This window comes from Primulina tabacum, chromosome 16, assembly GCF_025594145.1.
Source record: "Primulina tabacum isolate GXHZ01 chromosome 16, ASM2559414v2, whole genome shotgun sequence".
Lineage (NCBI taxonomy): Eukaryota > Viridiplantae > Streptophyta > Magnoliopsida > Lamiales > Gesneriaceae > Primulina > Primulina tabacum.
This window is the reverse complement of record NC_134565.1, coordinates 13,105,535-13,177,623: the sequence shown is the minus strand read 5'-3', so window position 1 is coordinate 13,177,623 and position 72,089 is coordinate 13,105,535.

The window sequence follows — 72,089 nt, the reverse complement described above, 5'->3', positions numbered from 1 at the left end:
TTCAGTTTCAGCCTCCCCGGTAGCCAGTTACCGATCAGTTCAGCTTAGTGCAGTGGCCACAGGCGTAAAACATAATCTCAACAGAAAATTTTACCAGTTATTTCAGTACAGGCTCCAAGGAGCAAACATTTTTTTTTACTGTGATTATCAGTTCAGTTATGCACGTATTATAATTGCTCAGTACAGATTATTTTCAGCATGCCTCAGGACATGATATGTTATCTCATGCATATTTTAAATTCAGATTTTTACTCGTTACCTGCGATATATGCATGCTGAGTCTTTAGGCTCACTAGACTTGATTGTTGTAGGTACTGATGAGGCCAGGGCCGAGGGCGGGGACCAGTGAGCCAGCTTGGGTCGGCAGTAGTGGCACCCGAGGACCTCAGTGCAGCAGTTGTTATGTTATTCCGCAAACAATTTTTATCAGTTGTTGGATATTTTTAAATTGTGATTTTTGGCAAATTTTATTTTCTTCCGCTGCAATATTTTGAAATATGGAACTTGATTCACCAGTGATTTTTATGAATGAGGCCATTTGACTTCTTTTAAAAAGAAAATTTTTAATTTTCCGCAAATTTTCAAGAAAGGAGTTTTAGGTCCTTCACATAAGTTTTATTACGTTTTGATATGTCTTGAAATTATGATATTGTCAGAATCGGATATGGTTCATATATGATGTTCTTGATATGTTAGACATCGTAGAATTGCAGTCAGATTAAGAAACGGATTGATTATGATTGTTATGATTTTTGAGAATATATCGATTGATATTGGACAGATTTGAATTGTTGATTGATTACCGATTATATTGGATATTGGTTATGGATTGTAATTAATATCTGTTGATATTGTATTGACAGAGATATTCAGATTGGTCCGTTATGCCATTGATTTTGAATTAAATCCAGATTGATCAGAGTTGGTATGGATTGGAGTAGTATATTGATATGGTACTATTGATATTGTCATTGCCAGAATGAGTGTTGACAGACTTTGAATTCCAGACATGAACGACATCAGAACTTCAATAAAAGAAAGGTATAAGTCAATGTGGTACCGGGAGAACGACTCCAGTAGGATATACTTGAGTTTCCCTAGATCACATACTTATTGTTATTATTTACATTGATTTGAATTGATATGCTTGTTCTATTGATTTATAGAAGCATGTACTAGACGAGTATTAGACGAGTGATCTTGTGACGTAAGTGCCGATAGTGATGGAATCGTCTCTGGCATATTGCACATTGTCACAAGATAATGAATTGGCGATAGTGCCAAAGTCTGTGACGGATAGGTCAAGACACCGGATGTTTGGTTATATCGATTGAATAGAATTGGAGTTTCTTCTATTACTGAATTCGATATAGGAATGCCAACGTCTGGAAACCGGGATCCCTAAACTAGGATTGAGTCTAGTCTGAGTCCAACAATAAGCTTGAATCAAAGAAAGGAAAGAAAGAAATGTAGGAACCCTAGTCTCCCTTGAGCTGAAATTTCGAGAAGTGAGGAGAGAATGAGAGAAAAGTGAGCCAACCCTTGTCTTATATCACTTAAATCTCGAAAACACGCTATTACTGTTCACCGACTGCGGGTGCGCTAGCTCTTGCACCGCGGGTGCGCTACATGTACTGAACCACATCCGAAAATCCGAAAGCATCGACCGCGGGTGCGCTCCTTTATGGACCGCGGGTGCGCTCTGGTCTCTGCCAAAACACCGCAGGTGCGGTGTCCTTCCTACCGCGGGTGCGGTCACCCTACTGTCCAAATACCGCGGGGGCGGTAGCTTTATCAGTGCGGGTGTACTGTCACCTGAAGCCAACAATAAACTCTATGCAACTAAAATTGAATCGCAACGTCACTTCTCATCACAATTCGGCAACACTCTCAACAAGAAAGTTGAACCTCTATGTCTTATCTAACCACTCCAATTGTCCTCATACCAATCGGCTCAACATACAAATTACCATGAATTAAACTGCAACAATGCTACGACATAACTACACATCAAGTATAACCAACAATACTATAAACCATAAATCGCAACTCTTAACATCTAAACTATACTTAAACTTAACCAAATAGGTCAATAAACATATGAAATCTTAAACTGTACCGTTCACCAAGCTTGGCTATTACACCAGTGGTGTGCGAGTTTGCTGATGTCTTCCCAGATGAGATTCCTGGATTGCCTCCGATTCGAGAGATAGACTTCAGTATTGAGTTGATGCCAGGTACAGTTCCGATTTCAAGGGCTCCGTACAGAATGGCACCGAAAGAGTTGAAAGAACAGTTGGAAGATTTACTGGCCAAGGGGTATATCAGACCGAGTGTGTCGCCTTGGGGTGCTCCAATACCTGTTTGTGAGGAAGAAAGACGGTTCGATGAGACTCTGTATCGATTACCGGCAACTGAATAAAGCAACGGTAAAGAATAAATATCCCTTGCCTCGCATTGATGATTTGTTTGATCAGTTGCAGGGTTCATCAGTATATTCCAAGATCGATCTGAGATCTGGATATCATCAGCTGAGAGTCAGGGATTCTGATATCTCGAAGACAGCATTCAGAACCAGGTATGAACATTATGATTTCATTGTCATGCCGTTTGGGTTGACGAATGCACCGGCTGTATTTATGGGGTTAATGAACCGTGTCTTTTAGAGGTATCTTAACGATTTCGTTATTATATTCATTGATGACATTTTGATATATTCGAAGAATATAATTGAGCATGCTGATCATCTGAGAACTGTGTTGAAAATTTTGAGGGCTGAGAAATTGTATGCTAAACTGTCGAAATGTGAGTTTTGGTTGAGAAAGGTTGTATTTCTGGGGCATATTATATCCGGAGACGGTATATCAGTTGATCCCAGTAAGTTTGAGGCAGTGATTTCTTGGCCGAGACCGACATCAGTGCCCGAGATTCGCAGTTTTATGGGTCTGGCAGGATATTATCGTTGATTTATTAAAGATTTTTCGAGTATTGCCAAGCATATTACTCAGTTGACACAGAAGAATGCTCCATTTGTTTGGTCTGAGGAATGTGAGACCACCTTTCTTGAATTGAAGAAAATACTGACCAGTGCACCGATATTGACTATCCCCTCAGGTACTGGTGATTTTGTGGTTTATTGTGATGCATCTCACCGAGGATTGGGTTGTGTACTAATGCAACAAGGGCATGTTATTGCTTATGCCTCGAGACAGCTGAAACCACATGAGACTCGTTACCCAATTCATGATCTTGAATTGGCGGCCATTGTCTTTGCTTTGAAGATATGGCGACATTATCTCTACGGTGAAAAGTTTGAGATCTATTCTGATCACAAGAGCCTGAAGTATCTGTTTTCACAGTCCGAATTGAATATGAGGCAACAAAGATGGCTTGATTTATTGAAAGATTTTGATTGTGAAATCAATTATTATCCTGGAAAATCCAATGCAGCAGCAGATGCACTGAGTCGAAAGGTATGTTCTTTGTCCTTATCGACGATTGGTGTTTCGAATTTGATAGAAGATTGCTGTTTGTCTGGATTAGCTTTTGAAATAGATTGTCAGCCTCTGAGATTATGTGCTATTCGAGCTGAACCAGAACTGATATTGAGAATCAAAGAGGCACAGAAAGTTTATCAGAATGTGCAGAATTCGATTGCTATGGTCAGAGCTGGACATCAATCGGAATATCAGGTTCATGATAGCGTTTTGTATGTGAATAATCGTATTGTTGTGCCAAATGTTTCAGATTTGAGACAGCGGATACTAACAGAAGCGCACAACAATCGTTTTAGCATTCATCCTGGTGGCAGAAAAATATATAATGATTTGAAGACACAGTATTGGTGGAAACAGATGGAATCTGATGTTACTGAATTTGTAGCCAAGTGTCTGAATTGCCAACAGGTGAAAGCAGAAAGAAAGAAACCAGGAGGATTGTTACAGAGTTTGTCCATTCCTGAATGGAAATGGGATCATATTTCCATGGATTTTGTGACGCAGTTACCACGTTCCTCCAGAGGTTGTGATGCGATTTGGGTTGTGATTGATCGATTGACCAAATCTGCATGCTTTATTCCATACAAGATGACATACAGACATGACCAGATGGCCGATATTTATGACAAAGAGGTGGTCTGATTGCACGGATTGCCAAAGTCTATTGTGTCAGACCGTGATCCTCGGTTTACTTCACACTTCTGGCAGATTTTGCAGCAGGCTCTATGTACGAAGTTACATCTGAGTACCGCATATCATCCACAGACTGACGGACAGTCAAAGCGGACTATCCAGACACTGGAGGATATGCTGAGAGCTGTAGTGCTTGATTTTAGCACTAATTGGCAAGACGCATTGCCTCTTTGTGAGTTTTCGTACAACAACAGCTATCAGACGAGTATTGAGATGGCTCCTTTCGAAGCGTTGTACGGAAAGAAATGTCGATCCCCTCTTTATTGGGATGATATCTCTGAAGTTCCTGAGACTGGACCTGATATGATCAGAGATATTACTGAAAAAGTGAAGCTGATACAGAAAAAAATGAAGGCAGCTCAGGATAGACAGGCCAAATATGCCAACATCAGACGACGACCGTTGGTATTTGAGGCAGGAGAGAGAGTACTTTTGAAGATTTCACCTTTCACAGGAGTTGTCAGATTTGGCAAGAGAGGGAAGTTGTCTCCACGATGTGGGGACCCGGACGCTAATTCATATCTTAATCATTATTAATGTCAAATATAACAATTAAGAAAAGTGGGATTAAAATTTTCTTTTTAAATATACATGCGGAAACGTAATAGTAATCTATCTGATATACATGTCGATATAAAAGTACAAGTCATGTACTAAATGTCTCTATCTCAACTACGTTCAACATCTATATATCAAGTGCTGAATCCTAGTCTGTTTCTGGGCCCGGATCTCCACGCTAACTATCATCTCTCATCCTCTTCCTGTTCTTGATCCTGTCCCACCTGTTGTCATGCACACATACAAACAAGACAACAGCCGGATAACTCCAGTGAGAATTACATTCTCAGTATAAATCATGTATACATGCAATCATATAACAGATATAAATGCATGAAATAGATATTCATAACATGTATCGCAATCAGAACATGAATACATATCAAACTGAAAATCATACTCTGAACATGTACCAAAATCAGGAACATGAATCGGTATCAAACATTGAATCACACTCTGTGACTCTTCGACTCAGACTCGACTCATCCTAATCTAGGGATCCCGATCTGAATAAGAACATACACCCACATACACTCCCGATCGGGGTGGTGGCACGTTCTTATTCACGGACTTTGGCTTTTTCCATATCGAACATAAGTAATAGAAGAAACTCCAATTCTATCCACTTCGATATAACCAAACGTCCGGTGTCTTGACCTATCCGTCACAGACTTTGGCACTTTCGCCAAATCATTATCCTGGGACAATGTGCAACGTGCCCGTGACGATTCCATCACTATCAGGCACTCATGTCACGAGATCAATCGTCTACGACTAGGCGTATCCGCTTATAACTCAATACATAAATCAATAAATCAAAGATATCAAATTCTTTCAACTGCAAATATCAATGCAATAAAGTAAAGTATGTGATTTTGGGAAACTCAAGTCATGTCAACTCGAGTTGTGCAATCCCGCATCAACATCAATTTATACCTTTCTCTTCTTGGTCTGACGAAGTCGAGGTCTCAAAGTCAAATCTGTCCATATCAATCTGAAATACAATATCGCATAGGCACAATATCAATATGCATTCAAAATCTGTTCTGATAAATACTCAAATCAAGATATACTCTGATCAATGTCAATGATATAACTATACAATCTCAATCAATACTGAATCTGATCGATACCAATCTACTGACGTTTCGACGGCAAAACAATATAATCTCAATACCCCGTCACTCTCAACATCACAGATATAATATCACAACTCATAATCGATATCACTACGAATCATAATCTTCAATAGTAACGGATTATAATCTCAAATCTGTACTATCTCAATCATATCAGTTCTGAAAGATCATAACAATTACATACACAGTCCGTTATTCAATCTGACTTCAATTATATACTGATCAGTATACCCAGAACACATAATATCAGTCAAACCACAATTCTCCCAATATCATAATCTCAAACGAAATCAGAATTCAATAAAACTTACGTCCTATTGTAGCCTGTGTCGATAGAAACACGGTACTGAAGTCAGATTCAAAATCTAACGGTTGGATTTGTGTAAACTCACAATAATGATCTTCGAAGGAAACCTGAACTTCCTATGGCCCATTCTCGTTTTCCTTCTCCCAGATGATGGAATAAAAGGTGATATATATACCAATGCATGATTAAGGCGAGGTGGCTTGTTCTTTGCAAAACACGTCTCGCGCTCGGGCGGACATAAAGTTCCGCCCGGGCGCGGAACTCTCGGCCCTCGCAAATTAAACAATCACGCTCGGGCGGACATAAAGTTCCGCCCGGGCGCAAAACCTTCGGCCTTCTATTTTTTAAACAGGGGCGCTCGGGCGGATAAAAACTTCCGCTCGGGCGCGCGACATTCGGCCCAATTCTTCCCTTCTTCTCTTTAATTCCTATACTTTGTCCAATCTGGTCTCGGAATGGCCCGGCTATAATACATCAGTTCATAATCAATAATCCCAGATTAACATAATCAAAATCTCGGGCCTTACATTTCTCCTCCCAAGATATGATTTCGTCCCCGAAATCACAAGCAATCAGCTCGTATATCACAGGTACTCATACCAGATACCAAATCAGATACAAGAAGGAGATATACAGAAATTAAAACGAAAACTCACCTCAATGAAACAATTCTAGAATCTTTATCTCATCTCAGATTCTATCTTCCAAATAGCTTCTTCGATATTCTAACAACTCTATTGAACTTTCAACAGCAAACTAGGCTTCATTCTGAATTATCCTTTTTCTACTGATTCTCAGAATACTGGCTATACCATATCCGTATATACCAATCAACAGCTCATAGCAAAGCAACAGCTGTTATCCAACCTGTTTAATTCTAGTTAATTCAATATTTAATCTTCTGCCTCAATTATCAACGGTCATCTTCTGACGTTGGCATATTTAATCTGTCTACTCTGAGCTGTCTTCATTTCTTTTCTGAATCAGCTTCATTTTTTTCAGTTACATCTCTAATCATATCAGGTTCAAGGTCCGGAACCTTCGAGATATCATTTCAAATCAAGAGGAGATCCATACCTCTTACCGTACAACGTCTCAAATAGTGCCATCTCAATACTCGTCTGATAGCTGTTGTTGTACGAAAACTCACGACATGTCATAAATCATGCCAACTAGTGCTAAAATCAAGCACTACAACTCTAAACATATTCTCCAAAATCCGGATAATCCACTCTGACTGTTCGTCAGTCGGTGAATGATATACATTACTCAGATATAATCTTGTACCCCACTCTTACTGTACATTCTGCCAAACGTGCAAAGTCAACCAAAATCACGGTCTGATATAATCAACTCTCGATACATTTCAATACAAATTCTGCCACAACTGGTTTCATCTGTTTCCCTAAAATCTGTCTTTTCAAATTATCATACATTTTTCTATCATCAGAATAAATGTTAAATCAAAAATTGTGCATTGCTAACAATACTGGTTGTTCCACATCCGAAAATCTGGCACAACAATTCAGTTATTCATATGCAATACAGTATCACATACCTGATATCTGATCGAAACTCTGCTCTAATCATCGAAATCAAGTTCTGAACATTCTGATCAAATTTCTGAATTGCTTTAATTCTCGGAATCAGTTCTGGTTCAACTCGCACTGTATAGAGTCTCAATAGTATACAATCTGTATCAAGTATTAATTCAGAAAAACAGAAATTTCAAATCAAATTCAAAACACCTGTCATCAATAATAGCCTATTGAATTCATAGCACTGTAAATCTTTGACACGGAGGTCGATCTCGGCCAACTGATAGCGGTATCAACTGTGCTAGAATCAATCGGTATATTATCTTCACATATCAACTACCCGGAATACAATTTGTTTCAGTCAAGATTCATAATTCAACAGTTTATGTGTACCCCTTTCCAGTTCTCAAAATATTCGATATAATACTCAGATATTCAACAAAATCAGTCATAATCTTCGAATATACCAGAATATCATAAATCAACTAATCAGAGGATCATCAAAATATTCTGAACACAGAGTTTATCAACTCACAACCATAGCTGACACATCCCTAAGGAGAGATACTCAATCAGATATAACTTTCGGCTAATAAATCTTCTACCTTATTTTTCAAATCCCTCAATTCGATCGGTATCATTCATGACGGTGTTCTAAAATAAAACAGTACCTGATATCAAGTCAAGGCTGAAATCAATCTCCCTGGCTGGAATCAAACTCGGAATCTCATCTGGGGAAAAACATCAGTAACTCTCCTATCACTGGCAAATCAGGTAATGATACGCTCCATTCCAGTAAATCAACTAAATACATGAGGAATCACCCCGTTCCTTTCGATAATCATCGAGTCATGAACATCACATATATCAAAGGTATTCTAAATCCAGAATCCTTACCGTACCATGTTCAGTCTTCGGCCATTTCAGGTCCGAATCTTACCATTTCCTGGAATTAGTCTACGATAGCTCTTTACTTGGCCAACACATCAATATCAATAATGCAGTCATACACAGACAATACAAGTACAATACAAGCTAACTCAGTCTCAGTCTCATCTCACTGTAATATACGATATTTCACAGAATTCGCTGATATCAAAGCTCTCTGCTATTACTTAAATTATAATTTACCCAAGTGTAGGTTGTCTGCAAGTAATATATTTCGTGAGTACGAGATCGATCCAAAGAGAGGTTATTTTTAGTTTAAATTTATTAATTTATAAATTACCAAATTCAAAATGAAGTTTACAAATTATAAATTTTGTCAAGGTTCAAGGATTTATTCTTGGTTTATGTAATATTGTTTAACTAAAAGTAAAACAAAGGAAACTACCACAAATAATGGTTCCAAGAAAAATTAAATAATTAAACACACATATAATATAATATAGTTCCCATTATAGAAAATACCGAATTAATGATATTTTATATATGGTACCTATGATTATATATATAACTATATAAATATATAATTGCATAAAGTAAATGTTAAATTAAATCATTATATTTCATTTAGAACAACCGGCAGAGGCACGCTATTGCCTAAATGAAATATAGGATTTAATAAGTTAGTTGCGATAAAGTAAAAATTAGTTGCGATAAAATAAAAATTAGTTGCGATAAAGTAAAAGTTAGTTGCAATAAAGTAAAAGTTAGATGCGAAAAATAAAAGTTAGTTGTGATAAAGTAAATGTTAGATTGTTAGATGTTAGTATTAAATCATAATATTGCATTTATAACAACCGGCAGAGCCACGCTATCGTCTAAATGAAATATATGATATAATTATATAAATATATATATATATATACATATATATATATATATAATATAACATTAATAATATATATATATAATATAAAATTAATAATAATTGATGAAATATTTACTGTATCAAAATTAAACAACAAATCAAGATAATCACTTCAATGGTATCAAGCATTTGATGTAAATTGATAACAACAAATAATTCATTTTTATACCTACAATAAAAAGAAGTTAGCTAAATGAAATGAAATAAAGAAAGACTATACAAAATATAAACAATCTTACTTCACCAAGAATTCATCCTCTGCACCTTGACATAATAGATTTAGCTTGCCATGAGCTTACTTTTGATCAACACTAAAATTATCACTCATAGTTAAGAAAATGAAAGAAAAATATTGGAACTTAGATCTTTGATATACACTCACACTATATTTTACAATGAGATAGAATGATTCTCAAACTAGCACAATGCCTCTATTTATAGGCCAAATGAGAGAAAGTGTCAAAAATTTTAATAATGCCATGTATTTGTAATAGTAGTTTTTGTCTCCTCCAACTTTAATCCCAAGGCCCTTCTTTCAATGCTATGTTCCATGACTTTAAGCACCGAATTTGACTTGGCTCTAAACGGCAAACATGTATGGAATTGTCTGTAGATGAATTTGGCCACTTGGTTCACCTCATTTGGTTAAATATTGAATTAGTTATGATTTTTTTACTATAAGCTGGTCATAGTAAAAGTAAATCTGTCCTCCTTTTGATATTTGCACAATTTGATAATCTTAATGAACTTTTTAGGCAATCATGTCTTCTACAAAGTTGTAGATAATTTCTCAAGGATTCCAAACATATTTGAATCACCTCCATTTGAATTTTTTAGCTTGAGTTATCATTATTTTACCAACACGTAGAAAACCTGAAAATAAAACATATTTAGTAAGACACTTAAATATAAACAAACAACACTAAAATAACATAATTTTATAATTTTAATTAAACTTAAATTTTAAAATATAGGTTTTAACAGATAATAAGTTATTAATTTTAAGTTTCATCACACCCCCACAATATCTTATTACTATTCCCCTAGTAATAAAATAAAATTTATCAGAAAATCACAACCTAGATTCTTTATTCCTTTTATATATTCAAATATACAAACATATTCATTTTAAAAACAAAATCATATACCGATTTATATATTTATTTATTTTTTTCATTTAATATTATAATATATAATTAGATGTGTTTTTATTATTATTCTTATTTCACATAATATATAAAATAACAATATATATATAATTTTTAAATTTCTAAATTTTTTTATAATAATATATTCAAAAAGATAATTCACACCACCCACCATAACATGTATAATATCAAGAATATAATTGTAAAAGCCTCAACTCCATATATTCTTTCAGTTCAAAATATTTAATGAATAGCTAGTTTTCACTCATGGAGTTGGAATGGATATTAACTCTCATTGAAAAAGGCTAAGTATTAAAGCAGACAATTAAATAAACTAATATTGAAAACAAAATAGGAAAATTTACAAATAATAAAATCCTCTTTCTTTTGTTTTTTTTTCTCTTCTTTTGTTTTTTTCTTCTTTTTTTTTTAAATAACGTGACTGCAAAATTTTACAATAACATAAATTTTTTTATCCAAACATTCTACCATAAATATCTATATCTATAAAAACATTATATAACGGATACATCCGACTACCTTTGAAACTTATCTAGCACAAACAAATCTTTTTTTTTTAAGATCATATTGATGGTTGTTTTTACAACACATTGATAGTACATCAAAAAAAAAATTAAAATGAATAAATTATTTTGCAGTCCGTTATTTATTTATTTTTTTTTTGTCTTTTTCTTTTTCCTTTTTTATTCTTTTTCTTTTTCTTTTTTTTTTAATATAAATATTTTTTTAGGGGAGTTATATTCTTGTAATTAACCATTTTTCAATAATCAATAAAAGTTTATTAATTGTTTTCTCATTTCTCACCACTTACTCACAAAAGATGTGTGAGTATATATTATACTTTTACAAAAAAAAATTCTTTCAATTATACATGTTAACAACCATACAAACCATATCTTTTAACTATATTCTCATAAAAATTTTAGAAATTATTTTATTTGAAAACGCACACAATTATATATAAATATATATAAATAAATAAACACATCTATTATACATTTTATATTAATTGATCAAAAAAATTATATATATAAATTGGTACATATGAAAAACTAATTTTTCTTGTAGTTTGTAATTTGAATATAATGAATATTAAAATCTATTGTATTGTGATTTTCCAATAATTATTAACTAATGCATCTCAGGTGCATTTTACTGATATCTTACTCGACATTGAACTAAAAATTATTAATATTATTACTATATATAAGTATATATTTTTATTTTCATATAAAAAACTAAGAGGAGAAGAAGAAGACATTATTCATACCTTAAAAAAAAACTTTAAAACATACCGTTAAATCACAAGTTTAGCATCACATGAATTTTCTTTTCTTACTCTTGGATGTTGGCCAATTATGTTGAGATAAGAATGGATCTGGTTCATGACTAAATCCTTGCAGTAAATCAATAAGTTCACCTTCACTTGTAGCTGAAACTAACTTCCTTCGTGAAGTTAATGAGAGAAATCCCTGTTCCACAACATCATCAAGAAAAGATAACAGTTTATCATAATAATTGTTAACATTTAACAAACTAATTGGCTTATTGTGGATATTTAATTGTGCCCAACAAACAGTATGAAATATTTCCTCCAAAGTACCGAAACCTCCTGGCAAAGCAATGAAAACATCTGAATGTTCAATCATTTGAGTAATTCGTTCATACATGTTGTCCACTTTCATTTCTTCTCCTATTGTTGCTCCAGTAAGATTGGCTAAAGTAATCGGAATAATGCCTAAGACTTCACTTCCACATTTATGCGCAGCTTTAGCAACTTTTCCCATGAGACCAACTTCACCACCACCATATACCAAATGAATCTTTTTTTCAGCAAGTGTTATTCCAAGCTTTTCTGCTACTTCTTCATAAATTGAATCTTTTCCTGCACTAGATCCACAAAATACACAAATATTTTTGATTTTACTTACCGTGGACATTGACATGTTTAGAAATATGTTTTATGTAATTGTTAGATCACATCATATGAATTTATAAGGGTACCATGTCAAAAGTCAATATTTGAACAGGAAATTATTATTAATAAAAGAAGATAAAAATGACATAAGATTAAAACACATATATACAGTGTAGTTGTGATTGTGATTCACATCTTCCTATGATTTTACGTTCAGTAACGGCTTCAACACCTTCTATGAGTCGAGGATATGCTTCCCATCCAATTTTCTTATAAATTGGCAAACAGGTTCTTTTAACGTCAGATTCCCAAGACGAAATTGTATATATATATATATACTTATCTAAACAGATATGCGTTACTACAGTAGGATCTTTGTAAGGCTGATTCCACCGTCCATATTGATATTCCTCCTGTTGAAATTGCCACAATAGTTTAAGAAGTTCATTTTGTACGTACCCACTAGAATGCGTATCAAGAACCTCTAGAAAATTATCCAAAGGCTCTTTACTCAGACCATTCTTAATGAATAAAATTTTATCTTCTCTATTCATTGATGTCATTCCAACATTTTTGCATTTCCCCTTACAAGTCCACCTTGCACATTTATGACATCCACCTATACGTTTAGCTCTTCGCTTTTTGGCATATGTGCTTTTACCAAATCCTGGCATATATCTTATTATTATTTCACTTGCTTCCCCAACCAATCGGACTTTTGCTTCAATTATCAAACGGATATCATTCGGTATGCCATAAGACATCATCAACCTTAGTCGCTCACATCTAGCTTTATATTTTTTTCAGCGCATTATCTGGTAAACAAGCAAAATATTTACGAAGATTCACAAAACACACATCCATATTATTATTATTATATTATATATATTTTAATTATTTTGGGAAAACTGAAGAAACCGACTTAGACAAACACGGAGTACCGTTATCCGCCACTTAACTGGGAAATGAACTAGAATCTGCAAAAACAGAATATGAAAATATCAAACAACTATTATAGATCATATAAAGGCATACACTCATCATTAAGAATTTCATTTTCTATAAAAGGCTTAAGTCTTTGCCCATTAACTTTAAACACATCATTATTTTTAGGATTTTCAATATCAACAGCACCATAAGGATAAACAAATTTAACTATAAATGGTCATGACCATCTCGATCTTAATTTTCCTGGAAATAAATGCAATCGAGAATTATGAAGTAAAACTTTTTGTCCAATTTCAAATGACTTTCTCATAATATTTTTATCATGAAAGGCTTTAGTTTTATCTTTATAAATCTTTGAATTTTCATATGCATCATTTCTTAATTCTTCAAGTTCATTTAATTGCAATTTTCTTAATTTAGATGCATCATCTAAATTAATATTAAATGCTTTAATTGCCCAATAAGCTTTATGTTCAAGTTCAACCGGTAAAGGACAATGCTTACCAAAAACTAACCTATATGGTGACATCCCTAAAGATGTTTTAAATGCAGTTCTATATGCCCATAATGCATCAGTTAATCTTAAAGACCAATCTTTTCGAGTTGGATTAACTGTTTTTTCTAAAATTTGTTTTATTTCTCTATTTGCAAGTTTAACTTGACCATTACTTTGAGGATGATATGGGGTAGATACTTTATGTGTAATGCCATATTTTCTTAACAAAGAAGAAAATGATTTGTTTATAAAATGACTTCCCCCATCACTAATTATTGCTCTAGGTATTCCAAATCGGCTAAAAATATTTACTTTTAAAAATTTTATAACAACTTTATGATCATTAGTTCTACATGCAACTGCTTCAATCCATTTTGAAACATAATCAACAGCGGCTAAAATGTAGGTAAATCCAAAAGATAATGGAAATGGACCCATAAAATATATCCCCCAACTATCAAATATTTCAATAATTATGATTGGATTTAAAGGCATCATGTTTCGTTTTGAAATTGATCCCATCTTCTGACAGTTTTCACAAGATTTGCAAAATAAATGCGTATATTTGAATTAAGACGGCCAATAAAATTCACATTGTAAGATTTTTGTAGCTGTTTTATTGGATGAAAAATGACCTCCACATGCTTCAGAATGACAAAATTTAATAACATTACTTACTTCATTGTCGGGTATGCATCGTCGAAAAATTTGGTCAGGACAATATTTAAACAAGTAAGGATCATCCCAATAAAATTTTTTAATTTCTATCAAGAATTTATTCTTATCCTGTGAATTCCAATGAGAAGGCATTTTATTTGTCACAAGAAAATTTACAATGTTAGCAAACCATGGCATAATAGTAGCATAAAACAACTGATCATCTGAAAAATTTTCATTTATTGGTAATTCATTATGAGATGATTCAGTCATTATTCTAGATAAATGATCGGCTACGACATTTTTTTTTCCTTTTTTATCTTTAATTATAATATCAAATTCTTGTAACAATAAAATCCACCGTATTAATCTTAGCTTCTAAGAATCTTGTTTATTTGATAAATATTTTAGGGCAGAATGATCAGTGTAAACAATAGTAGTAGAACCAATTAAATAAGATCGAAATTTATCTAATGCAAATTGATACCCAGGGATGAACCCATCAAGATCCGGCCCAAATTCCCGACCCATCATTAAGGCCCACAGGTGAATGGCCCATGACAAGCCCAGGTATTCTTCTATAAATACCAGGTTGGAGCGTATGATTATTGGATTCACTATATTATTTTCAGCAGCGCCCTTAGCTGCTCCCCCATATATCCTCAGTCTCTGACTTGAGCGTCGGAGGGGCTACGCCAGGATACCCTCCTGGCCCCCTCCTAACGGTCTTATTTGTGATTTCAGGCCCAGGGTAATTTTGGAGCCCGTGTCTGGATTAGTGACGCTTGCGTGGATCGGACCCTAAATTTCCCGTGAGTATCACTTGGCGCCATCTGTGGGAACTTTTGAGTTAAGACGTAGAGATGGTAGGGAGGAGAGGGAGTGGAAGAGCCACCTCAGCATCATCGCGTCCTCGGAGGGGACCCGAACCATCTCGCGCTGAGGCGGGACAGGAACAACCGCATCTTGAGACGAGACAAGAACAACCTCGTCAAGAGGCCAGAACTGAGCAGCCCATCCACGAGACGAGGGCCGAGCAAACCCGTCCCAATGAGAATGTGGGAAACTTGACCCTGGAACAGCTGGGCCAATTTATCACCCGAACAGTGGATGAGGCCATGAAGAGGAATCAAGAGTCTATGTTTGTAGAGGAACAAGCCGCCCATCAGGAGCGGGAGGAAAATGTTGAGGTCCATCATAGCAGGGTTGAAGAGACGCAACCCCTCCAGAGTGGGGAGATTAGTGAGATGGGAGAGATGTGGAAAGAGATAAGGAGGTTGAGGGAGCAGGTGGGAAGCAGGGCGCCGGTACCCAAGAGAGGAAGCCCTTTTTCACTAGCCATCTTGGAGGAAGGGCTTCCTCCGAATTTCTGACAATCAAACGTTGGAGAGTATGACGGACATACAGACCCTGAGGAACACTTGGGGAGATTTGAGAATGCGGCTCTGTTACACCAATATTCGGACGGAGTCAGGTGCAGGGTGTTTCTGGGCACGTTGGTGAGGTCAGCCCAGCAATGCTTTAATACCCTGCAGCCCAACTCCATACAATCGTTCGAGGATTTCTCTGCAGCCTTCTTGCACCGATTTTCCAGTAGCAAGAGGCATCAAAAGAACTATTTGAGTTTGTTTGTGATGAAACAGCAAGAGGCTGAAACGTTGCGGGAGTTTGTCCAGCGCTTCAACACTGCAGCACTAGAAATACCATCGGCTACCCCTGACATCATGATAAGTGCCTTTACACAAGGACTAAGGGGAGGAGAGTTTTTTAAGTCGTTGGTCAAGAAGCCTCCGTCGAGCTATGATGATTTGTTGGCTCGAGCTGAGAAATATGTCAACCTGGAGGATGCTCAACGATACAGGAGGATGGAAAACCGGCCCGGAGGAAGTAGGGTGGAGGGAGCCGAGAGAGGTGGAAAGAAGAGGGGTGCAGGGGAAAGAGATGAGGACATAACCAAAGATAGAAGACAATTCTCATCACATGTTCCTCTGAATAGGAGTCGGGATAAGGTGATGGAGGTGAGGGAGTCGGGGAAGAGGGGGGAGAAGTCGCAGAGGGTCGAGAGCAGTGCTCGACCTCCGCCACGGGGTAGACAAGAAGGGTCCTCGTCTGGGAGTGAGCTGAGATCTCGCCCGTCTTCTAGGCGGGGTCGAGGCCCTCCATGGATACAGGATACATCCGAGGATCGAAGAGCCGAGGAGAGAGGGTCGAGGTCAGGATGTCCCTCGGGAGCCCGCTGAACCGAGGAGGAGAACGAATGAGGATAATCACCCGACGAGAGGAATGATTCATATGATCTCGGGGGGTGCTACTGATGGGGATTCCGGGCGAGCGCGGAAGGCGCATGGGAGGAGGTTGGAGAATTTTGAGATATATAGTGGTGCAGACTTACCACAAGACCCCGTCATCAGCTTTGGGCCGGAAGACCTCCGAGGCGTTGTGACTCCACATAACGATGCCTTGGTGGTGACGGCCACCATTGCCAATTATGTATGATGTGGCAAGGATATTTATTGATAATGGAAGCTCCGTGAACGTCTTGTTTAAGAGCACGTTGGATCAAATGAAGATGAGAGGATTTGAGTTTGAGCCGGTATCCATCCCGCTGTATGGGTTTGCAGAACACGTCATCTTGCCTTTGGGTCAGATTGTTCTTCCCCTATCCTTGGGGACTGATCCTCGGCGGGTAACAAAGGTGATAGCCTTCACTGTAGTAGATACCCAGTCATCGTATAGTGGAATTCTAGGACGACCAGCCCTGAAGGATTTTAGAGCAGTAGCTTCCAGTTATCATCAGAAGCTTAAGTTTCCTGTGGGAAGAGGAGTTGGAGTCCTGTGCGGGGACCAAAAAGTTGCACGTCGTTGTTATGAAAGAATCGTGAAGGAAGAAGAAAAGAGAAGTCACGAGCATTCGCATGGAAGCTTGAGCTCAGTCTTGCAGTTGTAGAGTCATTCGGAGAAGATTCAAAATGGGTAACTTTGTCCTGTGGAGGTACAAGAGGAGCTGAGAGGAAAGTTGGAGAATGCGCTGGGTAAGGCTCTAAAGAGGCATGAGAACGCTTACCACCTTAGAGAACATCTTCACTTCATTTTTGATGTATTTCGTTCCTGAATTTGTCTTACGTTATCAGTTGATATTTAATAAAGCCAAGTTCTTATATTAAGTTCGTGGTTGTTCTTGTATTATGAGGATTATATGAATTTTATTTTACCTGCTTAGGCTGCGCCTAGTAGAGGAGAAGAGTTGGGGGGGAGAAAAGTTAAATTTTTCCTGCTAAGGCATCGCCTAGCAGAGGAGTAGAGGCTGGGGTGGAGAATATTTATTTTCCTGCTAAGGCATCGCCTAGCAGAGGAGCAGAGTCGGCGATGAGAGGAGCAGAGTGGAAGAGAAGAATTTTTATTTTCCTGCTAAGGTATCTCCTAGCAGAGGAGTTAGAGGGTGGGGGCGTTGAATTTTATTTTCCTGCTAAGGCCCGGCTTAGCAGAGGAGTTAAAGGGTGGAGGTGTTGATTTTATTTTCCTGCTAAGGCCCGGCTTAGCAGAGGAGTTAGGAGATGATGAGGTGAGAGTTTGATTTTTCCTACTAAGGCCCGGCTTAGCAGAGGAGTTAGGAGATGATGAGGTGAGAGTTTGATTTTTCCTACTAAGGCCCGGCTTAGCAGAGGAGTTAGGAGATGATGAGGTGAGAGTTTGATTTTTCCTACTAAGGCCCGGCTTAGCAGAGGAGTTAGATGGTGGAGATGTTGATTTTATTTTCCTGCTAAGGCATCGCCTAGCAGAGGAGTTAGAGGGTGGAGGTGTTGAATTTTATTTTCCTGCTAAGGCCCGGCTTAGCAGAGGAGTTAGGAGATGATGAGGTGAGAGTTTGATTTTTCCTGCTAAGGCCCGGCTTAGCAGAGGAGTTAGGAGATGAGGTGAGAGTTTGATTTTTCCTGCTAAGGCCCGGCTTAGCAGAGGAGTTAGATGGTGGAGATTTTGATTTTATTTTCCTGCTAAGGCATCGCCTAGCAGAGAAGTTAGAGGGTGGAGGTGTTGATTTTATTTTCCTGCTAAGGCCCGGCTTAGCAGAGGAGTTATGAGATGATGAGGTGAGAGTTTGATTTTTCCTGCTAAGGCCCGGCTTAGCAGAGGAGTTAGAGGGTGGAGGTGTTGATTTTATTTTCCTGCTAAGGTATCACCTAGCAGAGGAGTTAGATGGAGGAGTTGAATTTTATTTTCCTGCTAGGGCCCGGCCTAGCAGAGGAGTTAGAGGGTGGAGGTGTTGAATTTAAATTTTCCTGCTAAGGTATCACCTAGCAGAGGAGTTAGATGGAGGAGTTGAATTTTATTTTCCTGCTAAGACCCGGCTTAGCAGAGGAGCTAGAGGGTGGGGGTAGTGAATTTTTATTTTCCTGCTAAGGCATCACCTAGCAGAGGAGCAGAGTTTGGGAGGAGAAAAATGTTATTTTCCTGCTAAGGCATCGCCTAGCAGAGGAGAAGAGTGGATGAGGAGAATTAAATTTATTTTTCCTGCTAAGGTGTCACCTAGCAGAGGAGTTGGAGGGTGGAGATGTTGAGTTTTTATTTTCCTGCTAAGACATCGCCTAGCAGAGGAGCAAAGTTTGGGAAGAGAAAAATTTATTTGGTTAGTCGATAACAAAAGATGTTAAGGGGAGCAGAGTTTACGGGGATCGACCTGCCCGGTCAGGTCGTGGGGGTGTGGGGGCAACGCCCCCATAATTTTTTCAGAAATCACACAATCATTCGCAAGGGAATATATCAAATTTCTCAACGTATTGGACGAGGCGAAGGCGTGAAGGCGAGCCTGTGGCGCGAGGGCAAGCGAGTGGCGGGCAGGCAGGCTCTCGGCGAGCTGGCGTGGCGTGGCGGGGGCGAGCAGGCGCTCGGGCGAGCCGGAGTGGCGGGCGAGCTGCCGGGCACGGGAGAGCTGGCGTGCGGCGCTCGGGCGCGCGGCGAGCAGACGCTCGGCGGGCGAGGGCGAGAGCGGCAGGCAAGGGGCTAGGGGCGAGCTGGTGCTCGGGCGAGCTGGAGTGGCGGGCGAGCTGCCGGGCGCGGGCGAGCTTGCGTGTGGCGCTCGGGCGCGCGGCGAGCAGACGCTCGGCGGGCGAGGGCGAGAGCGGCAGGCGAGGGGCTAGGGGCGAGCTGGTGCTCGGGCGAGTTGGAGTGGCGGGTGAGCTGCGGGGTGCGGGCGAGCTGGCGTGGCGTGGCGCTGGCGAGCAGGCGCTAGGGCAAAGGCATGGCCGAGGGCTTGAGGGCGAGCCTGTGGCACGCGGGCGAGCCGGCGCCCAGGCGAGCAGGCGAGCGTGGTGCGCGAGGGGGCGAGTGCTTCGGCAGGGCGCCGGACGAGCTCGGTGAGGGCGTGGCGCGCGGGAGCTGTGCGGCCGCGCGGGGCGAGCGCGCGCAAGGGCGGACGCACGCTGTTGGGGCTAGCGTGCAGGCGGCGAGGTGATGATGAAGCGGTGCTAGGATTGATATTTGATTTGTTTCCAACTTTTTGGAGACTGACGGAGGCCTGGAAGAAAATGCACAACTCACGTGTTGTAAACCGAGAACAACGCAATCAATCGAACTTTGAACCTACGATTCAGTTCGACTCGGGAGGGGGAGACTGGTGATACCCAGGGATGAACCCATCAAGATCCGGCCCAAATTCCCGGCCCATCATTAAGGCCCACAGGTGAATGGCCCATGACAAGCCCAGGTATTCTTCTATAAATACCAGGTTGGAGCGTATGATTATTGGATTCACTATATTATTTTCAGCAGCGCCCTTAGCTGCTCCCCCATATATCCTCAGTCTCTGACTTGAGCGTCGGAGGGGCTACGCCAGGATACCCTCCTGGCCCCCTCCTAACGGTCTTATTTGTGATTTCAGGCCCAGGGTAATTTTGGAGCCCGTGTCTGGATTAGTGACGCTTGCGTAGATCGGACCCTAAATTTCCCGTGAGTATCACAAATATTACTGAAAGTAATTCTTTTTCAGTAGTTGAATAATTTATTTGAGCACTATTTAAGGTTCTATTAGCATAATAAATTGCATAAGGTTTTCCTTCTTTTCTTTGTCCTAACACAGCTCCTATTGCATAATCACTTGCATTACACATTAATTCAAATGGCAAAGATCAATCTGGAGGTTGTAAAATAGGTGATGTCATTAAAATATTAATTATTTTTTTAAAAGTATTTTCACATTTCTGAGTCCATTCAAATTGTGTATCTTTTGTTAAAAGATTTGAAATTGGTTTAAATATTGCACTGAAATTTTTTATAAATCTTCTATAAAATCCTGCATGACCCAAGAATGATCGAACTTCTTTAACCGTTTTTGGTGATGTTAAATTAGCAATAACATCAACTTTGGTTTTATCAACTTCAATTTCTTTTTCAGATATCATATGTCCTAAAACAATCTCAGATTTAACCATATAATGACATTTTTCCCAATTTAAAACAAGATTTTTTTCTTCACATCTTTTTAATACTTCTTCTAGGTTTTTAAGACAGTTTTCAAATGAGTTTCCAAAAACAGTTATATCATCCATAAAAACTTCTACAAATTCTTCAATCATATCACTGAAAATACTTAACATGCATCTTTGAAAAGTAGCCGGAGCATTACATAAACCAAATGACATTCTTTTAAATGCAAAAGTTCCAAAAGGACAAGTAAAAGTAGTTTTTTCTTGATCTTCTAATGATATAGGTATTTTATAATACCCTGAATACCCATCACGAAAACAGTAATAAGAATTTCCTGCTACTTTTTATAGAATTTGATCTAAAAATGGTAGTGGGAAATGATCTTTTCTAGTTGTATCATTTAATTTTCTATAATCAATACACATACGCCAACTAGATGGAATCCTAGCTTGTAATAACTCTCCCTTTTCATTTTTTATAACAGTGATGCCTGACTTTTTAGGTACTACTTGTGTTGGACTTACCCATTTACTATCTGAGATTGGATAAATAATTCCAGCATCTAATAATTTTAATTCTTCATTCTTAACAACTTCCTTCATATGTGGATTTAACCTTCTTTGTGGTTGTTGATATGTTTTAGCATTTTCTTCCAAGTGAATTCTATGTGTGCAAATTAAAGGATTTATACCTTTTATATCTTTCAAAGTCCATCCAATTGCATTTTTATATTTTTTAAGTAAGATAATTAAATCTTCTTCTTGATTTGGTAAAAGAGTGGAAGAAATTACAACAGGACATGTTTTATTTTTACCAAGAAATACATATTTCAATTCTAATGGCAAAACTTTTAATTCAAGTTTTGTATTATCATCATCTTTAAAATTATTTTCAGACTCAAAACTTTCAATAGAAAAAACTTCAGATTTTTTATTTTCTTCTTGTATATTTTCTTCCACAATTTTTTCTATTTCATTATCATATTCATTTTCATTTATACTTGGTTGTTTACATAAATTGAACACATTAAGTTCTAGAGTCATATTTCCAAAAGACAATTTCATTATTCCATTTCGACAATTAATTAAAGCATTTGAAGTTGCTAGAAATGGTCGTCCTAATATTACTGGAATTTCATTATGTACTTCTATTGGTTGTGTATCCAAGACAATAAAATCTACAGGATATATGAATTTATCAACTTGAACCAACACATCTTCTATAATATCTCTAGGTATTTTGATTGACCTATCCGCCAGTAAGAGAGTAACAGAAGTGGGTTTTAATTCACCTAAATTAAGTTTTTCATAAACTGAATAAGGAAGTAAATTCACACTTGCTCCCAAATCTAACAAAGCTTTTTTAATTTTATTTTCTCCAATAATACATGAAATTGTTGGACAACCAGGATCTTTATATTTTAAACTTGAATTATTTTGTAGAATAACTTACTTGTTCAGCCAAGAATTCTTTCTTCTTCACATGCAATTTTCTTTTTACAGTACATAAGTCTTTTAAAAATTTTGCATAGAAAGGTACTTGTTTAATAGCATCTAATAATTGAATATTTATCTTTACTTGTTTAAAAACTTCATAGATATCAGAATCACTTTTTTGTTTTTTTATGATTTGTTAATGCATGAGGAAATGGTGGAGGTTTATTTGACTCATTTACTATTTCAGATGATTTATCATTCACCATATTATTCTTAGAATTTAAGGTATCATCATTTTCAAAAGCATCATGATTATCATCCTTACTCTTTGATTTTAAATGATCCTTGTTTTCATTACTATATAGATCATTAACTATTTTACCACTTCTAAGGGTAATAACAGATTTTATTTGATCAATTTTTTCATTTTTTAATTCTTGATTTTGATTTTTAGGATTAGGTTGAGGTTGAGATGAAAATTTTCCTTTTTCATGAATATTAAGTGCAGATGCAAATTTTGCAAGAGTTTCTTTCAAATCACTCATAGATTGACTGTTTTGAATATTGATAGACTCTTGCTTTTGGATAAATGCATGAATTACATATTCAAAGTTTTTTCTTGGAGGTGTAACATAAGGAATATAACCTTGATGATTTTGGTTATTTTGAAATATTGTTGTGAGGGTTGTGCATTATTATCATTCCTCCAACTAAAATTAGGATGATTTTTCCATCCAAGATTATATGATTGTGAAAAAGGATCTAATATTGGTTTTTTATAATTGTTAACATAATTTGCTTGTTCATGGAGACATTCTTTAAATAAAGTTAATGTTGGACAATCTTTTGTAGAGTGATTATGTGTATCACATATATGACAAACAATTTCTCGAATACTTTTTAATTGACCACTCTTTTTCATTTCTAATGACTCGATTTTTCTTGCTAAAGATGCAAGTTTAGCTTGAATATCTATATCATCTTTAAGATTATAGATACCACCCCCATTTGTTGAATTATTGATTTTAGTTATTGGTGGTTCTATTGTGCCTATATTATCCCAATTTTGAGCATTTTCTGCTAATGAATCCAAATACTCCATAGCTTCATTTGGGTTTTTATCTACAAAAGTTCCATTACACATGTATTCTATCATTTGCCTATCTTTAGGTATAAGACCTTCATAAAAGTTAGAAACTATTCTCCATGTTTCAAAACCATGATGTGGGCATGTATTAAGTAATTCTTTATATCTATCTCAACATTGATAAAATGTTTCTCCTTGTTTTTGAGAAAAAGTTGTAATTTATCTTTTAAAAGAGTTTGTTCTATAGGAAGGGAAAAACTTTTTGAGAAATTGTTGTTGCATTTCTTCCCATGATCTTATTGAACTTGATCTTAAATTTTTTAGCCATGTTTTAGCTTTATCTTTTAAAGAAAAAGGGAAAAGCTTTAATCGAACTATATCCATGCTACAATTTTAATCATTATAAGTGTTACAAACTTCCTCAAATTCTCTTAGATGTAAATATGGATTTTCAGAATCTAAGCCGTGAAAATTTGGTAAAATTTGAATAATTTGAGGTTTAAATTTGAAATTAGATGCATGAGGAGGAAAAACTAAAAAAGATGGGACACTAGTTCTAATAGGATTCATATGGTGCCTAATGTTCTTAATTGATCATGTTCTTGATTGTTATTATTGTTATTATTATTATTATTATTATTATTATTATCTTGATTATTTGAATTATCATCCATGTTTAAATTATTTTCAGATATTCGAATAAGTCTACCACTTTTTTTACGACTCCAAATACTCATACAAGTAAAAACAACACAATACTTATAAATAAAACATAAATAACAAATATAAACTTAATTTATACCTCCCCAGCAACGGCGCCAAAAACTTGCTATTACTTAAATTATAATTCACCCAAGTGTAGGTTGTCTGCAAGTAATATATTTCGTGAGTACGAGATCGATCCACAGAGAGGTTATTTTTAGTTTAAATTTATTAATTTATAAATTACCAAATTCAAGAATGAAGTTTACAAATTATAAATTTTGTCAAGGTTCAAAGATTTATTCTTGGTTTATGTAATATTGTTTAACTAAAAGTAAAACAAAGGAAACCATCACAAATAATGTGTAGAACCCGTAAGTCAGTAGACGTATAAGCCATGCATAATTCTAGATTTTTAAATTTAATTGACTTCATTGCATAATTATTTTAAATACATTTATTTGAAGTTAATTATTCATTATTTCAGTTCAGTAGTTTGATTTTTAGCATTTCAGTTATTTCAGTGAGGCCGGACTGGAGTTGGAGTTTTGAGATAGAATTTAAGATTTGAGAAATATTTCCAGAAGTTAATTTAGCTAGCAAGTAAGTTCATTTAAGTTAAAAAGAAGTTTAAGGAATTATTTAAGTTAGTTGAGGATTTTAATTTAAATTATTGGAGGTGATTAAGAAATGAGCTCATTTAAGTTACTTAATTAAGGGGTTAGTTCACTAAATTATTTAAGGGATTAGTAAGGCTTTCAAGGATTATTAGTTGACTAGATAATCAATTTTCCCCCTACCATTTATCATGCATTTTCGGCCACACCCCTAGAAGAACAAACTAGGACTTGCCAACTCACCTTTGACCCATTCTTGGTTGATTAGCATGCTAATTCTTTTAGCTATTTTTCCACCTTAATTAATTAATACTAGACCACTATCCTAACCCTTGTTTGGCATGATAAAATCGGCCACTATAGTCTAGAATCACCCAAGAGATCATTTGATAGCAATTCAAAATTCAAAATTCAAATGCATGAAGACTTGGTCTTGATATGATCCTATTTTTGTGCACCCTTCTCCTCACCTTCATAACCATCACTCCCCCCTCCACCTCCACCGAAAATAAGACCCCTTTTCAGTAGAAAAAAACGTGAATAACAGCTAGGGAGAAAGGGAGAAAAATCGAGAGCCAAGAAAGGTAGAGAAGCAAGCCACTCCGTCTCCTCCGCGCCGTCTCGTCTCTTCTTTTCGTTTTCTTTCGAAACGAAACCAGGCATGTCTAGATTTCTTTCAAACCTCAATCAAGTCATATTATCATTTATTTTTCAGTACATGATCATGTTTTAGCAAGCAAAAACCGAGATACATGTCAAAATATTTTGGAACACACATGCAGAATTTCGGCTCTTCATGGCAAGCTTCACGATTTCTTTTGGTTTGTGAGTTTCAGGTATTGGATCGACTCTAGGCTGCCAAGGCGGCTTGTATACATGTAGTAGGATGCATTAGGACCGTGTTGGTCCATCCAAACCAGCCCTATGCTTGCTGGAAAACCGAAATGACAGCAAGTTCCCCATAGGTGCAGAAATGTGATTCGAAAATTCAGTTTGGATGTCAAGGAGGAAGGATCTGATCTTGGCTGCCCCAAGGGCCTATAGCCATGGTTGGATCACTTCCCTAGCAAGTCTAAGACGTGACTAAGTTGCCCTTTTGGTGGCTTGGTCCATGGCTCATCGGTTTTTAAATAATCAACAAGAACAGCCCCTTTCCCCATTCGGCCCTTCCATTTTTCAGCATATGGTTCGTTTCTTTTGTTGCTTGGTGTGGATCTTGGTTGGCCTATGGCCCTTAGCCATGGTTCATATCATGCCCCTAGATGTCTAGATCGTGCCATGGTCAATCAAATGGCCACTAGAACGACGCAAGACATCGATCATAGCATAAACACTACACACGCACGCATGAGGGCCCTCGGTGAGAACTTTCGGGTGGTTGCTGGAATGAGGCGAATTGTGGCTGGCCTAGGGCCCTTAGCCATGGTTCAAATCATTCCTTGGGACGTTGTGGAGAGGCTTTGGTCGGTGGTTCAAGCCCCAATGGCCAAAATTCTCGCAAACGACGCGATGCAAGCTAGGTCGCAGCTGCTGGAAATTACAGCAAGTTGCTGTGTCGTTTAGAAGGCTCGTTTGAGTTCTTGGTTGGCTTTTAGCCCATGGCCTTGGACTGGACAGTGCCTCATTGAGTTAGGAAGGTCATGTTTTCGACTGTTCGTCATTTGGATCATTTTTGAGGTCGTACGAGAATTTACGGTGCAATGTGCCAAATTGACTCTCGAAAGAGCGTTTCGTGTTTTGGCCTCCATTCCACCTAGATTTCGACCCTATCATTTTAGGAACATTATTTTATGATTTTTCAGCGTATTTTAATCATGACTATACGTCGGTTCAGTGTCGGTTCAGATTGGCTCGGAGTCATGATTAAATGCGAAGTCATTAGGCGTCATAGTCGCATCTTTTGAACGTAAATTGCATAGTTGGTCATGTTTAAGCTATTGCATATTTTTCATGGCACAGTTAGGTTGCAGCGAGCCTGGGAACGATCCAATCCAATCCAGTTGGTAAAATTACAGGAATTTTCATTACGCCAGTTAATTATTTTACGTGCATTAAACAGAAAATGATTATTTTTGAGATTTATGCGATATGGCTTGTGGTTCATTCACTATGTGGGAGTGTTATTTTATACGGTCGCCAGTGACCGATCAGTTCAGTATGGTACCACCCGGTCGCCAGTGACCGGCCAGCTCAGTTCAGTTTCAGCCTCCCCGGTAGCCAGTTACCGATCAGTTCAGCTTAGTGCAGTGGCCACAGGCGTAAAACATAATCTCAACAGAAAATTTTACCAGATATTTCAGTACAGGCTCCAAGGAGCAAATATTTTTACAGTGATTTCCAGTTCAGTTATGCACGTATTATAATTGCTCAGTACAGATTATTTTTCAGTATGCCTCAGGACAGGATATGTTAACTCATGCATATTTTAATTCAGATTTTTACTCGTTACCAGCGATATATGCATGCTGAGTCTTTAGGCTCACTAGACTTGATTGTTGTAGGTACTGATGAGGCCAGGGCCGAGGGCGGGGACCAGTGAGCCAGCTTGGGTCGGCAGTAGTGGCACCCGAGGACCTCAGAGCAGCAGTTGTTATTTTCTTCGCAAACAATTTTTATCAGTTGTTGGATATTTTTAAATCGTTGTTGTTGGCAAAACTTTGATTTTCTTCCGCTGCAATATTTTGAAATATTGAACTTGATTCACCAGTGATTTTATGAATGAGGCCATTTAAGTTATTTTAAAAAGAAAATTTTTAATTTTCCGCAAATTTTCAAGAAAGGAGTTTTAGGCACTTCGCATAATGGTTCCAAGAAAAATTAAATAATTAAACACACATATAATATAATATAGTTCCCATTATAGAAAATACCGAATTAACGATATTTTATATATGGTACCTATGATTATATATATAACTATATAAATATATAATTGCATAAAGTAAATGTTAAATTAAATCATTATATTTCATTTAGAACAACCGGCAGAGCCACGCTATTGCCTAAATGAAATATAGGATTTAATAAGTTAGTTGCGATAAAGTAAAAGTTAGTTGCGAGCGATAAAATAAAAGTTAGTTGCAATAAAGTAAAAGTTAGATGCGAAAAATAAAAGTTAGTTGCGATAAAGTAAATGTTAGATTGTTAGATGTTAGTATTAAATCATAATATTGCATTTAAAACAACTGGCAGAGCCACGCTATCGTCTAAATGAGCTTACTTTTGATCAACACTAAAATTATCACTCATAGTTAAGAAAATGAAAGAAAAATATTGGAACTTAGATCTTTGATACACACTCACACTATATTTTACAATGAGATAGAATGATTCTCAAGCTAGCACAATGCCTCTATTTATAGGCCAAATGAGAGAAAGGGTCAAAAATTTTAATAATGCCTTGTAATTGTAATAGTAGTTTTTGTCTTCTTCAACTTCAATTCCATGGCCCTTTTTTCAATGCTATGTTCCATGACTTTAAGCACTGAATTTGACTTGGCTCTAAACAGCAAACATGTAGGGAATTGTCTGTAGATGAATTTGGCCACTTGGTTCACCTCATTTGGTTAAATATTGAATTAGTTATGATTTTTTTACTATAAGTTGGTCATAGTAAAAGTAAATCTGTCCTCCTTTTGATATTTGCACAATTTGATAATCTTAATGAACTTTTTAGGCAATCATGTCTTCTGCAAAGTTGTAGATAATTTCTTAAGGATTCCAAACATATTTGAATCACCTCCATTTGAATTTTGTAGCTTGAGTTATCATTATTTTACCAACACGTAGAAAACCTGAAAATAAAACATATTTAGTAAGACACTTAAATATAAACAAACAATAATATAGGTTTTAACATATAATAAGTTATTAATTTTAAGTTTCATCACTCTCCCCAAACGGTAAAGAGATAACATACTACAGTGGATATGAACTTAACAGATAAGGTATACACCAATGCAATTCATTCAGAAATCATATACAGGATGTACTAATATTTCTCAATATATATACGCAGAATAATCATAAATGATCCATTACCTGTCACTATATCATCAATTGCATCCTGGGTCTACTCCTCGGTTACTACAACCACTCGGGTTTCCCGTTGACCCTGGTTGGGACTGGGTAGAGGGTGGTTGGAAAGAGCGAACAACAGAAGATGATCTATCGATTTGAGTCACTGATCCAGATGACTCTGCTCCCTGGAATCTGCGGGAACCCCTCTAAGGACAGACTTTACCAAAGTGACCTGGCTGTCGACAAATGTGGCAACTACCAAACACTCCTTGACATTGCTCTGTGAGATGTTTTCCTCCACAGGTTCTACAATAAACCCTGGTATAACTCGGGCTAGAACTACTGGAGCTAGATGAACCGCTCCCTAACTTCTTGAACTGCTTCTTTCGAGCTTTCAACTGTTCTTTCTTCCCAATATTGCTACTACCAGCCTCCAATTTCAAAGGGGATTGCAGGGATTGGACTGGAGATTGTTGCTGTTTCTGAGATTGGATCACGTACAGCCTTTCTTGTTGTCGAATTAAACTTGCCTCGGCTCTCTTTGCTCTATTCAAGGCGTCAGAAAAAGTATAGGGTCGCTCCACATTTACCAATGCAAGTATTCCAGGATTCAATCCATTGATAAACCGATCAGTTACAACTTCATCATTCCCAGCCACATGAGGTGCAAAACGTAGCAAAGTAGAGAATTTAGCAACATATTCTTCAATGTTTAGCTGACCCTGTTTCAAATTTTCAAACTATACCCTCTTGTCCTCTCGATACGAACCCGGGAAAAACCATTTATAAAATTCAACTTTAAAGATTTTCCACGTAATTACTGTACCAAATTACTGTACCATGTTGTTCTAGGGCTTCTTTGGTTGCGATCCACCAACTCTTTGCGACTTCCCGTAACTGGGTGCCCAATCAGTTTAACTCTCCGTTCGTCTGGGTACTCGAGTGAATCAAATAGCATCTCGATATCGTCAAGCCAACTCTCACAATCATTCGTCGTCTCAATACCCCTCAGAATCGGCGGTTGAAATGACTGAAACCTCATCAACTGTGTTTCCATCAAAGTTTCTAACACATCCATCTGATCAGTCACTCTACTTTCTCGTTCTGGAATTCTTCGAGGAGGTATATATGATAATCCCAAGAGTTAGCAATCACATGAGACAAATCCGTCTCAGTCCCTTCCTGATCAGCTTACCTCTGATCAAAATTGGTTCTGATTCATTCTCAAACAATACACATTACCAAATCAACTCAGATATTCAGGTAACATGTATCTTCAAAAACAGTAAACACGTATTGCAACATTAGTATATACAATGTAATTCAACATTATAATAAATCACATGCTAGCAATCACATGCAAGGAAAGAAAACTCATTCTACCCCATTCACTAGCTTCTATCTCAGTCTCAAGAACCTACAGTTCTAGACCTATTGCTCTGATACCACCTGCTGTGGGGACCCGGACGCTAATTCATATCTTAATCATTATTAATGTCAAATATAACAATTAGAAAAGTGGGATTAAATTTTTCTTTTTAAATATACATGCGGAAACGTAATAGTAATCTATCTGATATACATGTCGATATAAAAGTACAAGTCATGTACTACATGTCTCTATCTCAACTAGGTTCAACATCTATATATCAAGTGCTGAATCCTATTCTGCTTCTGGGCCCGGATCTCCACGCTAACTATCATCTCTCATCCTCTTCCTGTTCTTGATCATGTCCCACCTGTTGTCATGCACACAAACAAACAAGACAACAGCCAGATAACTCCGGTGAGAATTACATTCCCAGTATAAATCATGTATACATGCAATCATATAACAGATATAAAAGCATGAAATAGATATTCATAACATGTATCGCAATCAGAACATGAATACATATCAAACTGAAAATCATACTCTGAACATGTACCAAAATCAGGAACATGAATCGGTATCAAACATTGAATCACACTTTGTGACTCTTCGACTCAGACTCGACTCATCCTAATCTAGGGATCCCGATCTGAATAGGAACATACACCCACCTACACTCCCGATTGGGGTGGTGGCACGTTCTTATTCACGGAATTTGACTCTTTCCATATCGAACATCAGTAATAGAAGAAACTCCAATTTTATCCATTTCGATATAACCAAACGTTCGGTGTCTTGACCTATCCGTCACAGACTTTGGCACTTTCGCCAAATCACTATCCTGGGACAATGTGCAATGTGCCCGTGACGATTCCATCACTATCAGGCACTCCTGTCACGAGATCAATCGTCTACGACTAGGCGTATCCGCCTATAACTCAATACATAAATCAATAAATCAAAGATATCAAATTCATTCAATTGCAAATATCAATGCAATAAAGTAAAGTATGTGATTTTGGGAAACTCAAGTCATGTCAACTCGAGTTGTGAAATCCCGCATCAACATCAATTTATACCTTTCTTTTCTCTGTCTGACGAAGTCGAGGTCTCGAAGTCAAATCTGTCCATAGGCACAATATCAATAAGCAACTCAATTCAAAATCTGTTCTGATCAATACTCAAATCCAGATATACTCTGATCAATGTCAATGATATAACTATACAATCTCAATCAATACTGAATCTGATCGATACCAATCTACCGACGTTTCGACGGCATAACAATATAATCTCAATACCCCGTCACTCTCAACATCACGGATATAATATAACAACTCATAATCGATATCACTACGAATCATAATCTTCAATAGTAACGGATTATAATCTCAAATCTGTACTATCTCAATCATATCAGTTCTGAAAGATCATAACAATTACATACACAGTCTGTTCTTCGATCTGACTTCAATTATATACTGATCAGTATACCCAGGACACATAATATCAGTCAAATCACAATTCTCCCAATATCATAATCTCAAACGATATCAGAATTCAATAAAACTTACGTCCTGTTGCAGCCTGTGTCGATAGAAACACGGTACTGAAGCCAGATTCAAAATCTAACGGTTGGATTTGTGTAAACTCACAATAATGATCTTCGAAGGAAACCTGAACTTCCTATGGCCCATTCTCGTTTTCCTTCTCCCAGATGAAGGAATAAAAGGTGATATATATATCAATGCATGATTAAGGCGAGGTGGCTTGTTCCTTGCAAAACACGTCTCGTGCTCGGGCGGACATAAAGTTCCTCCCGGGCGCGGAACTCTCGGCCCTCGCAAATTAAACAATCGCGCTCGGGCGGACATAAAGTTCCGCCCGGGCGCAAAACCTTGGGCCTTATATTTTTTAAACAGGGGCGCTCGGGCGGATAAAAACTTCCGCTCGGGCGCGTGACATTCGGCCCAATTCTTCCTTTCTTCTCTTTAATTCCTATACTTTGTCCAATCTGGTCTCGGAATGGCCCGACTATAATCACATCAGTTCATAATCAATAATCCCAGATTAACATAATCAAAATCTCGAGCCTTACACACGATACGTTGGTCCATATGAGATTCTTGAGAAGATAGGAGATCGTGCCTATCGACTCGCATTACCGCCTTCATTATCGGGAATACATGATGTCTCTCATGTATCTATGCTACGAAAGTACCTCCCTGATGATTCTCACATTATTCAGCCGGACGAGGCAGAACTTGATGAAAGTCTAAGTTATGTCGAAAAACCGATCCAGATTATCGATCGCAAGGAAAAGCAACTTAGAACGAAGACTATTCCTCTTGTAAAAGTTCAATGGACTCGTCATGGCACTGAAGAAGCTACTTGGGAGATTGAATCAGATATGAGACAGGAATTCCCAGAGATATTCGACTGATGTAAGTTTTCTATTCAGTATTCTGTTTTATACTCCTTATTGATATGATTGATTGCCTGTGATTTCGGGGACGAAATCGTATCTTAGGGGGGAGAAATGTAATGCCCGGGATATTATTTGATAATTTGTGAGTATTGATTTATAATTTGCTATAATTATGGACGGAAAGGATCGGACCGGGAAAGATGAGAAAATACATGAAATGTGTGCGAGGAACAGTACCCCTCGCGCATATTCGCGGCACTGATGCGCGCATATGCGCGAAGTGGGCAGAGGACCTCGCGCATATGCGCGGTGGGTGTGCGCGCATATGCGCGAGCTGTGCGATGGTTCAAAGTCATGTCCAGAGAACCTCGTGCATATGCGCGACGAGGGTGCGCGCATATGCGCGAGCTGCCGAGATCAAGTGTGCGGAGACCAGTAGGTCTCGTGCATATGCGCCGGTTGAGGTCGCGCATGAAACGTCCTGACCTTTTTATTGCTTTAAAAGTACTAGAATTTTTTTTTTATTTAAACACTAGATTTTCGACCATGACATATGTCTCATGAAAATATTTTTATAAAATATTTTTTCCTTTTTAAAATAAAACATCAACCAACTAGTATTTAAAAATCAAGTGAAATAGTCATAAAACTGAAATCGTCTACTGTTTACCAAACCTAAAAAGCAATAATTTGAAAAGAATAGCCCATACTAAACCTCTCAAAAATCTCTCAAAAGCATGCATAAATAAATAGTCTAAAAAAAATCTTTAACTTAAATCAGTAATCGTAAAACATAATGCGGAAAATGTAGCGCTGATCCTCGGGTTGTGTGCACCGACAGTCCAGTAGGATCACCCGTCAAGACCTCCCTCCACCCCACCTGCATCCATCACACCTAGTGAGTCTAAAGACTCAACACACCATAATCTTTATAACAAATAATACGTAATACGGTCAACATATAACAGTGAAAAATACTTGTACTTAAAATATCGTTTCAATGAAGATGCATAAACTTGAACATAAACATTTTCATAAATATTTTCATGATACATTTCATAAACCTTAACATTTTTCCTTTTTCCTCAACATCACATGACATAAAACATTTTTCATGATCATAAACATTTTTTCCCTTTCCTTTGTTGAATTCAGATCGTTAATTGTGACTTTCCTCAATATGACATGACGTGAAAATCGATGGATCCATCTACATGAAACCACAGTACTGGGCGGCGGGGACATCAGCGACACTCTCACCGGTCAACTAAGCCTTGGCCTATCATAATCAAATAGAAATACGATCGTCGGGGCTCCCTCTGGGGCTTTCTCCCATCTCGATATTCCCATTCTTACCTCAAACCTCATAACCTCATATTCGTAATATTGGAAACACGATCGTCGGGCTCCCACTGGGACCATAACCTTCACGACGTCGCCAACATTAACGAATTAGTCACAATCACTTCACTTCCTTCAACATTTACATTCTCATCACTTTATAAAAATCATGCATAACATAACATTTTGTTTTTGAAACCAAGCATGCAACATGTCTTTTAAATGTCTTCCTTAAATCATAAAAATCCCTTAGACATTTAAAAATCATAATTTAATCATGAGCATTTCATAAACATTTAAAAATAATCATAATATCATAAAAACAGCATTTAGGGCACTGCCATGACCTTAACTAATGCCCCGGTGTAAAAAGACCGTTTTACCCCTGGACTCGACATTTTACGTTTTCGACTATTTTCTTGATTTCATGACTCTAACATGTCCCAAATAATTATTTAATCTTACATGAATTTTTCCATAATTTTATTTAGCTTAAATATTAGACTTTTTCATTTATCTTTAAATAATTGTTTTGACGGTGTTTTAATCCCGAAAAATCTCAAACTTTAATATAAAATTCCTAAATTCAAAATTTAGTGTTTTTATATTATTTTAGCCCTTATGGACCACGACTCGATCCCCGTGAGCCGTTTTCCAATTTTTCTTTATTTTAAAAACCCTATTTGACACCTAAACTTCGACCCCGGGCCATCTTTTGATTTTCACGAGTTACCCCCGAACCATGTTGGTCCAAAACTTAGCCAACCCCTTAAACTAACCTACTGGACCCTTGGACCACCATGAAAACCAACCTAAGGCCAAAAACGAAGCCCTCTCAGAAGACCCTAAGCTGGCCGAGAATCCTATGTTGCGTGGACTCCATGTTTGCTACGATATTGAACCTAGCCGACGGCCCTAGCCTCGAACCAACGCACCTGTCACTCATCTAGGACCCTTATAGCCTTCGACCTAGTCCATGCCAAGCCCCTTAAACCAAGGCCACGACCCCTGGCGATCTACTGAACTCCTGCGCGCATAGGCGCTGTCTGTCGGGTAGGAGTCCTAGTGGGATAGGACTCCTCCCAGCCCTCTGGAACCGAACCCTTACATGGTTAGGACAATCCCCCGTACACAACCCACCCCTGACCGCGCCCTTGGCCCCAAGCCATGGCTCCCCTGCACTCCTACCAAATAACTCGATCGCCCCAAGCTAGTGACAGCAAATCGGTCTCATGGTGTGGTACGCTATCTGTTTGTTCCTGATTCAGTTTTGGAGGTTACGGTGAGTGAGTTAGGGCCTTATTTCATGTAGAAACATTATCAGTTCATACCTAAGGCCATGGCAGCCCCGTCACCCGATGAAACCATGAATTTGCACAACAAGTCTCATGTTTTCTCATGAATACATGCAATATCAGAAAATTCTGAAAGATAGATTCATGTTCTTCATGCACACAACAATTCAAACAATAATATGACATGATGGATGAGAAAAGGGAGATTAAGGTGTGCCTTTGCGTTATATACGCTCGAATATCCGTTGACGACGAAGAACGGAGGACGGCTATGGCGTCAACGAAGAACGGAGGACGGCTATGGCTTCTACTTGACTTGTTGCCTTCGAAAAACCCTTCCTCCAAGTGTTAATATGTGAGCTGCCGTGTGTGGAGGTGTAGGAAGGTTTTCAGAATATAAATTATAGGGTGGCCGATTGTTTTCCCCAAACTAGACTAGGGTTTGTGATATTTTTACACTTTAAATACTAATTTAATTACTAAGTAGGCTTTAGGCCTATTAAGCCATAAAATTTAAGCCCATTAGTTTTAATTAGGATTAAATAAAATAATAACAAAGTTTTTCTTTAATTAAATATGTGAATTTATTAGCCGGGTTGCCAAAAAGCTCATATTTTAGTTGAAAAACCAACACCGATAAAATCTACGTCCCGGCGTATAAAATCAACTCAAAACCCTTATTTTCAAAAATACTAAAAAACATCAACCTTATTTTCAAATAATTAAAAATAATTATTTAATAAAAATATTTTACATTTTCTTCAGCCCTCGGTCCCCGTTCCTCGATCGTCGCTTGAATATTCCTTAAAAATATCATTTTATGCATGATGACCATAAAAATCTCAAATAACAAATAACCAAGTATGTCACATAATTAATTAGCAATTAAAATCAATTAATTACTCATTTTTCATTATTTCCTAGATTCGCATGCAGTTGGATTACGTCGTCTTAATTTTAGGACCTTACAATTCCTCCCCTCCTTAAATAAAATTTTGTCCTCAAAATTAGAACTTACCGAATAGATCAGGATAGCGACTCTTCAAGTCTCTCTCGGTTTCCCAAGTAGCTTCCTCTTCCGAGTGATTCAGCCACTTGACCTTAACCATTGGAATGACTTTGTTTCACAATTTTCTTTCTTGCCTTACTAAGATCTGGACAGGTCTTTCCTCATAGGTCATGTTTGGAGTTAGTTGGAGTGGTTCATAGTTAAGCACATGCGACGGATTCGACATGTACTTCCGCAGCATTGAAATATGGAACACATTGTGAACTCCTGAAAGCGCTGGTGGCAACGCCACTCTATAGGCTAGTGTCCCAATTCTCTTCAAAATCTCGAATGGACCAATAAATCTTGGACTTAGCTTGCCCTTCTTGCCAAAGCGCATAACACCCTTCATGGGTGCTATCTTTACGAATACATGGTCGCCCACTGCAAACTCTAAGTCCCTTCGCCTTTTGTCCGCATAACTCTTTTGTCGGCTTTGTGCAGTCTTCATTCTATCACGAATCTTGCCTACAAGCTCAGCTGTCTCTTCAATCACATCTGGACCAATATCTCTTCTTTCCCCAACCTCGTCCCAATGAATAGGAGATCTACACTTCCTTCCATAGAGTGCCTCAAAAGAAGCCATTCCGATTGATGATTGATAGCTGTTATTGTAAGTGAACTCCACTAGAGGTAATTTTGGTTCTCAACTGCCTTGGAAATCAATAACACATGCTCGCAGTAGATCTTCCAAAATTTGTATAACTCTTTCTGACTGACCATCGGTTTGAGGGTGGAACGCTGTACTGAACAATAACTTGGTCCCCATCGCTGCATGCAGACTTTTCCAGAAAGAGGACGTGAATCTCGGATCCCTGTCAGAAACGATGGATACCGGAATCCCATGCAGCCGAACTATCTCCCGAATATACAAGTCGGCATACTGAACCATGGTGAATGTTGTCTTAATAGGTAGAAAATGCGCTGATTTTGTAAGACGATCCACTATCACTCAAATGGCATTGAATCCTTTAACTGTCCTAGGCAAGCCCACAACAAAGTCCACGGTGATATTTTCCCATTTCCACTCGGGAATTGGGAGTGGCTTCAATTTTCCCGCTGGTCTTTGATGCTCTGCTTTGACTTGTTGACAAGTCAAACACTCAGATACATATCTCAGAATGTCCCTCTTCATGCCTGGCCACCAATATAACAACTGCAAATCCCTATACATCTTTGTACTGCCCAGATGAATGGAATATGGTGTGTCGTGGGCTTCCTTCATAATAAGATCTCTCAAAGAATCGTCACTAGGAACCCATAGACGGTCTCGATAACAGACTAGACCATCCACCACTGAATATAAATTCCGGCCCTTGGCCTCATCTCTTGCTCTCCACCTTGGCAACTGGCTCATCAGTAGACTGTCCATCCCGAATTCTGTCTCTCAAAGTCGACTGCACTAATAATGTGGCAAGATTAGGGGCCTCGCCCCTAGCATACACTGTAAGCTCAAACCGCTGTATCTCAGACTGCAACGGTTTTTGGAGTGATAAATGAGTGATAACTGCTGCTTTCCTGCTCAATGCGTCTGCCACCACATTAGCTTTCCCCGGATGGTAGCTAATGTCACAATCATAGTCCTTTACCAATTCAAGCCATCTGCGCTGTCTCATATTCAACTCCTATTAGGTGAAGAAGTATTTCAAACTTTTATGATCGGTGAATATCTTGCACTTCTCCCCATAAAGGTAGTGTCTCCAAACTTTTAGTGCAAAGACTACTGCTGCAAGCTCAAGATCATGAGTAGGGTAGTTCTTTTCATGAATTTTCAACTGTCTTGACGCATAGGCGATAACTCGGTCGTTTTGCATCAGAACTGCGCCCAAACCAAGTTTAGAAGCGTCGGTATAAAGAACATACTCCCCTTGCCCTGATGGCATAGATAACACTGGTGCCGATATCAAGGCTTGCTTTAACTTGTCAAAACTGTCTTGACACTCGGGTCCCCAAACAAATTTCGCATTCTTCTTAGTCAAGGCGGTCATAGGTACCGCTATAGATGAGAACCTCTGAATAAACTTGCGATAATAACCAGCTAGTCCCAAGAAACTACGAATCTCGGTGACGCTTTTCGGTACTGGCCATTCTTTCACTGCTTCCACTTTACTTGGATCAACTTCCACTCCATTACTGAAAATGATGTGGCCTAAGAATGCCACTCTATCAAGCCAAAACTCGCACTTACTGAATTTTGCATAAAGTTTTCTGTCTTGTAGTGCGGTATTCAAATGACGGCTATGCTCCTCTCTGCTCTTGGAATAGATCAAAATGTCATCAATGAAGACAATAATAAACTGATCCAGATACGGCTGAAATACGCGATTCTTGAGATCCATGAAGATCGCTGGCGCATTGGTCAACCCGAATGGCATGACCATAAACTCATAGTGCCCATATCTCATGTGAAATGCTGTCTTGTGCACTTCAGACTCCTTGACTTTCAACTGATGGTATCTAGATCGCAGATCAATTTTAGAAAATATCGATGCTCCCTGCAACTGATCAAACAAATCCTCAATTCTTAGCAGTTGATACTTATTTTTTATGGTGACCCGATTAAGCTCTCGATATTCAATGCAAAGACGCATGCTGCCATCTTTCTTTTTCACGAACAAAATCGGAGCGCCCCATGGAGAGTAACTAGGGCGAATGAAACCCTTGTCTAGCGATTCTTGAATTTGATCTTTCAATTTTTTCATTTCTGCAGGTGCTAGACGATATGGTGCTTTTGATATAGGAACAGTGCCCGGCATAAGATCAATAGAGAACTCCACTTCACGATTGGGTGGAATGCCAGAAACGTCTTCGGGGAAGACGCTAGGAAAGTCTCTCACAATATCAACATCTTCTAACTTCTGACTGGTAGATGCATGCGTAGTAGTGACACATGCTAGATAAGCTTGGCATCCACGCTTAATAAGCTTCCTCGCACATAGACAAGAGATAATGTGCGGCATTTGCTTGTTTCTTGCCGCCTCAAAGACAAAAGATCTACCACTAGGTGGCCTAATAGATACTGATCGCTGACGAAAGTCAATCGATGCTCCATTCGCTGATAACCAATCCATCCCAAGTATAATATCAAATTCGGGCATAGGAAGCACAATAAGATCTGCCCGAACAACATCTCTGAATAACCGAAGCTCCAGATTCTTAACAATCTTAGACGTGAGCATCTGATCGCCGGATGGAATAGAAACTTTGAAACCCAAACCCATATCTTGAGGAGTAATTTTCAGTCTTTTTATGAAGGTTTCAGATATGAAAGAGTGTGTAGCTCCTGAATCTAGCAATGCATAGGTAGCTACACCTAGAATAATGATCCTCCCTGCAATGAAAATTGTAAGAAAATCTTTTCGTGTTGAAGCTTAAGGATTTACTATCATTAATTCCCAAAGTTATATGAAGATTTCGTGTTGAACTTAAACATTTCTGGGATAAATGGCATTTTAGTCCTTCAACTTGTGAAATTTGCAATATTGACCCCAAAATTTTCGAATTCTTGCATTAAGGTCCTTAAATTTCCGAACTTGCTCAATTTAGTCCTTGAAGTTCTCGTGAATTACATTGTGGTCCTTAAGATTTTGATAATTACATTTTGGTCCCTTAATTATCAAAAATTGTATTTTAGACCTTAAAATTTTCGAAATTTGCACAATTGTCCCCCAATAATTCGAAATCCCTCTTAATGATTTTCTTTAATTTTTTTTTTTGCCCTAAAACTTTTTATTTGGAATCATTTCATCCTTCACATAAAATAAGACACAAAATTCAAATCATTTTCTATGGTTTCTAGAATCATAATTTAATTCTAACTAAGAAGAACATGCAACCTAATCTTCACTAGGTTAATTCTTGTTCTCTAATCAATTCTAATAACCAATTTAACATTTCTTGCAATAATAAGCAATATAAAAATGTTAAATGACTAGATTACCCGTGATGAGTGTAGTGTCTGCTTCTTCCTCAGCTTCCTCGGCATTCATAACATAAGCTCGGGCCGTAGTAGCTGCTTTCCTCTTTGGGCAGTCATTGGCTTTGTGTCCATCCTCCTTGCAATAGAAGCATTTAAATTATCCCCATTCACATTTGCCAAGATGTGTACGGTTGCACTGTTTGCATGGTTGCCTCTCAGCAGGCTTTGGTGCTCCAGGATTTTGTGGCTTTGGTGGCGCTGGCTTCTTGACTTGACCTTGGGGCTTTTGAGGCCCTTGAGGTCTAGGAGGCCCCGTATATGGCTTCTTGTTAGGCTGATTAATATTCTGATGATGTTGCCTCTTACGCTGAATCTCAAAATCAATGTCCTTCAAGGACTGCTCAGCCTGATATGCATAAGTAACTGCCATAGCATAATTCCCCGGACGCATCATCATAACTTTATCCCGAACGGTAGGTCGTAGGCCATCCATGAAATGCCTAAGCTTTTCTTCCGCATCCCCAGCAATAAGGGGCAAAAAGTGGCAACCCCTATCAAATTTCTTCACGAATTCAGCAACAATGGCATCTCCCTGGCGAAGAGCCATAAATTCCCTCTTTATTCGGCTCCTAGCATCTGGAGTGAAATATTTCTCATAGAACTTCGTCTTGAACTGTGCCCAAGTGAGCGTGTCAAGGTCAACACCATGCTCGGCTCCTTCCCACCATAAAGAAGCATCATCTCTAAACAGATAAGTGGTACATCTCACCCGGTCCGCATCTCCCATATCAAGATAGCGAAAATGTACCTCAAGTGAACGAATCCATCCCTCTGCAACAAAAGGATCGGTAGTGCCAGAGAATTCCTTCGGCCCAAGCCTCCGGAACTGCTCATAAACATCCTGCTCTGGCCTAGTCGTCTGCGGCTGCTGCATCTGCTGTAACTGCAGCTGTAACTGCTGCTGTTGTAACTGCTGCTGCTGTAATTGTTGCTCGAAGAGACGAGCCATACCCTCTAAAGCACGAGTAGCAGGATCCCCTGGAGGAGGAGGTGGTGGTGGTGGTGCATTTCTTTGACTATTCCCTCGACGATTAACACTGTTCTCTTCCTGATTCTCGATAACCAGTGCACGTCTAGGAGACATTTTATCTGAATGTTTTCCAAATTCTAACGTAACCAACATGCATTTAAACCTAAGTTCTATAATCATGTGACATGTCCTAATTCATTCTAGCAATTAAAGCATGCAAAGCATAAATACTCAAAAAGCTAATAAACATGCATCATAAACATAATATTCATATCATCATGCAGGTAACATCATACTAAATCATATAAGGCATGTAAACTTACAAATTGAGGCTTGACGACTGATCTTCCCGGCGCTGATGGTGGCACAACCCTTTACAGGACCTTTGCTCTGATACCAACTGAAACGTCCTGACCTTTTTATTGCTTAAAAAGTACTAGAATTTTTTTTTAATTTAAACACTCGATTTTCGACCATGACATATGACTCATGAAAATATTTTTATAAAATATTTTTCCCTTTTTAAAATAAAACATCAACCAACTAGTATTTAAAAATCAAGTGAAATAGTCATAAAACTGAAATCATCTACTGTTTACCAAATCTAAAAAGCAATAATTTGAAAAAAATAGCTCATACTAAACCTCTCAAAAATCTCTCAAAAGCATGCATAAATAAATAGTCTAAAAAAATCTTTAACTTAAATCAGTAATCGTAAAACATAATGCGGAAAATGTAGCGCTGGTCCTCGGGTAGTGTGCACCGACAGTCCAGTAGGATCACCCGTCAAGACCTCCCTCGGGGGCCTTCTCCCATAAATGGGCTCCCTCAGGGGCCTTCTCCCCTCACGATATTCTCATTCTTACCTCAAACCTCATAACCTCATATTCGTAATACTGGAAACACGATCGTCGGGCTCCTACTGGGACCATAACCCTCACGACGTCGCCAACATTAACGAATTAGTCACAATCACTTCACTTCCTTCAACATTTACATTCTCATCACTTTATAAAAATCATGCATAACATAACATTTTGTTTTTGAAACCAAGCATGCAACATGTCTTTTAAATGTCTTCCTTAAATCATAAAAATCCCTTAGACATTTAAAAATCAAAATTTAATCATTAGCATTTCATAAACATTTAAAAATAATCATAATATCATAAAAACAGTATTTAGGGCACTGCCATGACCTTTACTAATTCCCCGGTGTAAAAAGATCGTTTTACCGCTGGACTCGACATTTTACGTTTTCGACTATTTTCTTGACTTCATGACTAACATGTTCCAAATAATTATTTAATCTCACATGAATTTTTCCATAATTTTATTTAGCTTAAATATTAGACTTTTTCATTTATCTTTAAATAATTGTTTTGACGGTGTTTTAATCCCGAAAAATATCAAACTTTAATATAAAATTCCTAAATTCAAATTTTAGTGTTTTTATATTATTTTAGCCCTTATGGACCACGACTCGACCCCCGTGAGCCGTTTTCCAATGTTTCTTTATTTTAAAAACCCTATTTGACACCTAAACTTCGACCCCGAGCCATCTTTTGATTTTCACGAGTTACCCCCGAACCATGTTGGTCCAAAACTTAGCCAACCCCTTAAACTAACCTAATGGACCCTTGGACCAGCAAGAAAACCAACCTAAGGCCAAAAACAAAGCCCTCTCAGAAGACCCTAAGCTGGCCGAGAATCCTATGTTGCGTGGACTCCATGTTTGCTACGATATTGAACCTAGCCGACGGCCCTAGCCTCGAACCAATGCACCTTTCACTCATCTAGGACCCTTAGCCTTCGACCTAGCCCATGCCAAGCGCTTTAAACCAAGGCCACGACCCCTGGCGATCTACTGAACTCCTGCGCGCATAGGCGCTGTCTCTCGGGTAGGAGTCCTAGTGGGATAGGACTCTTCCCAGCCCTCTGGAACCGAACCCTTACATGGTTAGGACCCTCTCTCGCACACAATCCACCCCTAACCACGCCCTTGGCTCCAAGCCGTGGCTCCCCTGCACTCCTACCAAAGAACCCGATCGCCCCAAGCTAGTGACAGCAAATCGGTCTCATGGTGTGGTACGCTATCTGTTTGTTCCTGCTTCAGTTTTGGAGGTTATGGTGAGTGAGTTAGGGCCTTATTTCATGTAGAAACATTATCAGTTCATACCTAAGGCCATGGCAGCCCCGTCACCCGATGAAACCATGAATTTGCACAACAAGTCTCATGTTTTCTCATGAATACATGCAATATCCGAAAATTCTGAAAGATAGATTCATGTTCTTCATGCACACAACAATTCAAACAATAATATGACATGATGGATGAGAAAAGGGAGATTAAGGTGTGCCTTTTCGTTATATACGCTCGAATATCCGTTGACAACGAAGAACGGAGGACGGCTATGGCTTCTACTTGACTTGTTGCCTTCGAAAAACCCTTCCTCCAAGTGTTAATATGTGAGCTGCCGTGTGTGGAGGTGTAGGAAGGTTTTCAGAATATAAATTATAGGGTGGCCAATTGTTTTCTCCAAACTAGACTAGGGTTTGTGATATTTTTACACTTTAAATACTAATTTAATTACTAAGTAGTCTTTAGGCCTATTAAGCCATAAAATTTAAGCCCATTAGTTTTAATTAGGATTAAATAAAATAATAACAAAGTTTTTCTTTAATTAAATATGTGAATTTATTAGCCGGGTTGCCAAAAAGCTCGTATTTTAGTTGAAAAACCAACACCGATAAAATCTACGTCCCGGCGTATAAAATCACCTCAAAACCCTTATTTTCAAAAATACTAAAAAGCATCAACCTTATTTTCAAATAATTAAAAATAATTATTTAATAAAAATATTTTACATTTTCTTCAGCCCTCGGTCCCCGTTCCTCGATCGTCGCTTGAATATTCCATAAAAATATCATTTTATGCATGATGACCATAAAAATCTCAAATAACAAATAACCAAGTATGTCACATAATTAATTAGCAATTAAAATCAATTAATTACTCATTTTTCATTATTTCCTAGATTCGCATGCAGTTGGATTACGTCATCTTAATTTTGGATCTTACAGCGCATATGCGCGAGACGTGCTGCGCCAAGAGACAGCCGCCTATCCGTGCCATGCAGAATATATATATATACAAATCACTTCATTTTCGAACTTTGGCAAGGAAAATATCGAAAGAAACTCCCGGGAAAGAATTGAGTTTTGATATTGAAGTTGATTTTACGAGAAATCCGCCCGTCAGAATTTCAATCCGACTTCAGTACTGTGTTCCTATGGACGCAGGCTACAATTGGACGCAAGTTTTATTACGTTTTGATATGTCTTGAAATTATGATATTATCAGAATCGGATATGATTCATATATGATGTTCTTGATATGTTAGACATCGTAGAATCGCAGTCAAATTAAGAAACGGATTGATTATGGAATTGTTATGATTTTTCAGAATATATCGATTGATATTGGATAGATTTGAATTTTTGATTGATTACCGATTGTATTGGATATTGGTTATGGATTGTAATTAATATTTGTTGATAATGTATTGACGGGGATATTCAGATTGTTCCGTTATGCCATTGATTTTGAATGAAATCCAGATTGATCAGAGTTGGTATGGATTGGAGTAGTATATTGATATGGTACTATTGATATTGTCATTGCCAGATTGAGTGTTGACAGACTTTGAATTCCAGACAGGAATGACATCAGAACAGCAATAAAAGAAAGGTATAAGTCAATGTGGTACCGGGAGAACGACTCGAGTATGATATACTTGAGTTTCCCTAAATCATATACTTATTGTTATTATTTACATTGATTTGAATTGATATGCTTGTTCTATTGATTTATAGAAGCATGTATTAGACGAGTATTAGACGAGTGATCTTGTGACGTAAGTGCCGATAGTGATGGAATCATCACTGGCACATTGCACATTGTCACAAAATAGTGAATTGGCGATAGTGTCACAGTCTGTGACGGATATGTCAAGACACCGTATGTTTGGTTACATCGATTGAATAGAATTGGAGTTTCTTCTATTACTGAATTCGATATAGGACTGCCAACGTCTGGAAACCGGGATCCCTAGACTAGGATTGAGTCTAGTCTGAGCCGTGGAGTCACGAGTCTGATTGATAGTCTTATATTGATTATGTTTTCAGATTTTGATACATATTCCTGATATCTGTTTTTGCTTTTATATTGATTATATGATAGCATGTTTCGTTGATTTATACTGGGATATATATCTCACCGGAGTTATCCGGCTGTTGTCGTGTTTGTAGGTGTGCATGACAACAGGTGGGACAGGTTCAGGGTCGAGGAGATGAAGAGAGAGATCGTGATTAGAGTGGAGACTACGGACTTGGATTAGAGATAGGGTTTAAACACTTGATTTGTAGTCGTTAAACCTTAGTTTGAATGATTGTATATAGTACAGGACTTGTACTTTAATACTGACATATATATTAGAATGTATTTCATTACGTTCCACATTTCATACTGTATAAAAAAAATTTAGACCATGTTTATGATAATTGATTAAATTGTCCCAAATGATGATTAAGAGCGTGATTAGCGTCCGGATCCCCACATAAGTGTTGCATCAAAATACAAAATATCATTTTGATCAGTCCAAAAATGCTAACAAAATAGCCTTCTTCCTTCCATCTTCTATGCATATGACCTCGGCTCCAATCAACGTCCTGGCCCATCACTCTTATCTGCATCCCAAGAAATAACTGAAATGAGTATAAAACTCAGCAAGTGAAACTCTTACATAACAATGGTACATATCATACTCTGTAAAACGTGACTTTGAAATCATTAAATACCATCTAACTCTGAAATATATGAATAACATAGTATAACATAACAATAACGATGGTATTTCTCTTTTTACTGTTGGATTGATACCTAAATAGTATCTCTCTCTCTGTACCTATATCCCATCGATATAAATCAATACTCTGTTGGGATATAAGCCTATGGTCGTTGATCAACTAATTGCATGCAATCTCTAACTATCTATTCATCAATCCAATAAATCAATTTGAACTCTCTCTTGGACATTAAATCAAACACTTTGAATGCTCTTTTCTCTTGCATTCCCTTTTTCATAATTGAGACATAAAAATGTCTCTAATATACAACAAAGTGTATCAATACATAACATGAATCAAATGGAAGGGAATACCATATTAAAACCATTGAAATACAATACATATACTTCATGTAAGCACAAGGAATGAATTCCACTTACAACCAATAGAAAGCTTGAATCTAGTCTCTTGGTACAAAACCTACAACAATAAACCATGTATAGAACAATCAACAACTCAATAATCCAACAACCATACCATAAAACCCATAAAACCAACACAATCAACAAACCCATAATTTCTCCCCAACACCATAATCCAAAGAATAACAAAACCACAAGCTTACATTAGCTCCTTGAACCCACAATGATCTTGTTCTCACTTCAATAATCCAACAAGAAGCTTGAATCAAAGAAATCAAAGAAGGAAATAAGAACCCTAACCTCCCCTAGAGCTGAAGAACCGAGGAGTGCAAGGAAAGAATGAGGGAAATGAACCAAACCCTTCTATTATATCACTTAAATATCGAAACACGACTTTAATGTTCATGACCGCGGGTGAGCTAGCCCTTGCACCGTGGGTGCGCTACGCATACTGTACCACATCCAAAAATCCGAAGACTACGACCGCGGGTGCGCTCCTTTTCTACCGCGGGTGCGGTGGCTACTATGCCCAAACACCGCGGGTGCGGTGGCTTTTCCAGCGCGGGTGCACTTACGCTTCTGTCCAATCACCGCGGGTGCACTCACCTCTGTAGCAAACAATAAACTCTATGCAACTAAAATCGAATAGTAACGTCGCTTCTCCTCATAAGTTGGCAACACTCCCAACATGAAAGTTGTACCTCTATGTCTTATCTAATCACTCCAATTGACCTCATACCAATAAGGCTCAACATACAAATTATCATGAATTAAACCGTAACGACGCTACACTATAACCACACACCATCTATAATCAACAATACTATAAATCATAAATCGAAATTCTTAACATCTAAACTATACTCAAACTTAACCAAATAGTCCATAAACATAAGAAATCTTAAACCGTACCGTTCACTAGGCTTGAATATTACAATCTCCCCTCTTTATAGGAATTTCGTCCCCGAAATTGACGTCACTACGCAAACAACTCAGGATATTTTCCTTTCATCTCATCCTCTGGTTCCCACGTGGCGTCTTCAATCAATTGATTCCTGCAAAGGACTTTAACAATGTCAATCTCTTTGTTTCTCAATACTTTAACTTTGCGATCCAGAATCTGGACCGGAATCTCTTGGTACGTTAAATTCGGCGTCAAATCCAATGGCTCGTAACGAAGAACATGGGAAGGATTCTCAATATACTTCCTGAGCATGGAGACATGAAAAACATTATGAACTCTATCAAGATCTGGCGGTAGGGCTAACCTGTAAGCTCGATCACCGACTCTGTCCAAAATCTCAAATGGGCCAATAAATCTCGGACTCAAATTTCCCTTTTTGCCAAACCGCATCACACCTTTAAGAGGTGCAATCTTCAAGAACACGTGATCGCCAACCTCAAACTGCAACGGCCTTCGTCTTACATCAGCATAGCTCTTCTGTCTTGACTGTGCTGTCTTCATCCTTTCTTGGATAACAGCAACAAGCTGTCTGTTGGACCAACTCTGGACCCAACATCTTCCTCTCACCAATCTCGTCCCAATATAAGGGAGATCTACATTTTCTGCCATAAAGTGCTTCATACGGTGCCATGCCAATCGTCGCTTGGTAACTGTTATTGTACGTGAACTCAACCAGAGGCAATTTGGAATCCCAGCTACCAGGATAATCGATAGTACAAGCTCTGAGCATATCCTCCAAAATCTGAATAACTCTCTCTGATTGACCGTCGCTCTGGGGGTGATATGCTGTACTAAATGCTAACTGTGACCCAAGGCTCTGTGTAAACTCTTCCAAAACTCTGAAGTAAATCTAGGGTCACGATCAGACACGATCGACACAGGAACACCATGAAGTCTAACAATCTCTGCTATGTACTCTTCGGCATACTGGTTTATGGAATACGTTGTCTTGACTGGAAGAAAATGCGCTGACTTGGTCAACCGATCAACAATAACCCAAATAGAGTTATAACCTTTCTGCGTTCAAGGAAGACCAACCACGTAGTCTATTGTAATGAGCTCCCATTTCCATTGAGGAATCGGCAATGACTGCAATGTCCCAGCAGGTTTCTGGTATTCGATTTTCACCTGCCGACAAGTTAGGCACTGAGAAATAAACATGGCAATATCCTTCTTCATACCTGACCACCAATAGAGTCTACGAAGATCCTGATGCATCTTGGTACCACCTGGATGTATCGAGTATGGCGCGGTATGTGCCTCTGTCAGGATGTCTCGTCGAATATCATCACCAGAAGGAATACATATACGGCCTCTGAATGTCATCAAACCATCTCTATTCATCCCAAACTCTGAATTACCTTTCTCCTCTGCTCTGGCTCTCATCTCTGTCAATTGTACATCATTGACCTGCTCTCTACGGATTCTATCCGTCAATGTAGCCTGAAAAGCGAGCAATGGTTCCCAGAACCACCAAAGCTATCTTCTCTCGTTGCAAGTCTAACAACAACGGTTTCTGGATCATAGAACTCAAAGAAGAACTTGACTTACGGCTCAATGCATCCGCTACAACATTTGCTTTCCCAGGGTGGTAACTAATCGTCACATCATAATCTTTGACAAGCTCTAACAACCTTCTCTAACGCATATTGAGTTTTTTCTGAGAAAACAAGCACCTTAAACACTTGTGGTCCGTGAAAATTTTACACTTTTCGCCATATAAATAGTGTCTCCAGATTTTCAGGGCGAAAACCACAGCTGCCAGTTCTAGATCATGCGTAGGATAATTCTTCTCGTAATCTTTCAATTGACGAGAAGCATAAGCTATAACCTTTCCACGTTGCATCAGCACTGCACCGAGGCCCTTCTTCGACGCATCGGTATAAACAACAAAGTCTTCTGTACCACTGGGCAATGCAAGTACCAGAGCTGTCGTCAACCTATCTTTCAACTCTTGAAATTCACTTTGGCATTCATTGGACCACTCAAACCTCAAAGTCTTCCTCGTCAGATTGGTTAACGGCATGGCAATCTTGAAAAAATCTGAAATAAAACGACGATAATAACCCGCCAGACAAAGAAAACTGCGTACCTTTGATATAGTTGTAGGGATAGGTCACTTCTGTATCGCCTCGATTTTTACTGGATCAACAGTTATACCATCCTTCGAGACAACATGGCCTAAGAAAGAAATCTTCTCCATGCTAGGACTCGAGCACCAGGGGCAGCTAGGACCCCCACCCGAGAGGTAATCTAGGGGTGCGCAGGTGATCAGATTGTGCAGGGAGGAGGTTGCTCGGCCAGAGGGCTCTGGGTTGGGCTAGGCTAGGTCCTTAGGGTCCTAAGAGGGTGCACAAGGGTCTGGGCAAGGGCTGATGCGGCTTGGGTGGCTGCTGGGGCGAGAGGAAACGAGACAACCTTGAGGGAGCAAGTTACGCGCGAGCTGCAGTCTTGGTGCAGAGCTTCGTGCATGGCTCAGGGGCTCGGGCTGGGGCTTGGCTTGGCTCAGGGACTGGTCCAGGGTCAGTAGGGGTCTGGGTGGACGGTGGTCAGGGGCTGGGAGAGTCCTAATAGGTTAAGGAGTCCTAAGAAGTAAGGACTCTCTCATGCACAAACACAAGGGTCACGGGCAGGGGCTTGTTAGAGGGTCCAAGGCTTTGGTCCAGGGCTTGGGATTAATCAGGAGGGTGCCTAGATGGGTTGGCTAGGTTTGGGCTCAAGGTGGCTCGGGCGTAGCTAAAGTAAATTGAGAGATGGCTCGGGTGGTTCGATAAGGTGTCAAAAACGAAAATAATAAAGCTAAAATTGAATCCATGGGTCCAGGGGTGTGGCTCATGACTTGGAAGGGTAGAATAAATCATAAAAAGGTTATGTTAAAAATTTGGGATCAAAATAATGAGTTTTGGATTTATTCGGGATTTAATCGACACACAAAACGCTAATTAACGAATTAATTGAAAAGCCTAGTTTTAAGCTTAATAAAATTATGGAAAATCATATTTAAGCTTAAATAATTATTACAAGTCTAAGTTTTTAATTTGAGAATTTTATATTAAGGTTTGGTTTAATTCGGGATTAAAACGTGTTAATACGTCTTATTTAAAGATTAAATAAAAAGTCCTCGAATTAAGCAAAATAAAAATATGAAAAAATTCGTGTATGCTTAAATAATTATTCGGGGACATGTTAGACTCTATGGAATTAAGAAAAGTCAAAATCGTAAAATTTCACGTCCAGGGGTAAAACGGTCTTTTTACACCTAAAATTATTAAACGTCATGGCAGTGCCCTAAATGCTATTTTTATGATATCATGACTATTTTTGAATGTTTATGAGATGTTCATGATTAATTATGATTTATTTAAATGTCCATGAATTTTTATGATTTAAGGTTAACATTTAAAAGACATGTTGCATGCTTGGTTTCAAAAACAAAATGTTATGTTATGCATGATTTTTATAAAGTAATGAGAATGTAAAACGTTGAAGGAAGTGAAGTAATTTTGACTAATTCGATAATATTGGAGATATCGTAAGGGCGACGGTCCCAGTGGGAGCCCGACGATCGTGTTTTCATTATTACGAATATGAGGTTATGACGTTTGAGGTAAGAATGGGAATATTGTGAGGAGAGAAGGCCCCAGAGGGAGCTCATTAATGGGAGAAGGCCCCAGAGGGAGCCCCGACGATCGTATTTCTATTCGAATCACGATAGGCCAAGGCTCAGTTGACCGGTGAGAGTGTTGCTGATGTCCCCGCCGCCCAGTACTGTGGTTTCATGTAGATGGATCCATCGATTTTTCATGTTCATGTCATGTCAGGAAAGTCACAATTAACGATCTGAATTCAACAAAGGAAAAAGAAAAGGAAAAGGAAAATGTTCATGATTATGTTAATGGTTTTATGTCATTTGAGGAAAAAGGAAACGGTTAAGGATTATGTTTGCATGTCATGAAAAAGTATTTTACGAAAATGTTCATGTTTGAAGTTTATGCATCCTCATGAAAACGATATTTTAAGTACAAGTATTTTTCAATGTTATATGTTGACTGTATTACGTATTATTCGTTATTAAGATTATGGTGTTTTGAGTCTTTAGACTCACTAGGTGTTATGGATGCAGGTGGTTTGGAGGGAGGACTTGTGGGTGATTTTGCTGGACTGTCGGTGCACACAATCCGAGGACCAGCGTTTCTATTTTTCTGCATTACGTTTTATGATTATGACTTCAGTTAAAGATTTTTAGACTATTATTTATTTATGCTTTTGAGGGATTTTTGAGAGATTTAGTATGGGCTATACTTTTCGAATTATTGCTTTTCTAGGTTTGGGTAAAACAGTAGACGATTTCAATTTTTATGACTATTTCACTTGATTTTTTTAAAGGCTAGTGGGGTGATGTTATATTTCAAAGGAGAAAATATTTTATTTTCATATGATAAATGTACGTGGCCAAAAATTGAGTGTTTGAAAAAAAAATTTCTAGTACTTTTAAAGCAATAAAAAGGGCAGACGTTTCAGTTGGTATTAGAGCAATGGTTCTGTAAAGGGTTGTGCCACCATCAGCGCCGGAAAGATCAGTCGTCAAGCCTCAGGCTATAAGTTTACATGCTTTATATGATTTTATGATGCTACCTGCATAAGTACATGAATATTATGTTTACGCCACATGTTTAATAGCTTTATGATAATATATGATTTTTATGTTTTAGAATTTTTTTACATGTTAGGATATGAAATAAGAAATTATTTTATTCTAACGCATGTTGGCTTTGTGGTGGAATTGGACTATGTTGATTTCTTTGGGTTTTAGCATTGACGTTCTATTTTTGGGCTATAAGTTAATCGTGAATATTACGAATGCTTTGGAACACGTAGATTTTCTAAGAAAATATTTATGATTCGTGGTTACTAGTTGAATTAATTTTTGGGAATTACTCATAAGTAATAATGATTCGAGGATTTACAACGACTTTGGGAGTACAGAAATGTATAAATTGAGATTTTAAGTTTTGACAAAAAGTAAGATTGGTTATAGAAATTGAGTTTGGGTAAATAAATTTAAATTTATCGAAATTATGCTATGGGAAACCTATAGAAGAAAATTAAGAATGCCAAAAATTTATGGGTTAATTAAGGAATTTGGAGACTAATCTAGCAGTAAGCGATAATTTGATGGTTTAAATTGATAGGAATTTTAATGATTTAGACTTTTAAGAATATTCAGAACCTTGGGATATCTTGATTTTAGTGTTATAAGAAATGTTAATCAAGGGTTTTTAAGGATGAATCAATACTAAGCTTGAAAAATCTAAGCGTTAGCGGATGCTTTTGGGATTTTAAGATCGAAATTTGATAGGTTGATGAACATTTTGGGTATAAAATAAGAAAAGTAATATACGATAAGTATGGTCATCCATCTTTTATTATTGGAAATGTAAGAAAAGTTAAAATTCGAGGTTATAATAGTATAGCACTAAGTTATTATGGGTCCTCTTAAGTTTCAAATCGCAAATAAGGATTTAGAAGGAAAACTTAATTGGGATCAAGGATACGTAGGATATTCTAGAGTTTAAGTTTTATCAAAGTAGCGCAGCGGAAGAGTGAATTTTTGGGATACTAGAACTAAGACTAAACTTTGGATTATTAAGGACAAGAGAATTTCGAGGACGAAATTAAATTTAAGGGGGGGAGATTGTAACACCCCGAAAATTTAAAGGTCCACGCAAACCGCATGCATGCAATTATTAAATTCTCTTGTATTTCAATTAATTGTTTTAATTGCATTAATTAATTATGTTGTTCATATTGACATGTTTAAATTATATTTTTCTACATGGTTGCATTAAAATATATTTTTAAAGGTTATTCGAGTTGCGATCGAGGAACGGAGACCGATGGCTGAAAAATAGAAAATGTTTTTATTGGTTAATTGTTTTTAATTATTTAAATTAAGGGTTATGCTTTTCTTATTTTTGAAAATATGGGGTTTTGAGGTGATTTATACGCCGGGACGTAAATTTTATCGGTGTTGGTTTTTCATTAAAAATACGAGCTTTTTGACAACCTGGCTAATAAATTCACAAATTTATTTAAACAAAAACCTTGTTGATATTTTATTAAATTCTAATTAAAACTAATGGGCTTAATTTAGAGGCTTAATAGGCCTAAAAGCCTTGTTGATATTTAATTGATATTTAAAGTGTTAAATCACCAAAACCTTTCACTTTTGCATCAAAGAACTCACGCCTCCCCACTCCCAATATTCTGAAAAACCCTCTCCCAACTCACAACACACACAACACTTCACTTTAAACTTTTTGGAAGAGATAATTCGAAGGGTTCAAAAGGAAACAAGCCAAAGGTTTCGATCCGTTCTTCGTCGTCAACGTTATTTCGTGCTTATAAAACGCAAAGGCACGCCATATATCTCTTTTTCTCATCTATCACATTGTATTATCATTTTAAATATCGTGTGCTTAAAGAACATGAAATTCTTTTATTATTTTCGGAATATTGCATATACATGTTCTAAACTCTTGATTTTTGGTCCAAAAATATGTTTATTATGTGGTTAAAGGGGCTGCCATGATTAGGAGTGATCAAGGGTCATGTTTAACACGTAAAATAAAGTCCTAGGATGCACAACGTGCTGCACAAAACGAGTAACAGAAAAAAAAAATTTCTAGTACTTTTAAAACAATAATAAGGACAGACGTTTCAAGGTGAGATGGCCGAAAATCTTCTATCAAATACTAGGGAGAAAATTGCTTAATTGATAATTTTTATTGATTAAAAGGTGAGGGATTATCATCTCAAGAAAAGGATTAAGGAATGATATAAAATAGAGAGTTGACAATATTTTTAAATCTCCTAATGGAGATGGCCGATTTTGCTATTAAATTGGGTAGGAATATTGTTTAAATCATTAATTAGTGAGGATAAAAATTGAAGGGATTATCTACCATGAAATGGATAAGGAAAAGAATCAAAGAAATGAGTTGTAAAAAAAAAAAAACTAAATCCTTTAAAAATGAGGTGGCCGAAAATTGCAAATAAAATGGAGGGAAGAATATTTCTTAAATATTGTATTTTAATTCATTAGAGTTTTATCTACCCATTAAATAGTTTAGTGAATTAATAAATTAATTAGGGAATAACATTATCTTGCATGCATGGCTAAATCTTAAATTACTTAAATAATTCCTTAAACATCCTTTTACATTAAATTAACTTATTATTTATCTAAAATAAATTCTAGGAATGTTTTCTTAATATTAAATATTATCTCAATACTCCAACTCCGGTCCGGCCTCACTTATTTAATTGAAAAGATAATAGTTAAACCACTGCATAAAAATAATTAAATTTAAGGAAAAGAATTTAAATCCTCATGCATAAAAATCATTTAAATTTAAATACTAGAAATTATGCATGGCTTATACGTAGTCTGATTTACGGGTTCTACAACTCCTCCCGCCCTAAAGGAATTTCGTACTCGAAATTAAAACTTACCGAATAGCTCGGGGTACCGACTCCTCATCTCTGGCTCAGATTCCCACGTAGTTTCCTCCTCTGAATGATTAAGCCATTTGACTTTCACTCGCTTAACCAACTTGTTCCGAAGCTTCTTCTCCTGTCTGTCTATGATCTGCACTGGTCTCTCTTCATATGACAGGTTCGGAGTAAGCTGCAACGACTCGAAGTTCAAGACATGCGAAGGATTTGCCATATACTTTCTCAGCATAGAGACGTGAAACACATTGTGTACTCCGGCCAGATTCGGCGGAAGAGCAACACGATAAGCCAACGTCCCAACATTGTCGAGGATCTCAAATGGTCCAATGAATCTCGGACTAAGCTTCTTCCCTTTCTTCCCAAATCGCATGACACCTTTCATAGGTGCCACCTTCACAAAAACATGGTCGCCAACGGCAAACTCCAGATCTCTCCTCCTCTGATCAGCATAGATCTTCTGTCGGCTTTGAGTAGTCCTCATCCTATCACGGATCTTGACTACTACATCGATAGCCTGCTGAATAATCTCTGGGCCCAACTCTGATCTTTCCCCTACTTCATCCCAATGAACAGGCGATCTGCACTTACGACCAAACAGTGCTTCACACGGAGCCACACCTATAGACGCCTGGAAACTGTTGTTATAGGTGAACTCTATTAATGGCAAATTCGACTCCCAACTCCCTGAAAAGTCGATGACACAAGCACAGAGAAGATCCTCCAAAATCTGGATAACTCTCTCTGACGGCCCGTCTGTCTGAGGGTGGAAAGTTGTGCTAAACAACAACTTCGTACCCACTGCTGATTCAGACTCTTCCAAAATGCAGAAGTGAATCTGGGGTCTCTGTCAGATACGATAGAAACTGAAATACCATGAAGTTGGACTATCTCTCGGATATACAACTTTGCATACTGAATCATGGTGAAAGTCGTCTTAATAGGCAAGAAGTGCGCTGATTTGGTAAGACGATCAACGATTACCCATATAGCATTTGATCCTCTGACTGACTTCGGCAAACCGATCACGAAGTCCATGGTAACATTCTCCCACTTCCACTCGAGAATAGGAAGAGGCATGAGCATACCTGCTGGTCTCTGATGCTCTGCTTTCACAAGCTGACATGTCAGACACTCGGATACAAAACGTCTGATATCCTTCTTCATTCCCGGACACCAATACAACAACTGCAGATCTTTGTACATCTTCATACTCCTAGGGTGAATAGAGTACGACGACATGTGGGCCTCTGATAAGATATCTGCTCGAATAGAACCACTGCTAGGAACCCACATTCTGTCTCGGTATCTCACAATACCGTCGCTGAATGTATACAAGACACTGCCCTTGGCCTAATCTCTCTGCTTCCACTTTGCCAACTGCTCATCTGCTAACTGTCCACTGCGAATACGGTCTAGAAGAGAAGACTGAATCGTCAAAGTAGATAGACGGGGAACTCTACCTCGAGGATAAGTCTCTAGATCAAACCTCTGCATCTCAGACTGAAGAGGTCTCGAAATCGCTAGATGAGCCATCACTGCGACTTTCCTGCTCAACGCGTCTGCAACTACATTAGCTTTACCCGGGTGGTAGCTAATGTCACAGTCATAGTCCTTCACTAGCTCCAACCAACGCCTCTGACGCATATTCAGCTCTTTCTGCGTAAAGAAGTACTTGAGGCTCTTATGATCGGTAAAGATCTGGCACTTCTCTTCGTAAAAATAATGCCTCCAAATCTTCAAGGAAAAAACTACGGCGGCCAACTCTAGATCATGGGTAGGGTAGTTCTTCTCATGGATTTTCAACTGTCGAGAAGCATACGCTATCACCTTCCCATGCTGCATCAACATTGCACCTAGACCGAGCTTCGAAGCATCGGTATACAGAACAAATTCTCCTAGCCCTGACGGCATGGCCAATACTGGTGCTGAGATAAGGGCTTGCTTCAAAGTATCGAAGCTCTTCTAACACTCATCGCTCCACACGAATTTAACATTCTTCTTTGTCGATGATGTGAGTGGAACTGCGATAGAGGAGAATCCTTGAATAAACTTCCGATAATATCCTGCTAGCCCAAGGAAACTACGGATCTCTGATGCATTTTGCGGCACAACCCAATCTCTGACTGCTGCAACTTTCGCTGGGTCTACCTCAATACCGCTGCTAGAAACGATGTGGCCTAAAAACGCCACCTTCTCTAACCAGAACTCGCACTTACTGAACTTGGCGAATAACTTATGCTTCTGTAGGGTCTGCAAAACTGCGGTCAGATGTCTGCTGTGATCCTCTTGATTCTTAAAGTAGACGAGAATGTCGTCTATGAATACTATCACAAACTGATCAAGATACGGCTGAAATACGCGATTCATGAGATCCATGAAGATCGCTGGCGCATTCGTCAAACCAAACGGCATCACAAGGAACTCGAAGTGGACATAACGAGTCCTAAAAACAGTCTTGGAAACATCGGCATCTTTCACCCTCAACTGGTGATAAACCAGAACGCAGATCAATTTTTGAGAATACCGAAGCTCCCTGCAACTGATCAAACAAATCTTCAATCCTCGGAAGTGGGTATTTGTTCTTCACTCTAACCCTGTTCAACTCCCGGTAGTCAATACAGAGCCTCATAGAATCATCCTTCTTCTTCACAAATAAGACTGGCGCGTCCCATGGTGAAAAGCTTGGGCGAATGAACTCCTTGTCAAGAAGTTCCTGAATCTGCTTTTTAAGTTCTGACATCTCTTTCTTTGCTAATCGGTACGGTGCTTTGGATATCGGAGCCGTATTTGGCATAAGATCAATAGAAAACTCCACCTCTCGCTCGGGTGGCATACCAGAGATGTCCTTAGGAAAAACATCTAGGAAATCCCTAACAATCGGAACATTTGAGGCTGACTGACTGTGTAGAACCCGTAAATCAGTAGACGTATAAGCCATGCATAATTCTAGATTTTTAAATTTAATTGACTTCATTGCATAATTATTTTAAATGCATTTTTTTGAAGTTAATTATTTATTATTTCAGTTCAGTAGTTTGATTTTAGCGTTTCAGTTATTTCAGTGAGGCCGGACCGGAGTTGGAGTTTTGAGATAGAATTTAAGATCCAGAAAATATTTCCAGGAGTTAATTTAGCTAGCAAGTAAGTTCATTTAAGTTAGTAAGGGAGGTTTGAGGATTTAATTTAATTATTTGAGGTGATTAAGAAATGAACTCATTTAAGTTATTTAATTAAGGGTTTTATTCAATAAATTATTTGAGGGATTAGTGAGGCTTTTAAGAGTTATTAATTATCAACTAGATAGCAATATTTCCCCTTCATTTTATTTGTAGATTTTCGGCCACACCCCTAGAAGAACAAACTAGGACTTGCCAACTCACCTTTGACCCATTCTTAGTTGATTAGCATGCTAATTCTTTTAGCTATTTTTCCACCTTAACTAATTAATACTAGACCACTATCCTAACCCTTGATTGGCATGATAAAATCGGCCACTATACTCTAGAATCACCCAAGAGATCATTTGATAGCAATTCAAATTCAAAATTCAAATGCATGAAGACTTGGTCTTGATATGATCCTTATATCTTGCACCATCCTCCTCACCCCTCATAACCACTCCATCACACTCCCTCTCCACCGAAATCAGACCCCTTTTCAGTAGAAAAAACGTGAGTAATAGCTAGGGAGAAAGGGAGAAAAAAAAAATCGAGAACTAGAAAAAACAAGAGAAGCGCTCCACCTCCTCCGTGCCGCGTCGTCGTCATGACTTCGTGCCAACCAGAACCAACTCCGAACCATCATTTAGTCATGATTAAAATACACTTAAAATGATGAAATAATGCTCCTAAAATGGTAAGGGCCGAAATTTTGGTGAATGGAGGCCAAAACATGAAACGCTCTTTCGAGAGTCAATTTGGCACATCGTACCGTAATTCGTCGTACGACCTCTAAAATGATCCGAATCACGAACGGCCAAAAACATGACCTTCATAACTCAATGAAACATTGTCCAGTCTAGGCCATAGGCTAAAAGCCAACCAAGAACTCGAACGAGCCACTGAACCAAAGCAGCAAGTTGCTGTCCAGAAATTCCAGCAACCGCACTTGTGCTTACATTGCTTCGTTGGAAGACTATTGGCCGTTTGGGCTTGAACCACCGACCAGAGCCTCTTCCCAACATCCTAAGGGGTGGCTTGAACCATGTCTAAGTGCCCTAGGCCAACCACAATCCAATCCAACACCTAGGACAACACCAAGCTCCAACAGAGAACACAAAAATCTGTACGGTGATGTTTCTGAAATTTTGTTTTGTTGCTGTCATGCATCATACCAGTGGCCATAACGTTGACCATGGCTTGATCTAGACATCATGGGGTATGGTTTGAACCAGGGCTAAGGGCCAGAGGCCAACCAAGGTCCACTCCAAACCACCAAAACCGAAAAGGCATGTGCAGAATTTTAAAGGGGTCGAAGGGGGCTGTTCTTGTTTTTATTTAAAAAACGGTTCAACCATGGACCAAGCCTCAAAGGGGCGACTTGGTCACGTCTTAGACATAACAAGGAGTGGTTCTAACCATGGCTATAGCCCTTAGGGCAGCCAAGATCAGATCCATTTCCCTTTGACAGCAACATGAGAAAATCGATCACAAAAAGGAGCATGCTTGGGGAGTTGCTGTCATTTCTGATTTCCAGCATGTATGGTGTGGGGACCCGGACGCTAATCAAATTCATAATCATTATTGGGACAATTTAATCAATTATAATAAACAGGGTCTAATTTTTTTTTTAAATGCAGAATGTAATGGGATTCAATCTAATATACATATCAGTATTAAAGTACAAGTTTTGTACTGTATATACAATTATTCAAACTAAGGTTTAAACAACTAAATGTCAAGTGTCCAAACCCTATCTCTAATCCAAGTCTGTAGTCTCCACTTTAATCACGATCTATCTTCATCTCCTCCACCCTGAACCTGTCCCACCTGTTGTCATGCACACATACAAACACGACAACAGCCGGATAACTCCGGTGAGAATAAAATCCCAGTATAAATCAATGAAACATGCAATCATATAAACAATGTAAAAGCATGTAACAATTATCCATGACATGTATCAAATCTGAAACATAATCAATATGAAATCGTAAATCAGACTCGTGACTCCACGGCTCAGACTAGACTCAATCCTAGTCTAGGGATCTCGGTTTCCAGACGTTGGTATTCCTATATCGAACATCAGTAATAGAAGAAAATCCAATTCTATCCACTTCGATATAACCAAACATCCGGTGTCTTGACCTATCCGTCACAGACTGTGGCACTATCGCCAGTACACTATCTTGTGACATCGTGCAATGTGCCCGTGACGATCCCGCCACTCTCAGGCACTTCTGTCACAAGATCACTCATCTAATACTCGTCTAGTACATGCTTCTATAAATCAATAGAACAAGCATATCAATTCAAATCAATGTATATAATAACAAGAAGTATGTGATTTAGGAAAACTCAAGTATATCCTACTTGAGTCGATCTCCCAATACTACATTGACTTATACCTTTCTTTAATTGCAGTTCGAATGCCGTTCCTGTCTGGAGTTTAAAATCTATCAACCCTCAATCTGGAAAGGACAATATCAACAGTACCATATCAATATACTGCTCAAATCAATACCAATCTGATTAATCTGGATTTAATTCAAATTCGACGGTATAATGGCACAATCCCGATATCCCGGTCAATACCACATCAACATATACCAATTTCAATCAATAACCCATATCCAATATAACTGTAATCAATCCATAATCCAAATCTGTTCAATATCAATCGATATATTCTGAAAAATCATAACAATTTCATAATCAATTTGTTTCTCAATCTGACTTTGATTCTACGATGTCTAACATGCCAAGAACATCATATATGAAGTGTATTTGATTTCAACAACATCATAATTTCAAAACATATCAAAACGTAACACAACTTACGTCCAGTTGTAGCCCGCGTTGATAGGAACACAGTACTGAAGTCGGATTCTAATTCTGACAGACGGATCTCGCACAATCACAATTCAAAGCTACGAACAAGCTGGAGAATTCCTCGGAAGCTTTTCCTTCTTTCATTACGTTTCTGAAGGAAGGAAATATGTATATATATATCACTTGTGTATGCCAAGCCACACGTCTTATTTTTCATAACACACGTCTCACCGCGGGTGCGCTATACTTTGGACCGCGGGTGCGCTGAGCATACTGATCCACACTCAAAATTACAGAAGCGACAACCGCAGGTGCGCTTTCCTTTCTAATGCGGGTGCGGTCTGGTCTCTATTCATTTACCGCAGGTGCGGTGGCTTTTCTGGCGCGGGTGCGGTACGCCTACTGTAAACCTTCAACATTTCATGATAAACAACCGCGGGTGCACTGTCTCTGCTGTCCCAACAATATATTTTGCAACTAAAATCGAATCGCAACGTCGCTTCTTCGGCCTTCGATAAATACATCAAATCATGCATTAATAATTGCTGATTACCAACTCACATCTCGGGCATTACATATGGGGCTTGAAGTAATGGACCAACATGATCCTAACATGTCCTAGTACATGTCTAGATGTAGATTTGGGAGCCTGGACACGAGCCATCCACCTGAAACACCAAAAACAAGCGAACCGCGAAGCATGAAAGGAAGGGCCGAAAATCTGCACTTCATTTTTTTGAAAAGTGGTCATGTATTTCGGTTTTGAGCTTAAATAAATCATGAGTGTGATGTTTTAAAATACTAATATGGCTTGATTGAAGAGCAAACAAAAACATATACATGCCTTGGTTCGTTTTGAAAGAAAAACGAACAAAACAACGACGCGGCGCGGAGGAGACGGAGTGATCTTCTTGATCTTCCTTCTACTCAATTATTTTCTCTCTTAATCTAGCTATGAGGTTAACGTTTTTTACAATGAATTGCTCTCAAATTTTTGGTGGTGAGCAAGAGGAAATGATGGTTAGGAGAGTGAGGGGAGTTCCAATAATAAAGGGATTCAAATGGCATGACCAAGTCTTGCTCCCTTTTGAATTTGAAATGGTTTGATATAAAAAATGATTGTTGGAGAGGGATGACCGATTCTACATGCTAAACTAGGCTAGGATAATGATCTAATATTAATTAATGGGGTTAATAAATGAAGGGATTATCATGCCAAGAAATAATAAAGAAAGAGTCAAAGGTGGTGAGTTGTCAAAGAATTGTTGTCTCACTGAGGGGTGGCCGAAATTAGTCAAATAAATGGAGGGAAAATATTGTTTAGTTAGTGTATTTTAAATCTTTAGAGCCTTACCTATCATTTAAATAATTTAGTGAATTAACACATTAATTATGGAACCTAAATTAACTTATTTCCTACTTACCTCAAGTTACTTAAATAATTCCTTAAACCTTCTTTTTAACTTAAATTAACTTACTAGTTAGCTAAAATAAATTCTGGGAATGATTTCTAAATCTTAAATTTTATCTCAAAACTCCAACTCCAGTCCGGTCTCACTGAAATAACTGAAAAGATAAAAATTAAACCTCTGCATAAAATAATTAGATTTAAAGGAAAGAATAAATACTCATGCAATAATAATAAAAATCATTTTACTATAAATGCTAGAAATTATGCATTACTTATACGTAGTCTGGTTTACGGGTTCTACAATCCTTCCCCCCCTTAAAAGAAATTTCGTCCTCAAAATTAAAACTTACCGAATAACTCGGGGTACCGACTCCTCATCTTCGGCTCAGACTCCCATGTAGCTTCCTCCTCTGAATGGTTGATCCATTTGACTTTCACTCGCTTAACTAGCTTGTTCCGAAGCTTCTTCTCCTGCCTGTCTAAGATCTGCACTGGTCTCTCCTCATAAGACAGGTTCGGAGTAAGCTGCAATGGCTCAAAGTTCAAGACATGCGAAGGATTCGCCATATACTTCCTCAGCATAGAGACGTGGAACACATTGTGTACTCCGGCCAGATTCGGCGGAAGAGCAACACGATAAGCTAGCGTCCCAACTCTGTCGAGGATCTCAAATGGTCCAATGAATCTCGGACTGAGCTTTCCTTTCTTCCCAAATCGCGTGACACCCTTCATAGGTGCTACCTTCACAAAGACATGGTCGCCAACGGCAAACTCTAAATCTCTCCTCCTCTGATCTGCATAACTCTTCTGTCGACTCTGAGCAGTCCTAATCCTATCACGGATCTTGACTACTACATCGGCAGCCTGTTGAATAATCTTCGGACCCAACTCTGATCTCTCTCCTATTTTGTCCCAATGAACAGGAGATCTGCACTTGCGGCCATATAGTGCTTCATACGGAGCCATACCAATAGACGACTGGAAGCTGTTGTTATAGGTGAACTCTACTAATGGCAAGTTGGACTCCCAACTCCCTGAGAAGTCAATAACACAAGCACGGAGAAGATCCTCCAAAATCTGAATAACTCGCTCTGACTGCCCATCTGTCTGCGGATGGAAAGATGTGCTAAATAGCAACTTCGTACCCATAGTCGAATGCAAACTCTTCCAAAATGAGGAAGTGAATCTGAGGTCTCTGTCAGATACGATAGAAACTGGAATATCATGAAGTCGGACTATCTCCTGGATATACAACTCTGCATACTGAATCATGGTGAAAGTCGTCTTAATAGGCAAGAAGTGCGCTGATTTGGTAAGACGATCTACAATTACCAAGATAGCATTTGATCCTCTGACTGACTTCGGCAATCCGGTCACGAAGTCCATGGTAACATTCTCCCATTTCCACTCGGGAATAGGAAGAGGCTTGAGCAAATCTGCTGGTCTCTGATGCTCCGCCTTCACTAACTGGCAAGTCAGACACTCGGATACAAACCGTCTGATGTCTTTCTTCATCCCTGGACACCAATACCATAACTGCAGATCTCGGTACATCTTTGTACTCCCAGGATGAATAGAGTACGGCGACATGTGGGCCTCTGATAAAATATCTGCTTGGATAGAACCACTGCTAGGAACCCACATCCTGTCTCGGTATCTCACTATACTGTCGCTAACTGAATACAAGATACTGCCCTTGGCTTAATCTCTCTTCTTCCACTGTGCCAATTGCTAATCTGCTGGCTGACCACTGCGAATACGGTCAAGAAGAAAGGACTGAATAGTCAAGGTAGATAGACGAGGAACTCTACCTTGAGGATATGACTCTAGATCAAACCTCTGCATCTCAATCTGAAAAGGTCTCTGAATTGTCAAATGAGCCATCACTGCGACCTTTCTGCTCAAAGCATTTGCAACTACATTAGCTTTACCCGGGTGGTAGCTAATGTCACAGTCATAATCCTTCACAAGCTCCAACCAATGCCTCTGATGCATGTTCAGCTCCTTCTGCGTAAAGAAATACTTGAGGCTCTTGTGGTCGGTAAAGATCTTGCACTTCTCTCCATACAAATAATGCCTCTAAATCTTCAGGGTAAATACTACGGCTGCCAACTCTATATCATTGGTAGGGTAGTTCTTCTCATGGACTTTCAACTGCCGAGAAGCATATGCTATTACCTTCCCTTGCTGCATCAATACTGCGCCCAAACCGAGCTTCGAAGCATCGGTATACAAAACAAAATCTCCGGGCCCTGACGGTATGGCCAAAACTGGTGCTGAAATAAGAGCTTGCTTCAAAGTATCGAAGCACTTCTGACACTCCTCGCTCCACACAAATTTAGCATTCTTCTTGGTCAATGATGTGAGTGGAACGGCAATAGAAGAGAATCCCTTAAGGAACTTCCGATAATATCCTGCTAGCCCAAGAAAACTGCGGATCTCTGATGCATTCTGCGGCACAACCTAATCTCTGACTGCGGCAACTTTCGCTGGGTCTACCTCAATACCACTGCTAGAAACAATGTGGCCTAAGAACGCCACCTTCTCTAACCAAAATTCGCACTTACTGAACTTTGCGAATAACTTGTGTTTTTTCAAGGTCTGCAGCACTGTGGTCAGATGTCTGCTATGATCATCCTGATTCTTGGAGTAGACGAGAATGTCGACTATGAATACTATCACAAACTGGTCAAGATACGGCTGAAATACGCAATTCATGAGATCCATGAAGATCGCTGGCGCATTCGTCAGACCGAACGGCATCACAAGGAACTCATAGTGGCCATAACGAGTCCTAAAAGTAGTCTTGGAAACATCATCATCTTTAACCCTCAACTAGTGATAACCGGAACGCAGGTCAATCTTGGAGAATACCGAAGCTCCCTGCAACTGATCAAACAAATCCTCAATCCTCGGAAGTGGGTACTTGTTCTTCACTATAACCCTGTTCAATTCCCGATAATCGATGCACAGTCTCATCGTGCCATCCTTCTTCATCATAAATAAGACTGGCGCGCCCCATGGAGAGAAACTCGGGTGAATGAACTCCTTGTCTAGAAGTTCCTGAATCTGCTTCTTAAGCTCTGCCATCTCTGTCGGTGCTAGTTGGTACGGTGCTTTGGAGATCGGAGCCGTACTTGGCATGAGCTCAATAGAAAACTCAACCTCTCGCTCGGGTGGCAAACCAGAGACGTCCTCAGGAAAAATGTCTGGGAAATCTCTAACAATAGGAACATTTGCGGCTGATTGACTGGGCGCCTCAGGAACAGATATAAAAGTTGCTAAAAACGCCTGACACCCTCTATGCATGAGCTTCCTAGCCTTGACATAAGGAATAATGCGCGGTAAGGGAAAGTATCTGTCCAGCTCGAATAAGAACTGCGTCATTCCAGGCGGTCGGACTAGAACAGATCTCCGCTGGAAGTCAATCAAAACTCTGTTCTGCAATAGCCAGTCCATCCCTAGGATGATGTCAAACTCTGGCATCGGCAACACGATCAGATCCGCATAAACGAGGTTGCCATGGAGCTCAAGATCTATGTCTCGGATCACATTGGTAGCTGCCATCTCCTCACCAGAAGGCAATACTACTGAATAGGCTACATCTAGCCCAACGGTCTTGACCTTGAGGAAATTAGCAAAGACCTCCGAAATAAATGAGTGAGTGGCCCCTGAATCTATCAAGGCCTTCGTAGCGGAAGCAGATATAAATATTCTCCCTGAAAGGTTGGAATACCAAGCGGGAACCCAATAATCACAAGAACTAACTTATAGACATGCAAAAGTCAAAATTCTTCTAACTTAAATTCCCAAAATAATACTGAGTAGAGCATGCGATCCTACTGCAATTCTATGTTCAAAAATCTTAACCCAAAACATTAAATCCCAAATGTAAACTTAAAGCTTAAAGGTACCTGTCATAAGCATAGTCTCCGGGTTCGTCTCCATGGCATGGAGAGCAAAAACTCTGCCTTGGGTAGGCAAATTCCTCTGAGGGCACTGCAGAAGTAAGTGGTCTGGACTACCACACTTATAACACTTCCCTGAACCAAACATATATGCTCCAGGATGGCGGCGTGAGCACCTAGGGCAAACTGGATGCTCAAAAGTCCTCGGGGCTGGGCGTCCCCGCTGCTGCTGCTGCTGACCTCTGTTTCTAGGCGGCCCGTGAAAAGGCCTCTTGTTCTACTGCTGATGCTGAGGAGGAGGGCGGTGCGGTAACTGGATTGGGTGCTTGCCCTGGCAATCCTGCTCAATGTCGCGCTAGTCCTGCTCTGCAGCTAGAGCTCTGGAGACCGCGACATCATAAGTTGTAGGGTCAGCTACCCTAACATCACGGCGCAAGATCGGCCGTAGACCCACCAGGAAATGCATTAACTTGGCTTTAGCATCATTCGCGATCAGGGGCACAAAATGACAACCTCTCTCAAACTTACGGATGAACTCCGTAACAGTCAGATCTCCCTATCTCAGGCTCATGAATTCTGTGGTCAATCTGGTGCGCACCTCCTCAGTGAAATATTTGGAGTAGAATACCTCGGTGAAACGTGTCCAGCTCAGCGTAGCCAAGTTCAGGGCTACTGACGCTCCTTCCCACCATAAGTGGGCATCTCCTCCGAATAAGCAAGTGGCACATCGGACTCTGTCTGCATCTCCAAGCTCCATGAACTCGAAGATAACCTCGAGGGACTTGATCCAGCCCTCGGCAACCATGGGATCAGACGTCCCTGAAAACTCCTTCGGCCTCATCTTCATGAAGTGCTCATAAGTAGCCTCGGGCCCTGTCAGCCTGGCTGCCACAGCATGGTTCCTCGCAAACTGTGCGAAGAACTGAGTCATCTCAACTAGCATCTGGGCATTCATGTCAGGTGGAGGGGGTGGTGGAGGTGGTAAGTCCCTCTCCTGCCTCCGGTTCATGCCGTCCTCTTGGCGAGGCTCATCCTCTCTAGTGCGCTCGAGGATGCGTCTAGGGGTATACTGTTCCATACATAACCCATACGTAACCAACAAGCATAATTCCATAATTTATTTAAATTTAAATACTGAACAATAAAAATCTGGACGTAAAATATATCATGAAAACATGCTGTTAAATAATTCATGCTTTGAATAAAATGCATAAATGTAAAACTTACAGACCGAAGACGTGACTTCATGAGCTTCTCGTGGTCAGTAGTAGTACAACCCTTTACCGAACCATTGCTCTGATACCAGCAATAATGGCCTCAAAATTCGTGTTTGAAAATTTGCGGAAAAATTAAAAATTTTCTTTTTAAAATAATTAAAATGCCTCATTCACGAAATAAACTGATAAATTAAGTTTAATGTTTAAAATAGCAGCGGAGGAAATTATTGTTCATAAAATAACCAGTTAAAGTGATCCAACATGTGGGGACCCGGGCTCTAACTCAATTCTTTTCGGGATTAGTCGGATCATTGTTCAAAAATACGGGTCTAAATTTTGCTTTTAACATTAAATCAAATGTTTATAACTCAGGCACAAGATAATTCTATATTCATTTCATTACAACAAACATAATATACATGCTTCGTTTTATTCATATTCTACAAACCAGTAACTAAATACAATGCATATCAAAAGTACAACTACTAGTTCGTCTGCTACGCCCGTGATCACCACGCTATGTCCATCTCTCATCTCTGTCGCGACCCTGATCCTGCCCCACCTGTTGTTATGCACACATACAGACATAACAACAGCCAGAAACTCCGGTGAGAACAAATCCCAGTATAAAACATGTATACATGCTGATACGAAATCATAAATCATGCATGAAAGCAATAACAATGGCTCCATAGTCTATGAAACCGATCTATCTAAACATGCAACCCAAACCAAATCATGTCTTGACTCGAATCGACTCTACTCTAGGGATCCCGGTGTGAATAAGACGTCACTGTCTGTCACCTACCCTCCCAATCGAGGTAACTGGTACGTCTTATTCCTAGACTTCGGTCAAGTCTGTATCGAATGTCTACAATCGGAGTGAATCTGATCCGAAGCGTCGATACCACCGAACATCTAGTTTGGCAAGTCTGCCAATGACTCTCCTATCTCAAAGGCTTGAATATAAATCTATAAACAAGACATCATCATATCAAGAGATTTGAATATAAATCTATAAACAAATCGCAATCATATCAAGAGATAAACAATAATTCTAGTATGTGATTTTGTTGGGAAACTCAAATTGAATCTCATTTGAGTTGTGTCTTCCCCAAACAAAACATGCATTATACCTTTCGTCGCACAATCTCTGTCGATATCGAAGTCTCTATGTCAAAGTCGCCAATACAAATCTGAAATAGCATCATCAATCTACATTCTATCAAGCTCTAGTATACCTCAATACACATGGGATTCAATATTTCATTTCAATGCAATTTCGACGGCATAACGGCGGATTCTCGATATACCGATCAACTCATATAACAGTAATCAATAACCATAATCCAAAATCTTCATGAATCACATGTACTATTCTGAAATCTGCACCATCTCAATTCCATACATGCTGGAAATTCATAACAATCACATATAGTATTATTCCTTTTATCTCTTTTTCCAATATATGTTCACAACAATCATAAGAACACAAAATAGAAACCAAATCTGATTTCCTTTAACAGCTCAACTTCAAAACATGCTGAACTTAATAAAACATATACCCTTTTGAAGCCCTTGATGCAAGGAGCAAGAATCTATACTTGGAATGAAGTTTGGATGTGTAATTCTTTCAAAATCATAACCTTGATGCATAAGGAATTGAAGTTTCTCTCCACTCTCTCTCGTTTCTCAGCTGATGGAAGTGGAGAGAAATGAATCAGCACATTTCTATATATATATATCATGCCATGTGTCAACTTGAGAAACAAAGGTGGCTTTCTCGCATGCAGCACCGCGGGTGCGGTCACTCTTCACCGCGGGTGCACTGTGCCACGGCATGCCTATAATTTTCTGAAATTCGACGACCGCGGTTGCGGTACATATAAGACCGCGGGTGCGGTGACATTACCGCGGTGCGTTTACGTTAGCACCGCGGGTGCGGTGCCATTTCTGTAATTAATTCCCAACTCTCTGTCCCTCAACCGCGGGTGCACTCTGTCTTGGACCGCGGGTGCGGTGACCCTACTGTAAAATGACCAATTTTCTGTCCATGCACCGCGGGTGCGGTATCAGAAGAGGCGCGGGTGCGGTCTCTTCCTTCAAGCAACACTTCATCTTTTCATTTTATCCACATACAATCTAGGGCATTACATTTCTCCCCCTCTTAGATATTAGTTCGTCCTCGAACGTGAAATCAATTAATCAAAGTATGTAAAAACAGCAGTAAAATCAAAAGATGAATAAATACTCACATCATGAGAATAACTCGGGATATCTCTGTCTCATATCTGCTTCTCTCTCCCAAGTCGCTTCCTCGGTGCCATGACGACTCTACTGGACTTTCACTTTACTCGGATCCAAAGAAATACCATCTCCAGATATGATATGACCCAAGAAGACAACCTGTCTCAGCCTAAACTCACACTTTGACAGTTTAGCATACAATCTTTCATTTCTCAATGTTTGCAACACAATTCTCAAATGATTAGCTTGCTCATCCAAATTCCTTGAATACACCAAAATATCATCAATAAAAACAATCACAAACTCATCTAAATATTTCTGAAAGACACGGTTCATCAACCCCATGAACACTGCTGGAGCATTCGTTAACCCGAAAGGCATGACAATAAATTCGTAATGTCCATACCTGGTTCGGAATGCTGTCTTTGGTATATCAATATCTCGTACTCGCAGCTGGTGATATCCAGATCTCAGATCGATCTTGGAATAGATAGATGATCCCTGCAACTGATCAAATAAGTCGTCGATACGAGGCAAAGGATATTTGTTCTTTATCGTTGCCTTGTTCAGCTGCCTGTAATCTATACACAATATCATAGAACCGTCTTTCTTTCGCACAAATAACACTGGTGCACCCCAAGGAGATACACTGGGTCTGATATATCCCTTGGCTAGAAGATCTTCTAGTTGTGCTTTCAATTCCTTCAACTCTATAGGCGCCATCCTATACGGAGCTCGAGATATAGGAGCGGTACCTGGAATAAGATCAATACTAAAATCTACCTCTCGGGCTAGAGGGTCCTGGAATCTCGTCAGGAAATACATCTGCAAACTCCCGTACTACTGGCAAATCTGCCAATGCCGGGCTCGATTTCAGTAAGTCTACTGAATAAATAAGGAACCCTTCTGCTCCTTGCTGCAACAATCTACTCATAGTCAGAGCAGATACTAAGGGAATTCGAGATCTGGAACCCTTACCATAGAATTTCCACTCCTTTGTCATTTCAGGTCTGAATCTGACAATTTTGTGAAAACAGTCTATGGTGGCTCTGTACTTAGTCAACATGTCAATCCCGACAATACAATCAAAATCAGATAAACCAAGTACAACACATTCTAAATCGATCTCATGACCTTCAAACTGTAGTACACAATGTCTAACTGAAGTAACAGATATCAGACCACTTCCCAACGGAGAAGAAATAGACACTACAGTAGACAATGACTCTGCAGGCAATGCATGTGTCAATGCAAAACATTCTGATATGAATGTATGTGATGCACCTGTATCTATCAATACATATGCAGGATAACCGCAAAGAAAACAGTTACCTGCAATCACATCGTCTGGTGCATCTTGGGCTTGCTCCTCGGTCAGTGCAAACACCCTAGCCTGTTGTCTAGGAGGTTGGCTCACTGTCTGGCCACCACTGGCTCTATGCTGGGATTGTGCAGATGGTGGCTGGAATGAATGTACAGATGTCTGTCTCTCAGGCTGAGTCACTGATGCTGATGACCCTGCACTCTGAAATCTCTGGGCACCTCTCTGGGGACAAACTCTGGCAAAGTGTCCCTGTTGCCTGCATATATTACATCTGCCCATCACTCCCTGACACTGCTCTGTGGCATGTTGGCCTCCACAAGTAGTACAATATACACCTGTCACATCTGTACTCTGGCCAGGACCTCTCTGTCTTGACCCACTGGAGCTCGATGAACTGCTCCCTGCTCTCTTGAACTGCTTACCCTTAGCTTTCAAAGAATCTTTCTTCCCACTACTACTTATTCCACTATCAAATCGAGGAGGAGGTGGTGGAAACTGTGTGGCAAACGGTGGCGGTCTCTGACCCTGAACACTATAGGAAGCTCCTCACTGCCTAATCAAGCCAGCCTCTGCTCCCTTCGCTCGATTCAGCGCCTCAGAAAAAGTGTTGGGTCGCCCCGTGTTCACTAAAGTGAAGATATCCGGATTCAAACCATTTATGAACTGATCGGCAACTGCCTCATCATTCCCTGCTACGTGAGGTGCAAATCGAAGTAAGGACGAGAATTTGACAACATACTCCTCTATGTTCCATTGCCCCTGTCTCAAGTTGGCGAACTCGGCCCCTTTGTCT